General features: G+C 32.5%; 1 long non-coding RNA gene across 1 annotated transcript; it reads left to right on the forward strand.

Moving 5' to 3' along the window:
- The first annotated feature begins 33,844 nt into the window (after positions 1 to 33,844).
- Positions 33,845 to 51,399, forward strand: LOC143058923 (uncharacterized). Its single transcript, XR_012973294.1, has 3 exons — positions 33,845 to 33,954; positions 39,365 to 39,410; positions 51,195 to 51,399. It is a non-coding gene; the product is annotated as an uncharacterized LOC143058923 (long non-coding RNA).
- Positions 51,400 to 72,089: the final 20,690 nt, after the last annotated feature.

Raw genomic sequence — 72,089 nt, forward strand, 5'->3', positions numbered from 1 at the left:
AGATATACATGATGATAGACTAGCGAGGAAACGATATACATGATATACTAGCGAGGAGGAGATATACATGATATACTAACGAGGAGAAGATAAACATGATATACTATCGAGGAGGAGATATATATGATATACTGGCGGGAAAGATATAGCATGATATAATAGCGAGGATAAATTATACATGATATACTAGCGAGGAGGAGATACACATGATATACTAGCGAGAAGAAGATATACATGATATACTAGATATACTAGCGAGGAGGAAATATACATGATATACAAGTGAGAAGAAGTATACATGATATACTAGCGAGGAGGAGATATACATGATAGACTAGTGAAGAGAAGATATACATGATATACTTGCAAGGAGAAGATATACACGATATACTAGCGAGGAGAAGATATACATGATTTACTAGCAAGGAGAAGATATACATGATATACTACCGAGGAGAAGATATACATGATATACTAGCGAGGAGAAGATATACATGATATACTAGCAAGGAGGAGACATACATGATATACTACCAAGGAGGAGACATACATGATATACTAGCGAGGAGAAGATATACATGCTATACTAGCGAGTAGAATATATACATGATATACTTGTGAGGAGAAGATATACATGATATACTAGCGAGGAGGAGATATACATGATATACTATCGAGGAGGAGATATATATGATATACTAGCGGGAAAGATGTAGCATGATATAATAGCGATGATAAATTATACATGATATACTAGCGAGGAGGAGATACACATGATATACTAGCGAGGAGAAGATATACATGATATACTAGAGAGGAGGAAATATACATGATATACAAGTGAGGAGAAGTATACATGATATACTAGCGAGGAGGAGATATACATGATAGACTAGTGAAGAGAAGATATACATGATATACTAGCAAGGAGAAGATATACATGATATACTAGCGAGGAGAAGATATACATGATAGACTAGCGAGGAGAAGATATACATGATATACTAGTGAGGAGAAGATATACATGATATACTAGAGAGGACAAGATATACATGATATACTAGCAAGGAGAAGACATACATGATTTACTAGCAAGGTGAAGATATACATGATATACTAGCGAGGAGAAGATATACATGATATACTAGCGAGGAGAAGATATACATGATATACTACCAAGGAGGAGACATACATGATATACTAGCGAGGAGAAGATATACATGCTATACTAGCGAGTAGAATATATACATGATATACTTGTGAGGAGAAGATATACATGATATACTAGCGAGGAGGAGATATACATGATATACTAGCGACGAGAAGATATACATGCTATACTAGCGAGGAGAAGATATACATGATATACTAGTGAGGAGAAGATATACATGATATACTAACGGGGAGAAGATATACATGATATACTAGCAAGGAGAAGATATACATGATATACTAGCGAGGAGAAGATATACATGATATACTAACGAGGTGAGATATACATGATATACTAACGGGGAGAAGATATACATGATATACTAGGGAGGAGGATATATATATATATAGCTAGGAGGAGATATACATGATATACTAGCTAGGAGGAGATATACATGATATACTAGCGAGGGGAAGATATACATGATATACTAGCGAGGAGAAGATATACATGATATACTAGCGAGGAGTAGATATACATGATATACTAGCTAGGAGGAGATATACATGATATACTAGCGAGGGGAAGATATACATGATATACCAGCGAGGAGAAGATATACATGATATACTAGCGAGGAGAAGACATACATGACGTAATAGCGAGAAGGAGATATACATGATATACTAGCGAGGAGATGTACATGATATACTAGCGAGGAGAAGATATACATGATGATAGACTAGCGAGGAAACGATATACATGATATACTAGCGAGGAGGAGATATACATGATATACTAACGAGGAGTGGATAAACATGATATACTATCGAGGAGGAGATATATATGATATACTAGCGGGAAAGATGTAGCATGATATAATAGCGATGATAAATTATACATGATATACTAGCGAGGAGGAGATACACATGATATACTAGCGAGGAGAAGATATACATGATATACTAGAGAGGAGGAAATATACATGATATACAAGTGAGGAGAAGTATACATGATATACTAGCGAGGAGGAGATATACATGATAGACTAGTGAAGAGAAGATATACATGATATACTAGCAAGGAGAAGATATACATGATATACTAGCGAGGAGAAGATATACATGATAGACTAGCGAGGAGAAGATATACATGATATACTAGTGAGGAGAAGATATACATGATATACTAGAGAGGACAAGATATACATGATATACTAGCAAGGAGAAGACATACATGATTTACTAGCAAGGTGAAGATATACATGATATACTAGCGAGGAGAAGATATACATGATATACTAGCGAGGAGAAGATATACATGATATACTACCAAGGAGGAGACATACATGATATAATAGCGAGGAGAAGATATACATGCTATACTAGCGAGTAGAATATATACATGATATACTTGTGAGGAGAAGATATACATGATATACTAGCGAGGAGGATATATACATGATATACTAACGGGGAGAAGATATACATGATATACTAGCGAGGAGAAGATATACATGCTATACTAGCTAGGAGAAGATATACATGATATACTAGCGAGAAGGAGATATACATGATATACTAGCGAGGAGATGATATACATGATAGAGAAGCGAGAAGGAGATAAACATGATATACTTGCCAAGAGGAGATATACATGATATACTAGCGAGGAGAAGATATACATGATATACTAGCGAGGAGAAGATATACATGATATACTAGCGAGGAGAAGATATACATGATATACTAACGAGGAGAAGATATACATGATATACTAGCGAGGAGGAGATATACATGATATACTAGCGAGGAGAAGATATACATGATGTAATAGCTAGAAGGAGATATACATGATATACTAGCGAAGAGATGTACATGATATACTAGCGAGGAGATGTATATGATATACTAGTGAGGAGAAGATATACATGATATACTAGCGAGGAGAAGATATACATGATTTACTAGCAAGGAGAAGATATACATGATATACTACCGAGGAGAAGATATACATGATATACTAGCGAGGAGAAGATATACATGATATACTAGCAAGGAGGAGACATACATGATATACTAGAGAGGAGGAGATATACATGATATACTAGCGAGGAGAAGATATACATGATATACTAGCGAGGAGGAGATATATATGATATACTAGCGAGGAGAAGATATACATGATGTAATAGCTAGAAGGAGATATACATGATATACTAGCGAAGAGATGTACATGATATACTAGCGAGGAGATGTATATGATATACTAGTGAGGAGAAGATATACATGATATACTAGCGAGGAGAAGATATACATGATTTACTAGCAAGGAGAAGATATACATGATATACTACCGAGGAGAAGATATACATGATATACTAGCGAGGAGAAGATATACATGATATACTAGCAAGGAGGAGACATACATGATATACTAGAGAGGAGGAGATATACATGATATACTAGCGAGGAGAAGATATACATGATATACTAGCGAGGAGGAGATATACATGATATACTACCGAGGAGAAGATATACATGATGTAATAGCGAGAAGGAGATATACATGATATACTAGCGAAGAGATGTACATGATATACTAGCGAGGAGATGTATATGATATACTAGTGAGGAGAAGATATACATGATATACTAGCGAGGAGAAGATATACATGATATCTAGCGAGGTGGATATATACATGATATACTAGCGAGGAGAAGATATACATGATATACTAGCGAGGAGAAGATATACATGATTTACTAGCAAGGAGAAGATATACATGATATACTACCGAGGAGAAGATATACATGATATACTAGCGAGGAGAAGATATACATGATATACTAGCAAGGAGGAGACATACATGATATACTAGAGAGGAGGAGATATACATGATATACTAGCGAGGAGAAGATATACATGATATACTAGCGAGGAGGAGATATACATGATATACTATCGAGGAGAAGATATACATGATGTAATAGCGAGAAGGAGATATACATGATATACTAGCGAAGAGATGTACATGATATACTATCGAGGAGATGTATATGATATACTAGTGAGGAGAAGATATACATGATATACTAGCGAGGAGAAGATATACATGATATCTAGCGAGGTGGATATATACATGATATACTAGCGAGGAGAAGATATACATGATGTAATAGCGAGAAGGAGATATACATGATATACTAGCGAGGAGAAGATATACATGATGATAGACTAGCGAGGAAACGATATACATGATATACTAGCGAGGAGGAGATATACATGATATACTAACGAGGAGAAGATAAACATGATATACTATCGAGGAGGAGATATATATGATATACTAGCGGGAAAGATATAGCATGATATAATAGCGAGGATAAATTATACATGATATACTAGCGAGGAGGAGATACACATGATATACTAGCGAGAAGAAGATATACATGATATACTAGATATACTAGCGAGGAGGAAATATACATGATATACAAGTGAGAAGAAGTATACATGATATACTAGCGAGGAGGAGATATACATGATAGAGTAGTGAAGAGAAGATATACATGATATACTTGCAAGGAAAAGATATACACGATATACTAGCGAGGAGAAGATATACATGATTTACTAGCAAGGAGAAGATATACATGATATACTACCGAGGAGAAGATATACATGATATACTAGCGAGGAGAAGATATACATGATATACTAGCAAGGAGGAGACATACATGATATACTAGAGAGGAGGAGATATACATGATATACTAGCGACGAGAAGATATACATGCTATACTAGCGAGGAGAAGATATACATGATATACTAGTGAGGAGAAGATATACATGATATACTAACGGGGAGAAGATATACATGATATACTAGCGAGGAGAAGATATTGTAACGTGTTCGCAAACCGGTGAGAACCTTTCTAATCAACCAAACCAACCACCAAACAAGACAGACACCAACAACGAACCAAAAGAATTTAACAGGAAATATGAAGGCTCAGAATACATGAAATAATTACTGATACTGCTACTGCTACTGCATATCACACAAATATAGTTTCTAGGTCAGCGTAGTCTCCTTTTTATGTGTGTTTGTGTGAGGCAGATTGTATTTTTATATGTAATGTAACAAGGTATCAGATTCGCCTTTACGTTGATGCTCTGAATGCAAACCCAAAATCGTTTCAAGTGTATAATAACTTTTATTCACCAGACATAATATTAAAAACAACTGGAACGTGGAATAACAGCAATAAATCTCTTAAAACAACAATCAACAATTAACAATAGTTCGTATAGATTAGACGGACATAAGATAATACTCTAAAATAGCTACACCAAAAATCAACATTCAGGAAACACAGATTATATCAGCAACTCTCCATATAAATACATGTAAAATAATACACAAATAAATAAGTCTCAATTTCCGTAACCCTCTTTCTATATCATGAAAATATATTAACAGCAACACTGAGTATTTAAAACAGACGGATACTTTTGCCGACTTTACGCACCTTTCTCCTATTCAAAGTTGAAATCCATTATCAAACTTTATTCTCAAAACTTATAACATTTAGAAACAAGAAAACTATTAAATTTCTGCCTCTGCTAAAAACTGGAAACTGGAACAATTAAATGAACTGCAGAAATAATTATATTGCATATATATTGCAACCTTCTGGAACTTAAACTGCTGCTTTAGAAAAACTGTACCTTGAAATGTATGAGACACGTAAATAAAGCTGCTAGCCGGCGGTAGGGACAAGCTGGAACTGACGTAAAATACTATGAATCTTACGCTAGTGTTGTTGTTTCGCGTGGGAGAAATTCCAAATATGGATGAAATCAATGACCTAATAAGGAAACTTCCTTATAAGGTACATATCTTTGCACTAAACGTCTGATCAAATGACGTCATTACAGCCCTATTACTGTGAAAAGATGCGCAACGTCGGTGCAAAAATAGTTCATAAGAACTTATTACAATAACCAGAATAAAACTCTCTTCTACATAAACCTTACATAAAACATTCTAACATCAATCCCTATTTTGAAAAACATACAAAAATATAACTAAAACATGTCCCGGACAGTCTACAAATTATACGATTTCTATTATCACTATATTTATAATAATACTCGTGACTTCCGGTAAAAGCGAAAGTGAAAGTAACGTAAAATTAATCAAAAGCTGCCGGTAAGAAAACACACGTTTTCTATCATTCTGGAACATACAATATTAAAACGATTAAACCATGAATAGGTAATAATGAAATGAAATACACAAATTTACTGCTTTAATAAAATAATACAAAGTAGGGTTGGAAGAACTACAGCCAAAACTATGTAGACAATATCAATAAAAATTAAGGCACTGTTATCTGTCAAAAACGTCACATTACCCCCTCCTTACAAAAAGAGATCGCCCCGACCGCGGGTTATACATAACCAAATACGGTAACTGTTTACTATCGTTACCTGATTTTACATAGATAATATACATACACATAGTAACTAACATTATGACTATAGCAATAATAAACCAACACTTTTTAAACATCGAAGTTGTAATATGTTTCCAATATACATGATACAAAATATTATATCCACAAATTAACCCTTAATAATTTTAACAACCCATGTACATGTTAACTACAATTTTCTTTCTTATTCCCTCCCCTGTTTTAAATTCTGTTTTACAATTCCGAACAATAAATATAATAAGTATACATTAAGTCCATAGTGGTTTCATGATAACATATCACTACTAGAGAGTCCACTAAATATCTTCTTCGTTGTCATCAGGATTATAGATCAATGTAGACGAGATCTTGAAATTAAAGTTCTTGTGACTAACGTACACACATATATATATATATTCAATGTTCTAGTATACAAATTAAATATAATATTTACCTATACTTTTATTACATACTTTCATATTTTGATAAAGTTATTACTAAAACCATCACATTTCTATAATATGAACTACACTTAAACATTTGAATTTTAAATTCTAAACTTATATTCTTAAAATACAATTTATAAAAACGTACCACCTATCGTTATCTTACCAAAAGTTACTAGATAATTGTAAGCTTTGCCTACAACCAACACCAATCTTGCAATTACTGGTGAGCAAGATACTGACTAGACAGGAGACATGCCAGGAACTAAACAGGATACAGTCAACATGAGAGACATGACGATAACTGGACAGGATACATAAATGACAGGAACAAAACAGGATACAGTTGACACGAGAGACATGCCAGGAACTAAACAGGATACATACATGACAGGAGCATAACAGGATACAGTCGACATGGGAGACATGCCAGGAACTGAACAGGATACAGACGGAACATCAACAAACCCACAATTTTATTTATTTCACCTTCATGAGAGCAAATAGAACCTACATACTCGTACACAGCTGCAATCATGTTGTTTTCTGTAAAACTTGCTAAAGCTTACTTATATATCAATAAGTCTCAGAGGAACAAAACCATTTTTCGATTTAGCTATAGTACGAGCTACCAGTAGACCCTTTTCTATGAGAACAAGACAATCATTAAATGAATCCGTCTCTTAAAAAGATATAATTACGATTTCAGAATCCGCTGGAACAAAAACCCTTTCAGCAACTCCGATTCTGCAAACCTACTGCTCTGCGCTTTCGCTATTATATTTAATTGACTTGCCGTTCCGACACGTAAAATTTCCCTTTACAAGTCTAAACTACATTTATGCTTGGACCGGACAAAATTATATAAAAATCAAATCTTTATATTACTTGTGACTTAATATCAACCAGTCATCTCATGTTTTATAATTTAAAACCGATATCAAAAATAAATTCAGCCTTTCCCAGGAGGCGTACAATAGTTACCACTGGCCATTTTTAACCGATTTGTAAATTCAGGTCTATCTGTCTCAGGAATCTGATGAAATTTCCAAGAGTTTAAAACAATAATAGTAGAACCTGTATCGATTACTGTACACAAGTAGGAGGAATACTTGCCGCCCGAGCATATAAAAATATGAAATATTATAAAATTTATTACATTTCTTTTAAAAATTGTTAAAGTGGTTATATTCATTAAAATGAGGAGGAGGTGCACAATTCGGCACTGATGTAAATTTCACTGCCACCAGCTGACAAAATCTGGTACCTACCCCGTAGCCCCGCCGGCCTCTGCGGAAGCACGGTCGAAGTCTCACCCCTTTGATGCACAGGCCCAAGTACTCTCCCGGTTTACAGGAACCCCTCTGTGGATCCCTCAGCAGCATTAGCACAACCCTGATCTAAGTAGGGTCCAAAGATCAGTACTACTTTGATGGTGTAGCCCCTTGTTGCCCGATGCCGCCAGTGCGCAATTACACCGCCCCTGCACCTTCCTAGGATGTGAAGACGGTAGTAGAATATCCACAGAGTCCGCGCCCTCTGTCTCTACCCTAAACTCCTCGCTCAGCTTTCCAAATTTCTGCAGTAGTTCTGTATATTTCCCCTTAATTTTTTTTCTTTTTCTTCCCTTTAATCTCATGAGAGGGGTTGAGTTCCAGTCGTTCCTACCACCAGCACCGGTATGATTTTAAAGCCGCTGAAGTGTTTTGTCTGTAATCTCGCTACAGAAATGTCACTGCCCTATCATCAATTTGAATCACAAAAATAAAATTTAAACAATATATCTATAGAAGATCTTTTAATTCTACTTTGAAAATGTAGAATCCTGTCGACGACGCCAAATGTAACGTGTTCGCAAACCGATGAGAACCTTTCTAATCAACCAAACCAACCACCAAACCAGACAGACACCAACAACGAACCAAAAGAATTTAACAGGAAATATGAAGGCTCAGAATACATGAAATAATTACTGATACTGCTACTGCTACTGCATATCACACAAATATAGTTTCTAGGTCAGCGTAGTCTCCTTTTTATGTGTGTTTGTGTGAGGCAGATTGTATTTTTATATGTAATGTAACAAGGTATCAGATTCGCCTTTACGTTGATGCTCTGAATGCAAACCCAAAATCGTTTCAAGTGTATAATAACTTTTATTCACCAGACATAATATTAAAAACAACTGGAACGTGGAATAACAGCAATAAATCTCTTAAAACAACAATCAACAATTAACAATAGTTCGTATAGATTAGACGGACATAAGATAATACTCTAAAATAGCTACACCAAAAATCAACATTCAGGAAACACAGATTATATCAGCAACTCTCCATATAAATACATGTAAAATAATACACAAATAAATAAGTCTCAATTTCCGTAACCCTCTTTCTATATCATGAAAATATATTAACAGCAACACTGAGTATTTAAAACAGACGGATACTTTTGCCGACTTTACGCACCTTTCTCCTATTTAAAGTTGAAATCCATTATCAAACTTTATTCTCAAAACTTATAACATTTAGAAACAAGAAAACTATTAAATTTCTGCCTCTGCTAAACACTGGAAACTGGAACAATTAAATGAACTGCAGAAATAATTATATTGCATATATATTGCAACCTTCTGGAACTTAAACTGCTGCTTTAGAAAAACTGTACCTTGAAATGTATGAGACACGTAAATAAAGCTGCTAGCCGGCGGTAGGGACAAGCTGGAACTGACGTAAAATACTATGAATCTTACGCTAGTGTTGTTGTTTTGCGTGGGAGAAATTCCAAATATGGATGAAATCAATGACCTAATAAGGAAACTTCCTTATAAGGTACATATCTTTGCACTAAACGTCTGATCAAATGACGTCATTACAGCCCTATTACTGTGAAAAGATGCGCAACGTCGGTGCAAAAATCGTTCATAAGAACTTATTACAATAACCAGAATAAAACTCTCTTCTACATAAACCTTACATAAAACATTCTAACATTAATCCCTATTTTGAAAAACATACAAAAATATAACTAAAACATGTCCCGGACAGTCTACAAATTATACGATTTCTATTGTCACTATATTTATAATAATACTCGTGACTTCCGGTAAAAGCGAAAGTGAAAGTAACGTAAAATTAATCAAAAGCTGCCGGTAAGAAAACACACGTTTTCTATCATTCTGGAACATACAATATTAAAACGATTAAACCATGAATAGGTAATAATGAAATAAAATACACAAATTTACTGCTTTAATAAAATAATACAAAGTAGGGTTGGAAGAACTATAGCCAAAACTATGTAGACAATATCAATAAAAATTAAGGCACTGTTATCTGTCAAAAACGTCACAATATACATGATATACTAGCGAGGAGAAGATATACATGATATACTAACGAGGAGGAGATATACATGATATACTAACGGGGAGAAGACATACATGATATACTAGGGAGGAGGATATATATATATAGCTAGGAGGAGATATACATGATATACTACCTAGGAGGAGATATACATGATATACTAGCGAGGGGAAGATATACATGATATACTAGCGAGGAGAAGATATACATGATATACTAGCGAGGAGTAGATATACATGATATACTAGCTAGGAGGAGATATACATGATATACTAGCGAGGGGAAGATATACATGATATACTAGCGAGGAGAAGATATACATGATATACTAGCGAGGAGAAGACATACATGATATAATAGCGAGAAGGAGATATACATGATATACTAGCGAGGAGGTGATATACATGATATACTACCAAGGAGAATATATACATGATATACTAGCGAGGAGGAGATATACATGATATACTAGCGAGGAGATGATATACATGATAGAGAAGCGAGAAGGAGATAAACATGATATACTTGCCAAGAGGAGATATACATGATATACTAGCGAGGAGAATATATACATGATTTACTATCGAGGAGGAGATATACATTATATACTTGCGAGGAGGAGATAAACATGATATACTAACGAGGAGATAATATACATGATATACTAACGAGGAGAAGATATACATGATGTACTAGCGAGAAGATATAAATGATGTACTAGCGAGGAGATATACATGATATACTACCGGGGAGAAGATATAACCTAAAAACCATGCGACTGTTTTCATATTGTGTTGATTTCTTGAGAAAAAACATAAATGTATAAGTCATGTCCAGGTTTTCCCCTGTGTCAATTATTTTTGTCTCCACCTCCTTAGCCAAAACATTATATTTTTCGCCAATTTTTTTTTTTTCGCCAAGAAACATGAATATATTTTTCGTTTTTCAACAAAACTATACTTAAAACACGTGTGTCACTCAAACGACTTTAAAGTAGTTTCCCAGACCTAATCAATAACCTGTATTAAAATCAAAGGATAGTTAAAGTTTAAAATCGGAGATTTTTCTTGCATTTGAACATTTTTCGTCACAACAACAGCTTTCTTTCCTAAACTATCTTTAAAAGGAGAGGAGACGTTTGCTTCAAACACGTGCGTCGCAAAGTGATAAATGAATTCTTTATGTGACACTTAGCTGAAGCCATTTAACCATATCATTTTGTCAAACAATTCAATTAACACCTTTATCAATTAGTCCTTTGTTGTCGATAGCTATAAAATGCAATTATCTGATTATTGATTTTCTGTCCAAATTTTAATGAGGTCAAGGTGAATTCCGAGTATTGTCTGATCGGGTAAAGTTCGAGAAACTCGAAATAAAGTAAATAAACAAGATGGAAGAAAATAAATCGTTATATGTATTTCTTTTTTCAAATTTTTTCGCAAATGACGATTTTTTATCGCCACAATTATTATTTTTACCGCCAGCGGAGACCCTTCATGTCAATATGTCAACATTTTAATTGTATGATACAAAGTGTTTGATTATATTCCATAGTCTAACGGGGGATAATTGTTTGAATGTCACCCTGTCGTGCAGACAAATCTAAAATCGATAACTCAAAAACAATGAAATGAATTCAGCCCCATAAAGTAAAGACAAAGCCCTAGATCTACGATTTTGCCGTATAATGTTTTCAAAGGCTGTCATAGAAATGTATAATATATTGCTTTGCGTCTGTTGTTTTTCGAATTACAGTGTCGTTGTTATGTGTGTGAATTCGGTTTAAGCACTTTTTATTTCAAATTCAACTGTTAAAGACAATTATAATGTAAGAACAGGGCTGAGTTGGTGATAATGCAGATTTGACCTCTCTTTTCTAAAGGAATAAACTTGCTCTATCACGCTCTCAGTTAGGAGTTACAAAGGAGAAGCAGCTGAAATTCTAAAGTAGTTTTACTGAGGCTATATTATCAGTTCGTTTTCGACTGCTTAGTACGAACTCCTTTTGGTATATTTCCATTGTCTTTCATCATGACAAAAGCTATGGCGTTTTCGACGTTTATATTATTTTATTATTTAAGAAATTCGGTGTTATGTGAAGACATATTTTTCTCTTATTATTGTGGGTTTTTTTTTACATTTCTTGATCGGTGTAAGACAATAAACTAGAAAAATGTTAGTTTGTTACAAATGATTGCTTAAAACTTATCATTTATATATGTTGACGTCATGAAAAAAACGATCATGCCCGATGACGTCATATATAAAGAACACAACTTTTTGCAAAAGTTTTAAAAGGAACGGATAACAACCATTAGAGAAGCGGATTCCACTGCTATAACTCGTGTATTACGATGCATTCCCACTCTCAACATTTAAATAATAACTATTTATAAACATCGGCAAGCCTCGTGCTTTAAATGTTGAATTTGTCTCGAGTGAAGAAATATTGTATCACACTTGTAGTAGGTTATTTTGACAAGTTTATAGCATTGCAATTTTAAGTTATAATGAATGAATCAACGATAGTATATATTATTTTGTTCACAACACGCATCATGTTATAGATATATAGTAGCGAAGTAATGCAAAAATGTTTTTTTCTTTTTTTTCAGGTATTTTTGCATCTGGGTTTTCTGATAGGTGGAGTGTCGTTCACGAAAATTCAGAATGTGATATTGTTGATTGGGGGACGGATTTAAAAAAGATATATAATACTAAAGATACCATGTACTGTGCCAATCATTGCACTACAACTGATGGATGTACAAGCTTTGAATATAACTCGGTGAATGCAGTATGCAGACTTTTCAACCGTCCTATTAAACGTAATAACGAAAGTACGTGTACACCAGGGAACAAAGTTTACTCTTACAGGAGATGGAAAGGTATAGTCTGTTTTACAAGTATTTGGTAAATATGATATGAGTAGCAATGATCATCCATTCTAGTCTCAATGTGTACGAACTCAAAAAACTTGATATATAACAAGCCATAGAAATGAAAAGATGTGGTATATGTGCCAATCCAACATCTCTCCCTTCAGATCATAATGTGTATTATCACCAAGCCATAGAAATAGGAATATATGATACGGTGTTGAAATTAGTAGCAATAAGTTAAAAAAAAGATTTGGTATTAGTGCAAATGAGAAAACTCTCAAAGTCATAATGTGTATTAACACCAAGGCACAGAAATAAGAAGATATGATAAGAGTAGCAATGAAATAATCATCCATCCAAAACAAAAATGTGTACAAACTCAAAATACTTGGTAATCAACACATCATACATATAAGAAGATGTGGTATAAGTGCATATGGGACAACTCTCCATCCAAGTCACAATGTGTATAAACAACAATATATAGAAATTAGAGCATAGGATATAAGTTATCCATCCAATTCAAAACGTGTACAAAATTAAAAAAAAACTTGGTAATCAATCAGTCATAGATGATGTTTTACCAGTGAGAATTTATTCACTTTTTTGAAATATGATTTTTTTTTTCTCTTATTTTTATGCTATTTTCACATTTCCCGACCGGTGTGAGAAAAAGTTTCTCCTCACTTGTGAAAAAATCGGTTCTGGGCAGATCAAATGATTGATTGAAATTTAATTGTGACATACAATGTTCTTGTTTTCTTGTGAATGTTCTTATTGTGACGTCATGAAAAAGGCGAACATGCCTGATGGGAACACATAAAAAAGTACTCAAATTTCCTCAAACTTTAAAAAGGATGGATTAAAAGCAAATACAGAAACAGATTCAACCACTGTTTATACGTGTATTACGTTATTTATCCTCTCGCAACAGTGTCATTTGAATTATTTAAAAAGCTCGGCAAGCCTCACGCTGCGCTATGAAAATTAAAATTTAACCGTCTCGAGTTGGGAAATGTCGTAATACACTTGTTGCAGTTATAGAATCTATACTCCGGAGTTAAACGCATTTGTTCTCACTATTATTATTATCATTATTTATATTATTATCTTATCCGAGTACAAACAAGACAGGGGTGATATAAAAAGAAATATGTTAACATTGTCATCTTTATATAGTACCGACTACTATAATTATGTCTACAGTTAAAGATGGGCTTCAAACATTCTGTGGTGAGATATATTATACCAGTGGTGTTAAACAGATGTGAATTCTCAAAAATTCAAAATATCTTCTGCTTAATCTTCGATCACAACATGCGCAATCTTTGAAATCTTGCAGCAACATTAAGACTTTTGATTTGTTTTACTTTATACTTTAGAATTCACCATCTCATTAAACAGAGTTGGTTTTTTTTTTGTATATAAATGGGAATCGTAGATAAAAATTTATTGTTTTGGGTTACAAAAATTCATATTTTTGTGAAGAACCACACTGCATCTACCAGAAAATATACTATAAATAATATTATCAGAATCCTGGACTTTTGATCTACAATAGATTTTTTGAGTGGGATGATTCATTCAACAGACAGTCGGTAAAGCAATGTGTACTAATTGTGTAATTGGTGTCAAAAAGTATTTTTTGCCAACAAAGTCATATTCGACATTTTGGAAGACCAGCGACAGTATGTATTACGCGCCATTTCTCTTTCGTGTATGTATGTCCCGTAGGTTAGAGAGGAGGGCGTGTCTGACATACATGTATTACGCCCCATTTCCCTTTGTTGTATGTCCCGTAGGCTAGAGAGGAAGGCGTGTTTGACATGCATGTATTACGCGCCATAACCCGTTGTTTTATGTATGTCCCGTAGGCTAAAGAGGACGACGTGTCTGATGTGCATGTATTACGGGCCATAACCCTTTGTTGTACGTATGTCCCGTAGGCGAAAGAGGAGGACATGTCTGACATGCATATATTAAGCGCCATAATTCTTTGTTGTATGTCTGTCCTGACTAGGCTAAAGAGGATGACGTGTCTGACTTATATGATACAATTTATTCATTTTAACAGATGGCTGTTCCGATCCAGGATATACTTATCATGAATCTCACAAGATATGTTTGTCCTTCCCTACTGACATGACCAAAACTTACTATTGGGATGAGGCACAGCCTTACTGTGAAGCTAAAAATGAATCCTTTCTTATAATAGATATTGTCCCTAGACTCCGTGTAGCTAGAGACATTATAGACATGAGGCCAAGTGAGTAAATTCATTAAGTATTTACTTGAAAATAAAATTTTCAAATATAAGTATAACAAACTCGTAGTCAGGTGTAAATGCACAATAGAAAACAATATTTTTTTTACCAGTTTCGGGATCAATGAGTCTGGTTTAAAGCAAGCTGCACGAATTAAACTAAGCGGACTTATGATTTGTAACGACAAACATACAGTGTCTTCTCCATACATTGTCGTAAATAAAGGCAACAGAAGTATACCGCTGTTCGAAAGTCATAAATAGATTGCGGGAAAAACAATCCAGGTTTCAATCTAAAACTGAGGGAAACAGTCAACTATAGGAGGATATACACGAAACAAACGAAACACTATAATGCAACAAGAAACAAAATATGAAAGAACACACACAGACACGAACTATAAGATAACAACTGCATTCTTTCTGACACGGTACATGACATTTTAAGAAATAAATGGTGGGTTGAACATGGTGTTGTGTCAAGCAAAGCCTTACGTTCGTTTTGCGTTAGTAGTTACAAATCATAACCTTGGTATATGTAATGGGTTTCGGAAAAGTTGACTTATTGATGACAAAACTGGTAAAAAAGAACAAACATAGATAAGTTATGCATTAATCTACTAAAAACTTGTGATGCGTATCATACATTTTGAGAACAAAGTCATTGTTAAATTAGGCATGATAAACTAAGAAAAAAGAAAAACCATCTTGCTAAATTCTTTTATGTAATGTTACCATTTAGTAATATTTTAAACATTGTAATATGAGCGGGAAATTTGGTTAGCCATAACATTAGGTTCAATCTACTATATTTCTTAATGTCCCTTACAAAGTCAGAAACATTCAAATATCTAAAAGTGTGGCATATATATGTTTATTTTTGTTTTACTTCTGTCGTTTTGTTCTTCTTTTGGTTCTCTCTTATATTTGATGTGTTTCCCTCGATTGTACTTTGTAAAAGAGAGACAAAAGATATCAGAGGGACAGTCAACTCATAAATTAAAAATAAACTGACAACGCCTTAAGTTTTTTCTCTCAATCAATTTATAAACTATGAACAATGGTATACAACTGATGTCTTTCTATGTCATAAAACAAAGCTAAATATATATTTAAAAGTCAGTTTATTGTCATACAATAGAAAGCTTTAAAATCATGGCTAATCAATCATTTTCTACATAAGAAAATGTCTGTACCAAGTCAGGAATAATTATGATAGTTGATAGACATTTGTGTTATTTGTTTGAACTGCATATGTTACTGTTTAGTGTTTGCTAAAAATTCAAAATTGGTTGATCAATTGTTTCCAGTCAGTTCTTGCACAGTTCAAGTATTTGAATCATTCTTTTCTTTTTAAATTTGTACAAATATTGTTTCTTCGACAATCCTTTTAAGTTCTTCTCAATGCTGAGACATCAACATGTAATCTGTAAAAGTTATCTCGGGTTCATCTTTGTGAAAAGTAAAATAACAAAAAAAATCTGAATTCATAAGAATATTCAAAACGGAAAGTTTCTAATCAATATGCAAAAAGTTTTTCTCAATGCTGAGACATCAACATGTAATCTGTAAAAGTTAAGTTATTTCGGGTTCATCTTTGTTTCTAATCAATATGCAAAATCAACAGCTCAAACACATCAAATCAATAGACAACAACTGTCATACTGATGACTTTATACAGACATTTTTTATGTCTAAAATAGTGGATTTAACATTGCTTTATAGCTAGCTAAACCTCTCATTGGTATGAGAATCGCATCAAATTCCATTATAATGACAACGATGCGTGACCAAAAAAACAGACATAATAGGTAAAAACCCTTAACAACAACAAAAAAGAGCAGTCAGAATTTTTTTTTATAATCACTTTATAAAACAAACCAATATGTGACATGCGATTCATGTTACTGTTATCCCATTCTGTTTCGCAATTTGTGTCTTTGCTGATTTCGCAGCAGTGTATGAGCTTTCAATTCAACAGTTATTTTCCTCTATGTTATTTTTTGCAAAATTGTGTCGTTGCTGCTTTCCCACCAGTGCATGAGATTTCAATTGATCAACAGGTTCTCTCCTCGATATGGAAAATCACACGATAACCTTTAAAAGTGCACGTATTTGTGTTAAAATCTGTCTTTTTTAAATTAATGAAGTTCTTTCGATCACTAAAAAACAGATATGTTTGTAAAAAATTCTTTTGATACCGAAGCCCTCACTTCTACATTATTTTTTTTTTTATCTTTCTTCGGTATTGTAATAAATGAATTGCATTGAATTATAGGCTTCAATTTGTATGACACATTACAAAGGATCTGCTAACCCCTCCAGAGCACCTGAAATCACTTTTGCCCCTCTTTTACACCCTTCATTTACTAGAAAGATCTGGTGATTTCAAAAAATTGTTGTAATGCAACAACATGAACAATGAGTGCTGTCAATATACTTTCGATAACGTTGTGTAAAAAAAGAGAAAATTTATAGAAACAGTTAACGTTTCTTTCGATAAACCATTGTCAAGGTTATGAAATGAATAACGTATTGTAGAACCAAAATATTGCAATCTAATTAATTCACCACCAAACAGAACTGATGATTACTACGCACGCTCATAGATTATTGTGTTGTGTGATCAATCGTTGAATATTTGTCTATATTGTATTTTTTCATTTCATCTTAGGAATGCCTGAAATATGTTCTCTGTCTTTGAATTAACAACATCATAAATGTAGTGCACACTGAATAACCAGCACCACATTTTTATGTCATTGCGAATAGACAGAAAAGAATATTGCAGTCATTCCGTATAATATAATTCTATATTCCATTTAAAACTAGAGTAACTCATGAAAAATGTTGATGACTTCAAGGTCACATGACAAAGTCATATTTATGAGCTGATAAACAAAAAACGTCAGCCAATCAGAAGACACGTTACATTCAAAATAAAACTATTATTGTATAAATCTCTTCTATACACTAATAAGTAATTGACAGAAATCATTATGTTACAGGGTATGATTTAAGGACTTATTGGGTCGGTGGAAGAAGAGGTACGGATGATGTATTTAGATGGATTTATGGAACAGATATGCCACCGACGAACACGTTGTACTGGTTCAAAGATCCAGCAAATGACCCAACCTGGGACTACGTAGCGATACACAAATGGACATTCCAGGAGAAATATTATGTACTTGATTGCGATGTTCAAAAGGGATTGTTTTTTTGTAAAAAGTTTTATCCATAATTTGCCATTTCAGAATGATGTGTAGTGCTCGTATTTGTATTTGTTTGTCTAACTAACTAACTGACTCAAGTTGCAGGTTTCATGTTACTGTACGGAACATTTTTTGTATACCTGTCTGACACTTGTGTCACGTCTCATGTTGAAATCGTACTGTACGGAATATTTTTTGTATAACTATCTGAGACTTGTGTCACGTCTCATGTTGAAATCGTACTGTACGTTACATTGTTTGTATAACTGTCTGACAGGTGTGTCACGTCTCATGTTGAAATCGTACTGTACGGAAATTTTTTTGTATAACTATCTGACACTTGTGTCACGTCTCATGTTGAAATCGTACTGTACGTAACATTGTTTGTATAACTGTCTGACACGTGTGTGACGTCTCATGTTGAAATCGTACTGTACGGAACATTTTTTGTGTAAATGTCTGTAACTAGTCTAATGTCGTAGAACGTAATTGGTTTATAACTGTCTGATACTAGTCACATGTTGTAGAACGTATTTGGTTTATAACTGTCTGACACTATTCTAATGTCGTAGAACGTTATTGGTTTATATAACTATCTGACACTAGTCTCATGTTGTACAACGTTATTGGTTTATAACTGTCTGACACTAGTCTAATTTTGTAGAACGTTATTGGTTTATAACTGTCTGACACTAGTTTAATGTTGTAGAACGTTATTGGTTTATAACTGTCTGACACTAGTCTTATGTTGTTGAACATTATTGGTTTATAACTGTCTGATACTAGTCTCATGTTGTAGAACGTATTTGGTTTATAACTGTCTGACACTATTCTAATGTCGTAGAACGTTATTGGTTTATATAACTATCTGACACTAGTCTCATGTTGTACAACGTTATTGGTTTATAACTGTCTGACACTAGTCTAATTTTGTAGAACGTTAGTTGTTTATAACTGTCTGACACTAGTTTAATGTTGTAGAACGTTATTGGTTTATAACTGTCTGACACTAGTCTTATGTTGTTGAACATTATTGGTTTATAACTGTCTGACACTAGTTTAATGTTGTAGAACGTTATTGGTTTATAACTGTCTGATACTAGTCTAATGTTGTAGAACGTTATTGGTTTATAACTGTCTTCCACTAGTCTTATGTTGTAGAACATTATTGGTTTATAACTGTCCGACACTGGTCTAATGTTGTAGAACGTTATTGGTTTATAACTGTCTGAAACTAGTCTTATGTTGTAGAACGTATTTGGTTTATAACTGTCTGACACTATTCTAATGTCGTAGAACGTTATTGGTTTATATAACTATCTGACACTAGTCTCATGTTGTACAACGTTATTGGATTATAACTGTCTGACACTAGTCTAATTTTGTAGAACGTTATTGGTTTATAACTGTCTGACACTAGTTTAATGTTGTAGAACGTTATTGGTTTATAACTGTCTGACATAAGTCTCATGTCGTAGAACGTTATTGGTTTATAACTCTCAGACACAAGTCTAATGTTGAAGAACATTGTTTGTTTATTACTGTCTGACACTAGTCTAATGTTGTAGATCGTTATTGGTTTATAACTGGCTGACACTAGTCTACTATTGTAGAACGTTGTTGGTTTATAACTGTCTGACACTAGTCTAATGTTGGTTGTAGAACGTTATTGGCTGATAACTATCTGACACTAGTCTAATCTCGTAGTACGTTAATGGTGTATAACTGTCTGACACTAGTCTAATGTCGTATAACGTTATTGGTTTATAACTGTCTGATACTAGTCTAATGTCATAGAACGTTATTGGTTTATATAATTTATATAACTGTCTGACACTAGTCTAATGTTGAAATCGTACTGTACGGAACATTGTTTGTACTACTGTCTGACACTAGTCTAATGTTGAAATCATACTGTACGGAACATTGTTTATATAACTGTCTGACACTAGTCTAATGATGAAATCTTAAAACGTTATTGGTTTATAACTGTCTGACACTAGTCTTATGTCGTAGAACGTTATTGGTTTACATAACTGTCTGACACTAGTATAATGTTGACATCGTACTGTACGGAACATTGTTTATATAACTGTCTGACACTAGTCTAATGATGAAATCTTAAAACGTTATTGGTTTATAACGATAGTTGAAATTTAAATATTAGGCAGAAAATATTAATTTGGAAAGTGAGATTTATTCACTGTCACGTGGGTATATCTGTATAACATATAAGTAAAGATTATCGTTGAGATGACCAATGACAATCTGTTAATCCCTATCTTACCTAAGGTGACGTTGTTTATTTCATTGACGTCGAGCACGTGCGCCCTTAGTTTTCTATTTTTTGTATATCACTCTACTGTGCGAAGTAAGAAAATTATCAGTCAGTAAGACCAAAGGAACATTTTGTAAATTACATGTAGCGATGATATCTGTTCTATGTCAAGTTATGCAGGATTTTTTTCAACAAAATAATAAACCTTATATTTATGGATGACCGTCTTTTTTCAAGCTACACGTAGTGTTTATTGCCATAGTTCTGTTAATGTGTCTGATCTTTTGATTCTGCCTTTCTATTAGAAACTTTTCTATGTATATTTTCATCGAAGTATTTTTTGTAATTTTACATTTTGCAGAGATTATTCATGAAATAACACCATGAACACATTCTTGCATCAAAAGAAATTTTGAGATATAATTTTGAAATAAAATATGACAAGATAGGTTCTTGAATATGTTTTAAGAAATAAATAGTAACAATGATTGCACAGAACGAACTTTCTTGCTACAAGAACAACGATTAAATTTCGCTTTCATACCAATATTTGTTTTTACTGAAAGAGTTATCTTCCCTTAAATGGCGCCGTTGACAAATTGTTTTACAAAGATAGATATTTTTTAAGCATTTTTGATAATGCAATTGTTCCTTATATTTTGTTAAAAAAATGAACTGTCTCGCCCATTAACCAAATTTGTAGATTCTAGATAGGAACTAAACGGATTGTGTACTGCAATGGTACAATCCAAGATGGCGGTATACCATAAGTCTACCTTAACTTTAAAAGTATTCAAATATGACTATGAATTAAAATATTCTTGACAAAAAATAAACTAGTACTCTATAAAAGATCATAAGAGTCTTTCGATTTATTAAATAGCACTGTGGTGGTTAGTATACGGAAACATTAACACGTGTCCTGACTAAAGACAATACCGATTTCCTTTTAAAATACATTATAATTGATTGACATTTCAGTTTGAATCTGATGTTACAGAAAAAAATGAGGATTCACTTAGCAGTGTAATTTCACAATGTCTGATATAAACATCCAAGATGATAAACAGTTTAATATATATTCTTAAACATTGATTGTAAAAGACACTCTTTATAATTACTCATAAAATACTCATCTACGACGAAAAAGTCATAGAAGAAACTAAAATTTCTAAACTAAAATACACACTTTTGTCCATTTTCTGAAATGCTATATATTTTCTCAAGGTATCAATCATCAATCATCAAAACGGTTTATGTATGTACTGCTGATAACATTTGCAGTCTAAGCTGTTTCGTGCAATAATGTTTTTAATTTTAAAATTGTAACGTTCCATAGAGTTGGGGTGGGTAGCAAATTAAAAAAAAATCAAAGGTTAAAGAAGTCGCTGAAGTCTTAAGCTTAAAATTAAAACACAGTTAATTTTTAATCGTTATATTTGATATATCGTGTCAACAATGTCATACTAGTAACACGATGGGTGTCGCGTGTAGACCAAATTATGTTTACCCTTTCGAGAACCTTAGATAAAACTCAGTTTGTATCTATGTAATTCATGTTGATCCGTCTGAAGCTGTCTCTGATTTGTTTTTATTTTGTGTTGGGGTTCTGCTGTATTTTGGTCGTGCTTTTTCGTCTTTGCAATGTATGTACTCCGCTGTACTAGTGTTCTTGAGTTTATTTTCTTTTCTTTTTTCTTTTTAGCGGTATTTTTTTACGTTGCCATACAAGCGGGATATTTTATTAACAGTAACACCAGGTTCGAGCCTCAATTTGGTCTATATACCAAGTCAGTAATATGGCACTCGTTATCAAAAAGTCCTTGTCTACCTAATTTTGCGTTTGTGTTTTGTTTTGTTGCTATTTTGCCTTCATTAATTGATATGTCTGCCTCGTGTTTTTGTCCTCGCTTATTCGATTTATGACTATTGTAAAGTGGTATACTGTTGTTTGGTATCACCAGCCCAGTAGCCAGTACTTCGGTACTGGCATGAAAATACGGATGTTTTGTGTTATTAAAATATTATAAATTATTATAAATTAAGGAATGTATCTCCCTCATGCGTAGCTTTGATTTCTTTGACAGATTTGGCTATACTTTTTGGACCTTTTGGACTATAGCTCTTCATCATTTAAATAAGCTTTGGATTTCAGATATTTTGGCCACGAGCATCACTGAAGACATGTATTGTCGAAATGCACACCTGATGCAGAAAAAAATGGTACCGTTAATGTTATTACTACCTTCACCTAATAACAATATTTTTTTTTATGTCTGATTGGATAGCAAATAAAAAGCTTAAACACATCAAACGAACGGACATCATCTGTCATATTTGTAATTTTGTACAGGCATTTTCTTATGTAGAGACAGGTAGATTAAACCTGGTTTGAAAACTAGCTAAACATCTCACTTGCATGACAGTTGAAAACAATTCCATTAGATTTACAACGAAGCGTTTTCTGTTCCCATTAATTTACGTCAAGGGCAACAGGACACCACAAACGACGTGTACACTGTGCGACACACGAAGAAATATATAAATTTAATACTAAACAGAAAACATGTATGTCTCTTCAGTAATGTTAGGGATCGAAACAGTACTTGGAAAGCCATATAACCTACCTTCATTAAGAATAGACTTTTAAATTTTAAAGATTCTAAATAGAATGAACGGATTATATAAACCGGAGGGACAATATAATACAAGCTTAAACGAAATGTAAGTTTAAAAACAACGTTCAAATATATGATTCCCATGATTGCGTTGGATACAAACCGCAATTTTTTTTATACGTGTGCATGTAAAACAAATTTAGTTATAGAGGGAGGGGTCTACATACAGCACAAACAAAATTTGCCAAAAGACCAAAAAAGAAAAAAAAGTAATATTTAACAAAACAGATTTGACTAACAGGTCGAATAACTGATGTTCTTAAATCCTACATATGTATCTTGTGTACATGTTCCAGACCATATGAGTATTTGGGTCGTACGCGTACGGTCCGGAACGTATACGTATACTTGTACGGTCTGACCACAGGCGTACGGTCAGACCGTATGAGTATACGCGTATTGTCCAGTCCGAGCTGACCATGCGTGTTATTGGATCATATTGGTTAAATGTAAACCATTATTTATCAAAATTTGTAGTTTTAGTTTTACTAATTGTTATCATTTCAATTAGATGGATAATATGAAAAATCGAGCAATTGAAATAAAATATTTGTTTAATTGTATCCTATTTTGGTATTCTCGCTCAAGGTGACACTTGCTAACACAAGTAACGTAATACTTTTTACAAGTAAATGTTTGCATTTCATGCATGTTCCTTTCATTTGCATTTATTTGTAAAGTTGCTAAATATTCTACAACAATTTTCCTCCCACATTATGTTAACTTCCGATAACTTCAATTTCAATGATCATAATTTAATTAATGTATTACTGATGGACATGCTAAATACTAGAGATAAGAAGATTTAATAAGCCTGAATTCTTTATACATATTTTTTATTTCAATTACAATTGAAGCTTTTTATATTAATTTGAGAGTTTGTTATATTGATCTTTTGTGTGCATTTGTATATAGTAAACTTGACCAACTTCTTAATATAAGTCAGACCGTACGCGTATTTTGAAAAAAAGTACAATTACGGTCTATACCATACGGTCCAGACCGTACGCGTACGGTTCAAATACTCATACGGTCTGGAACATACACAGTAGTCTAAAAATTAATTTGTCTACCTAGTAATAAAATTTTCATTGGATATAGATTTAAAAGGAAAAATAACGAAACAAGCACACAGCTACAGTTATCATCATTCAAATATTATTGACGTTATCTAGTAGTTAATGGCGAATTATGCCTACCAATTGTAAAACACTATATTAAGGGCATACGATACAGTTACAAGGGAGGTAATTACGTTGCTAAGGTAAAATGTTATTTTCGCGACGTCAAACTGTGACATACCGGGAAAAGATGCATTTTTCGACTGATTTTTATCATTCAAACTGATTTAATTTGAAAACAAGTGCATGGACCCCTATTTTTTAAAACGACAGTTTGTTTTATTTTGCAGGGAGATTATGTGGACCAAATTTTATAAACCTGTAAATAGCGCTTTTTTTTTAATTTTGATAAATATACAGCAAAACATGACGTTTTTTTTCTCTCAATTCATGACCATTTCATAAATATGAGATATTTTTTAATAAAAAAAAGCATATTTTTTTTAATACTTATAAAACACAGAAATTACAATTTATTTAACAAAAAAAACAGTTTGGGTTTATTTTCTAAAACAAAAAAGTTAGGTCTTTCTTTCAAAAGAAAAAATACGGTCACAAATTCGAATTTTGAGCAAATATACAAAATTTCGTCCTCATTTAACTAAGAAAATAGCACATGAAGGTATATTTTGTATTACATATTTGATTTAATCAGGCAAAAAATAGCCTAAATGGAAATGTTCATCAAACTGTAAATACGGGATCAAATCTGTAGCGTATGCCCTTAACATATTTTATCCTACGAACACTATCAAATATCACCGGTTCTCGAGAATGCTCTTTATTAAGATGATCATGATAATGTACATGTTTATTATTCATAATGGAATATGAAGATAAATGCAGACATCATTTCAAACAGTTGAATAACTTTAATATGAATAGTGTGGTTTTTCCTTTCAAGCATCACAAAATGTCCCTATCATTAGTAACATACGCTAAATTAAATGTATACGCATAGTTCATGGCTATCTACAGTTCAATTTTAATGTATGTTTGGATGTTTTAAACTTTTTGAACTATCATTGATGTTCCTGCACCAGTCTCAAAATCAATTGTTATAAATACGTAGTGAAGGTGTCTTCCAAACAAATACATACAAGTTAACAAAAGAGTTGTTGTTTAATCCAAGTCGTTGGTATCTAAAACTGAGAATGGAAAATGGGGAATGTGTCAAAGAGACAACAACCCGATCATGCATGGAACAGACAACAGCATGTTTATTCTTTTTAAGACACACATACACACATCAGTTTAAGGTAATTAGAAGTTGTATATTTGTATCTGTGTTTCAGAGGTAGATTGATTTTTCCTCTATGTTATAATAAACAAAAAAGATTCAAACACTTCAACATGTTCAAAATATTGAAATTTATATCTTGTTGATTTCTAAATTTTTAACCCATTTCTCTGTCTATTGTTCTAACAGTGGATTATTTTTCGAGAATACATTGACCACCATATAAACTTGAGATAACATATATATCATAACTTTAAACTTTTAACTTCCAATATGTCATCCTCTCGCGTATTTTCGACAGTAAAGTCTATAGTCTATGTATGATACCACTAGACCACGAGTGCTGATATAGATTAATATTTAAATATCACTCTTATAGCGTATAACTGTCAATGCGTGTCAATAAACTGCATTTCTGTCTTTTTGTTATCGAAAAAAGTATATAAACTCTATGAAATCAAATAATTGTAAATATTGCTTATTAATACAATTCCTTGATAACATAAACATCCATGTACACATTACACATGTTACACTTATGACTTTTAACGTACAATGCCTTTCCCTTTTCATCATAGCAAATGTTTACTTTTTGTTTTAGGATTATAAAGATATCATACTATGATCACTTAGATTTTCTTTGTTTGGTTATAAATGGTCCAAATATACATCAACATTTAACTGACTTTTATGTGCATAAAGTGTGATAGGCTACGACTGTAAACCTACTTCTTTGATGGTAAAACCAGCAACAAAATCGTCAACTTTATAGTAAAAATGAAATATAGATACCTCTTAGATTAAAAAATATATTTTGGTAGAGAAAAACATAACACAAAATAATCATTCCGGGTACTAGGCTTGAACTTGGCACTGTAAATTTCACAGTAATTTCTTTCGGTACCAACGACTAGACGATCACGGCTATGAACGGCTTACATTATACATAGCAAATTTGACATTATTACATATAGTCTAATCAAAATAGCATTTGACCTCAACAAAATTGCAACAGAATTTGTTGTGGTATTTTTCGATTCAAAATGTCTTTCTTTGTAACATACCAAAAGTCTACCAAGATATCTGAGTGGGAACATGACTTTTTTGGTGAAAAATAGCAAAAGTTGTCAAAAATAGCGAAAAACTGGGAAAAGCTTGTTAAACATTCATTTTTAATGATAATTATTTCAAATCAAAAGTTTTACAACAGTTTATACAGTGTTTATGAAATGAAATAACAAAAAAATAGTTTTTTTTTTTTATAAACATGAAATTTTAGGTGAAAACATCCAATTTTTGTTGGAATTTGAGATTCACATAGTGTGAATTGATTACCAAAACAGACAGGCAAATATAAAAAAAATGGTAATAGAAGTTCATTTTATTCTTTAAAAAAGACAAAAACCTTTATTTTAATCATTCATAAACTTTACAGCAATTCTTTATTGGGTAAATGATGATTTTGGTAAAATATAGGAAAATCAATCAAAAATCGTTAAAAACTGGAAAAACACCAATTTGGAGTTTTAACTGTTTTTGAATCACTCCAAAATAGAAAAACGGAAATCTTAATATAATTATAATCAGATCAAACAAAATTCATTGTAAAACAATAGTAAAATAACTGATTTTAGGTGAAAAAAGCTAAATTTGTCAAAAAATCGTCAAAAACTGGAAAAAAATACATTTTTTATTTTTCAGAAACCATTTTTTCAACAGACCCATCATTTGGTGTCACAGTTTGTTTACAGTTGCATCTAATATTTAAATGCTAAGAAGCTTATCAGGAGCAGGTGAAAGTTCCATTAAATTGGACAAAGTTTTCCATGTTTGATTTCCCAACCATAGTCTGCATGGTCTGTAGGATCTATGTCAACTTCTTCTGATAATACACTCGAAGAATATGAAATTGCCCTGAATCTGATGTTGGTGGTAAACTTTTCACCTGAACCAATGTGTTTCCAGTAGTTACTATATATTTGAATTTTCTTCAGAGAAGAATGTAAAGTCCTTCTAGAGGAAGTCCTCCATATAAACATGTGAGCACTTCTTCTTTTGCTTTGATGATATCTGCTTTAATGAAGCCGGCTTATTCATGAAAACTTGATCTTAATGGAAGTCCTTTGCTTATTCCAAAAAGCCTAGATGATGAGTCACAACCTGTTATAGAATGCAAAAAGAGCAATATCATCCCCAAGAAGTCCTTTAGACTGTTTTATGTTCCATATTTTCATTTGTTTGGTTGATTGTCATTTATTCAGATTTAAAAATAACCCGTTTGCACTGCTGATTAACATGATGAATAAGTAACACAACTAGATCCGTACCTTCACCATTTACTATGACTACTAAAGACAAAGCACAATCCAAAGCTGTGTGCACAATCTGCATCACCAGTCACATTCTTGCATCTAATGTTATTATCTTTTAGCTTGTCACAAAACACGTTAATAAGATATAGGAAGATATGGTGTGAGTGTCAATGAGACAACTCTCCATCCAAATAACAATTTATAAAAGTAAATCATTATAGGTTAATGTACGGCCTTCAACACGAAGCCTTGGCTCACAACGAACAACAAGCTATACAGGGCTTCAAAATTACTAGTGATAAAACTATTCAAACGGGAAAACCAACGAGCTTGTTTGTTTTGACTGTTTGACATGAAAAGTTCCTTTTTAGTAATGGATAATAGATTTTTTTCTTCATCAATACTACATACAACAGACCATTTTTGGAGTGGTCTTTCTACAGATTTGACTATAGAACAAATATTGATGAGAAGTGTCAAATCTTGTGGAGGTCTAACCAGGGGCAGAAGAATGGGTGAATCAGAGAATGGGACAGATTTATCAAGTACTGTGAATTCATTTTTATTCGTTGGAAACTAATTTCGTGGGTTTCGTGGGTACATATGCACCACGAATTCAAATATTCAACGAATAGCATAATACCAATGGGCTTTGTATGCAGACACTGGCAAAACCATGAAACCAAATATCCACGAAATTGCAAGTTTTCAGCAATCCACGAAAATAAATGAATCCACAGTAACAAAACAACTAAGTGATAAAAAAGCTAAAATTGATATGCCAATTAAAGACAAAAACAACAATATGCTAACAACGGAACGAGATCAATATTTGAGATGGAAGGAACATTTTCAAGAGGATCTTAATAGAAAAGAACCAGATAATCTAGAAAAATTTCCTGAGGCACCCTTAGACCTTGAAATAGACACAGATCCACCTTCAAAACAAGAAATACAGGCAGCCATTAAAAGCTTGAAAAACAAAAAGTCACCTGGCATAGACCAACTAAATGCAGAACTTTTTAAGATAGATACAGTGCTAGCAGCGGATACTGTACACCCAGTATTCCAGAAAATACGGGAGCAAGCTGTTATTCCTAACAGTTGGTCTGAAGGCAACATCATAACAATACCAAAATCAGGAGGCTTAACTTACTGCAATATTTGGAGAGGAATCACCTTACTATCCATTCCAAGTAAGGTCTCCTGCATAATTTTAATATCAAGAATTATAGAGGCTGTTGATAAGAAACTACGACAAGAACAAGCAGGTTTCAGAAAAGGTAGAGGCTGCATAGACCACATATTGGTCCTATGTAACAACTGAGAACAGTGTCATGAGTGGCAGGGAAATCTACTAGTAAATTTTGTGGACTTCGAGAAAGCGTTTGACAGCTTACACCGGGAAAATCTTTAGGGTAGTTCTGAGAAACTATGGAATACCAGGTAAGATAGTGCATCTCATCAAGCAGTTCTATACAAATTTCTCAAGTACCATCAACTCTGAAGCTGACACTAGTTTCCTTGTAAAATTAGGAGTAAGACAAGGATGTATTATGTCATCTGTGCTGTTCATAATTGCTATTGATTGGGTAATGAGAACAACCCCAGCAGAAAGTATTAAACAATGGACTGAGATGGACACTTTGTAACACAGGACTCAGACTATGCTGATGAGTTAGCACTTTTATCTCATACCAAAGACCACATGAAGGAGAAGACCGAAAAGCTAGAAGAAACAGCTAAAATGATTGGACTTAAGATCAATGCCAAAAAGACAAAGCTAATGTACTTCAATACAGAAAAACATACTATCATATTTATAGAAGGAAAACAGCTGGAAACAGTAGATTCATTTAATTATCTAGGCAGTTGTATTACAACAGAAGGTGGTGCGGAAAGAGATATAAAGATCAGAATAGGGAAAGCTAGATCCGCATTCATTAGACGAGGCAACATCTGGAAAACAACAGCCTTTTCAAATAAGACCAAGCTCAGGCTCTATAACAGCTGTGTACTTTCTGTACTCCTATATGGCTCAGAGTGCCGGAGAATGACTGAGAAAGATATCAACAGGCTCTCCAGCTACTATAACATATGTCTGAGGAAAATAATGAAAATATTCTGGCCAAACAAAATCTCCAACAAAGACCTACATGAGATGACCAGCACCAAGGACATGGAGACTTTGCTGATATAAAAAGCTGGAGGTGGCTTGGTCATGTTATACGCAAAACATCTGATGACATGACCATGATAGCCCTTAGATGGACACCAGAGGAAAAAAGAAAAAGAGGCCGACCTCAAAGAACATAAAGACGCACCATAGAAAATGATCTAAAGGAAAGATAATATGCGTGGGGCACAGTGGAAAGGAAAGCAAACAACTGAGAAAAGTGGAGGAAACTTGTCCTTGCCCTATGTGCCGTAAGGCATAGTAAGGACTAAGTAAGTAAGTAAAGACATGTTTTAAAAACACTTAACCAAAGATATCTGAAAACGCATGTCAAGTTTTAATGTATAATGCTTTATAAAGCAGATATCATCAAAGCAGGAGAAGAAGCATTTGATTCAGGGCAATTTCATAGTCTGCGAATGTATTATCGGTGCCAAAAATGGATGTAAGAAGAAGTTGACATAGATTCTACAGACCATGCAGACAATGGTTAGTAAATTTCACGTGGAAAACTTCGTCCAATTTTGATTGAACTTCCTCCTGCAACTGATAAAAGTTTTAACATTGTAAGATACAAATGTAAGCAAAACTGCAACACCAAAGGATGTGTCTGTAGACACAATGGTCGGTATGATACGGTGAATGTTGTGGTTTGAGTTTTTCTAATACTGTTCCCATTGCTGAATCTGACTTTACTGATGAAAAGATATTTGTTGTATACAGAAAACTATGGAATAATCTTTAAAAAAAAATGTTTCCATGTATCTTGTCATTTACTTTTAAATCATCCGTTTTGGTCAATGATACTTTTTACCCCTCATTATGCATGGTCAACAAATCTATGATGTTCGCTTAACATCTCTTGTTGGTTAAAATAGTATGAATCTAAGCATTGCACTTTTTCATATAAAGAATATAAACTAATGTTATCTGAGATCTTAATTGATTTCTGAAAAAAAATATGAATTTTGTCAATTTTGGGCCAAATTTTGCTTCTTTTTTTTTCACACAAAATCAGTTATTTACACATTTGTTTTACAATGAATTTTGTTTGATCTGATTATTATTCTATTAAGATTTGCATTTTTTTATTTTTGGAGTGATTTAAAAACAGTTAAAATTCCAAATTGGTGTTTTTCCAGTTTTTAACGATTTTTTGATGATTTTGCTATATTTTACCCAAAATCACCATTTACCCTATTACAAATTGCTGTAAAGTTTTGTAATGATTAGAATAAAGGTTTTTGTCTTTTTTGAACTATCAAATGAACCTCTATTACCAATATTTATATTTTCCCAGTCCTGTTGGTAATCAATTCACGCTTTGAAGATCTCAAATTCCAACAAAAATCGGATGTTTTCACCTAAAATTTCATGTTTATAAAACAAAAACTATTTTTTTATTATAATATTTCATAAACACTGTATAACCTGTTGTAAAACTTTTGATTTGGAATTATTATCATCTAAAATGAATGTTTAACAAGCTTTTCCCAGTTTTTCACTATTTTTGTCAAATTTTGCTATTTTTCACCAATAAAATCCATTTTCCCACTCAGATATCTTGGTAGACTTGTAGTATGTTACAAAGAAAGCCTTTTAGATTTGAAAAATACCAAAAATAATTCTGTTGCAATTTTTTTGAGGTTCGCCACATTTTTCATCTATTTTGACTAGACTAATATTGTACATTTGTAGAAAAAGCAATTCTGCTTGGGTTTCAGAATGCGTACCACACATAATACTAGTTCATTAACTGATTGAAGATGGATGCCAAATGTAATAACGTTAGAATAATCAAAACATAATGAAAGGGAACCAGTTGACACTTAAATTATATATACATTTTGAATTAAGAATAACCATTGTATCTATTTAATCATCAACTGGTGTCTTGTGAAGTGGTGTCAGTGTGACATTTACATTTTATTTAGATTTCAAATGTTTTTATTCATTTTATAGGTGTGATGTAAACTCAATCCAATAGGAGATATAAACACCGTTGACTTTCACATTTGGTTACTAAAAATATATCTGTAAATATTAAAGGTTTCAAAATGTTGGTAATTTTTTTTTTTAACTTTTAAGAAAAGATTTAAATAAATTCATATATTATGTAAAGGTCTTTTTGAATGAATCATAAATACTAAAATCTAATCAATATAAATTGTTTGTAATGATTAAACATTGAATGAAATAATTATTTACTAATATAAAATCTGGTATTAAAAAAGGGGTAACAACACATTTCAGTTAAATTGAACTTACATTTAGTCAAGTATAAATGTGAACCGCGTGGATCTAATCATTTCGAGCTATTATAGAATAAAAAAGACAAAATACGAAATTATTTACATGAAATTTCGTTGATTCATTGTCAGATCAAGAAACATAAAGTATTTTTATTAGAAATGGGTTAAGCTAGGGAATGAAAGTTGTTCGTTGAATATCGTTTACGAATCCACTACTACTTATCAATTCTCTACTACTGCACTTGATTTTTCTCTCGATGTTAAAATAAAAGGTTCCTATATAAAACCAATTAAAAGGAAACAACACTGAAATATGTATATAAATGCATGAAAGTAAGAGCTTTAAGGACTGTGTTCGTTCATTTGTCTTCTTCGAACAACCGTCTAAACAATCGGCTTATTTACGTAACAATGTGATTAATATTTTACAATTATCGCTGCAATGCGTACAAGTTAAGGTGTAATTCCAACATTCATTTTCCCCTATTAGTCTTTGTTAAATTGGCACTTTAAAAAAAATTGTACAGTATTGACCTTTATTTCAACCAAAGAAATACTTTGCATGAATAAAGTTTAATCCTTTCCAGTGCTACAGTGAAAATATCACACTACATTTCATTGCATATAAGAAAGTAACCATCACCGGAAGTAAACAACCCAATTTTAACTCTGTTATTTACTGGTTACCTGCTTTGGTAACTATGTAACCTTAACTTTTCAAAATATTTTATAAGACCATCAAATAAAAAAAAATGATGCTTACAGACACCCAACAAACATGTTTATGACTCAGAAAATTTTAAGTGCATTGAAATGCAGGGTTTATTTTCTACAACTGTCAAATTCAAGGGAATATTTTTTTAGACCTACTTTCGTATACAACCGAATGTGACGTACCATGATTTGGTGGTATTACACCTTAATGACCTTTGACATTGATATGACTGTATGGGTATATCATGATAGTATAGATTAGGTTGAAACAAGTATTGACGGTGGGCGTGAGGCTAAACAAAATGTCCAGGTTTGAAATCATCAATATCAAACAAATTATTGGATAGAAAGACGTTGAGCTCACAAGGTAATCATTTCGAAGTATATATTTATCCTTGTGTAAGCGATATTTTGTGAGATCTATTAGGGTCAACTTTATAATTTTACCCAAATAATGAGATTTAAAAAAGCAAACACTGTATTAGAACCCTTGTGGATATTTGTTATATTGCCAATGATGCACCAATTTTGTCTTTGATACTGAACTCAATTAAAGCAGATACCATCACAGAAAAATACCCATCTACATTATGTATATTGAATTTAAGATATAAGAATAAATAGACAAAATATCATAGACACGAACAGATGAAAATCCTTTGTGTTTTAGAATTGTGCATAAAGTTCTATCACATATCGTCACGACTATAAAAGAGAACTTTACATTATTCAAAAAAAAAAGTGCAACTAGATAAGTTGACAATGAAATTAAATCCCGATGTAAAAAACGATCAAAATTAATATCACAATGCGAAAAAAAACCTAGTAAACTAAAATTAAAAGCCCAAACACATCATACGAATGGACAACAACTGTCATATTACCGACTTAAAAAAATGGAAACAAACTGACATCAGTGTTGCACGCTCTTGGTTGTTCATCCAACGTAAACAACCAAAGCACTACGACCGATGTCAGATAGTTAATGACGACAATACACGTTATAAATTGATTTAGAATGTAAAACCAAAAGTATGTGAAATATATAACAGATATTAATTCATTGTTGATGACTGCGTGTTAACTGTGTGTGGTTGTTTTATTCAATGATTTACAATTTAAGCCATATCTTACTAAGTCAATAAAGGCTTAATATAACCAGCCTAATTGAAGATAACATAGATGTGTCATTAAATAGGACGTTTTGTTATCTCCATTATACATAATTCATATACAAACAAAAATCTATACACACATTATGTTTAAGATTGCAGTATTTGCATAAGATAAATGGGAACAGCTACATCCAGAATGTCTCGAGTTTAGACATGTTGGTGAATGCTCCCCTTTCTAAATAACCCGGAACAGATGTCACCACATCAACAAATAAACTGAAAGGACAGACTTGCCCAATCCGATTGTTAAGAACCACTAAGAAATGAAGAACGCAACAAATCAACTGCATATTGCAAAACTAAATTCAATGATTCGATTCCTTGTCCGTCATTTGTTTTACGTTTTGTCATTTTTTGGTGTATAACTGTTCATCTTTTAAATAAGCTTTTGCTTTTTCAAGTGTATAAGTATCACCAAAGAGACATTAAAATTGAGAATGGAAATGGGGAATGTGTCAAAGAGACAACAACCCGACAAAATAAAAAAAACAACAGCAGAGGGTCACCAACAGGTCTTCAATGTAGCGAGACATTTCCGCACCCGGAGGCGTCCTACAGCTGGCCCCTAAACAAATATTTGCTAGTCCAGTGATAATGAACGCCATACTAATGTCCAAAATTGAGAATGGAAATGGGGAATGTGTCAAAGAGACAACAACCCGACAAAATAAAAAAACAACAGCAGAGGGTCACCAACAGGTCTTCAATGTAGCGAGACATTTCCGCACCCGGAGGCGTCCTACAGCTGGCCCCTAAACAAATATATGCTAGTCCAGTGATAATGAACGCCATACTAATGTCCAAAATTGAGAATGGAAATGGGGAATTTGTCAAAGAGACAACAACCCGACAAAATAAAAAACAACAGCAGAGGGTCACCAACAGGTCTTCAATGTAGCGAGACATTTCCGCACCCGGAGGCGTCCTACAGCTGGCCCCTAAACAAATATATGCTAGTCCAGTGATAATGAACGCCATACTAATGTTCAAATTGTACACAAGAAACTAAAATTAAAATAATACAAGACTAACAAAGGCCAGAAGCTCCTGACTTGGGACAGGCGCAAAAATGCGGCGGGGTTAAACATGTTTGTGAGATATCAACCCTCCCCCTATACCTCTAACCAATTTAGAAAAGTAAACGCATAACAATACGCACATTAAAATTAAGTTTAAGAAAAGTCCGAGTCTGATGTCAGAAGATGTAACCAAAGAAAATAAACAAAATGACAATAATACATAAATAACAACAGACTACTAGCAGTTAACTGACATGCCAGCTCCAGACTTCAATTAAACTGACTGAAAGATTATGATTTCATCATATGAACATCAGGCACAATCCTCCCCGTTGGGGGTTTAGTATCATACCATCATAACATATATGAGAAGAACATGACCCGTGTCATGCCAACAACTGTTTTAGAATAAATGTGTTTAGTTCCGATGCAAAGACCTTATCAGTGACTCAATATTAACGCCAAAATATGCAATCTTTAATGACTTGACAACAGTATCGTAATTATATCCCTTCTTAATAAGTCTATTCAAAGGTTTTGTAAGTTTCTGAGGTGAATACTGACACCTTTGTGCTTTATAAAGAATGTTTCCATAAAAATTGGATGTGAAATACCTGAACGTATTAGAAGTCTGCATGTTGAGCTATATTTACGAATGATGTCTTTATACCGATGATAAAATTTAGTAAATGTTTTGACTAGTGTGTGATATCGAAAACCCTGGTGTAATAATTTTTCAGTAATACATACATTTCTCTCGTTAAAATCTAAAACAGTGTTACATACACGAGCGAAGCGTACAAGTTGAGATATATAAACACCGTAAGATGGTGACAAGGGAACGTCTCCATCTAAAAACGGATAATTAACGATAGGAAATGAAAAATCATCCCTTTTATCAACAATTTTAGTATTCAGCTTTCCATTAGGGATATAGATGTCAAGATCGAAGGGCAGTGGTCATTGTTAGTATTAGCTTTATTTAAAGTAAGTTGTTGAAAAGTGCTTCTGGTGCATAAAATAATTATAACGTTTCTTTTAATTTCAAATTTAGTTTCCGTGAGTACTATTATGAAAATTGACAAAACAGTCATGGAAGAGTACTTTTGTTTTAGTTTGTATCTTTATGAAAACTGATAAAATATTGTCATTCAAATATTCTCGATCAAATAGTTAAATTTCTAATTAAGTAAAATGTTTTTTGGCATTGTCTTATGTTTTGAAATTAACTTAAAAATTATTATTTTGTACAATGAGCGATCGCTGATAAACGGTGTAGGTAAGGTTCTCCTGGGGAACATGTCCACGAGTCGACTCTGATGAACACTGATTTGCCTTTATTTGGATCTGATTGGCCTGTTTACACAGAATTCGAACTACTATGCAATTATATAGGTGTTGCTAATTTTTGGTGTATACGGTAATACCCCAGTCCTACTAGGCCACGATCGCACTACGATCTGTGAGAAAAAGGCAAATTTTGATGATCGTAGTACGATCGTATAATTCGCAGTAAGGTCGTATCACGGTCGTGGTGAGGTCTTTAAGATCGTGATGAGCGTTGCAAACTTTGAACGTGTTCAAAACAATCGTGGTGCAGTCGTGGCGAAATAAGGTCGTAGAAGAAGCGTGGTGAGAGCGCACTAAGATCGTAGTAAGATCGTAAAAGTCGCTGTACCATCATAGTGAGAGCGTAGCGAAAGCTCGATTATATTCGGAGAATCTGCGCTACGATCTCATTGCTACGTTATAACGACCTCACTACGATCATCACGTTCTCACCACGACCAAACTACGCTTCCAATACGACTATACCACGCTGTTCCGTGTTGAAGGCCGTATCTTGGCCTATAGTTGTTACTTTTAAAAAATGTTAATTGGATTGAGAGTTGTCTCATTGGCACTCATACCACATCTTCTTATATCTATTGACACATCTGTTTCATATCTGCTATCGTTCACTAAAATATCGTCATTTCAGCTTGATGGACCAGCAATAGGTTGTAATTTAAGTCGGATTGGTCGGTCCGACATCTCTACTTGATCAAGATTCGTTACTAGCAGAGCTGCATCTGCCTCTACATCAACACTAACACCACGCCAACGTGTTCTAGTAGATTTTGGTGGCATGACTGTATTTTTTTTTCGAGAGATTTACGTATTAATCAGAAATAGAAATGAAGGAATGATACTGTATTGATATGAAACACGATGTTGACGTTATTTCTGAGAACGTAGTAACATCGCAGTTTGAACGTAGTGTAATCGTGGTAAGAACGTGCTATAATCGCAGTAGAAGCGTGGTAAGATCGTGTTGCAATCGGATAACTCGTGGTATTGTCGTAGTGAGAACGTGATGAGCGTAGACAGATCTTGATAAGCGTAGTAAGGTCGCAGAATAAGCGCGGTGAGAACGTGTTATAATCGTAGCGGGATCGTTGTAATAGACTAGCGTAATGAGGACGTAGTAGCATCGTGAAAGCAACGAAAATTTACATTTTCATGCCGCTCATACCACGACCTCACCACGATCTGAATTTAATTTAGATCGCGGTGAGCGTTGTGCGATCGTGGTCTAGTGGGACTGGGGCTTTAACAGATTTTTCAAGGCATATAATTCGATTTAACTGATCTAAAAAGTCGACATTGTCCAGAGAATGGGTTGCTGGATAGAAAAAATGATGTTGACTCTATGCATCTATGTTCTGGTGATGTGTTCTTATAAAACGGCTAATATTTCTAAAAAGTATATAATAAATACTTGCTTATAGTTATATTACCTTGAACTTCAGACACATTTGATATTTCAGGATTATAAAGTGGGTGCATTTTTCTATTTTTTTCTCTCTATAAAATGGAATTCCGGTCTTGTTTTAGCGCGTGAAAAACAGGTTAAATCAGAATCATTCGTGACAATTATTTGTTAAATACAACAAGGATATCGCATATGTTGCTGTATAAACATGGGGAGGAAGTTTACTCTGAAGTAAAGTTTAATCCTTGAATGGTTTTACGACTGGTTATTATACATGTTGTAAGCAAATAAATAAATGCAGATGATCATGATCATTTTTTGCTTTTTTGCAAGTTGTTTGAAAGTTTCAAGTACATTAGGTTTCTCTCACTTATTCCCCTTTTTCCATTCATTTGCAGTAGTATTATCACACAATTGTAATGTGTAACAATGAATGCAATACAAAAAAGGACCGTCGATTGATTGTTTTCGACTAAAGTGTTATCTATCTTCTCAAAATCATATTGTATCGTTAACTAAATTAGTGTCGAGCTGTTTTAAAATTGACCAAGTATGCTGTCACATTATTACATATTCGTCTACTACAATGCAGTTAGAAAACATAACAAACAAGTTCGTTTAAATTGAAATGATCACGTATGAATAATTGGTCCATTTTTATTGATTATAGTTAGTGTTACGTATTCATCAGTGAATAAGAATCATTTGTTAATTCTAGTTTTTTTAATTATCACCATATTTCATTTATCTATTTATAGTATATTGGTGAACTAGATAAAAGTATTACCTGATAATTTCACAATGTATTGTTAACAGATTTATTTACAGAATTTTCACAATGAGCTCAGAAAAAAGAAGTATACAGATTTGCAAGGTAAACAATTATCCAGTGGCGTGTATGAAACTTATAAATCATAGATTTGTAAAGGGATATTTTTTCGTTATTTCTAGTATTGATTACGTGAAGAATAAGTAAAAAAAAACATTCAGGTAATGTTCCTAACTGTAAAAGATAACCAATTCAATGATCGTCTTAAACCTAACTATACCAACTGTTTATACATTTGTTTTCATCTGTAACTTAACACAGTCGGTACGATATTTGTAATTGTAAGGCCTCGACCATTGTGAATGTCAGCATTACTCACTAAGAGAACTGGGTAAAATGTAAAACATACGTCATATATATATGTCAGTACTTCGAGTACTCTCAAATCGTATTTTCTTGTCAATTCGACCTGTTGATATAAAAAAGAAGATGTGGTATGATTGCCAATGAGACAACTATCCACAAAAGACCAAAATGACACAGACATTAACAACTATAGGTCACCATACGGCCTTCAACAATGAGCAAAGCCCATACCGCCTAGTCAGTGATAATAGGCCCCGATAAGACAATGTAAAACAATTCAAACGAGAAAACTAACGGCCTTATTTATGTAAAGAATGAACGAATAACAAATATGTAACACATAAACAAACGACAACCACTGAATTACAGGCTCCTGATACTGTTTATAATGTCTTTTTGTTATTTTATATTAATATGGAACTTGTCTATATACCAGCTTTGATTATTTGGAATATCTTCTTATTTTCACTTACTACATTTGTATAAACTTCAAGATTTACCTGTATTATTAAAACCGTTTTTTTTTCAAGTGTGATAATTTTCGTAGGGTTCAATATTTCGGAGTGATGTCTTGCCATGGCTTTGTTTGGACTTACTTGTTTGCTTTTTGGCCTTGAATGTTTATCCCTAATATTTTATTAACTGTGCATTTACATTCAGATATCGCAGATCAAATTTATTCGGACATAGTGTATTAATCTACGTATTTTGATTGAGTTAAGCCTGCCAATTGATATTTTATCGTATGTTTTTCTATGTTGTGATGTTATGCTATTATTTCAGAAAAAGGGAGAAGGTTTTGGTACCATTAAAACGTTTAATCCCGCTGCAAATGTTTGCACCTGTCCTAAGTCAAGAATCTGATGTACAGTAGTTGTCGTTTGTTTTTATAATTTATACGTGTTTCTCGTTTCTCGTTTTTTTATATAGATTCGACCGTTGGTTTTCCCGTTCGAATGGTTTTACACTAGTAATTTTGGGGCCCTTTATAGCTTGTTGTTCGGTGTGAGCCAAGGCTCAGTGTTGAAGGCCGTACATAAACCTATAATGGTTTACTTTTTTTTAGATTGTTATTTGGATGGAGAGTTGTCTCATTGGCATTCACACCACATCTTCCTATATCTATGTCATATATTACATGAGTAAGCACTAACTGCAAAAATGAACAACAACAATGTATTTCAAGTACTGTTGATTCATTAATATTCGTTGGATACCAATTTTCGTGGATTTAGTGGGTACAGGAGAACCACGAATTTAGATGTTCAACGAATAACATATTTTCCAACTATGCTGAAGGAATGAATGCAGACTTTAACAAAACCACGATTTCAAATAACCATGAATAGGGAAGTTTTCCTCAATCCACGAACATTTGTATCCCCGAAAATAAATGAATCAACAGTATGCAAAGTGCATGTAAGAACACTCTATACATGTGTTGCGTTTAACATGATTTTTTTTTAGATGAAACATTAATTCAAAAACAGACTTATATACCACTGCAAATTGAAGCAGATCGAACAAATTCAGAAACCTACACTCCATATCAATGTATATTTTACAACCGGTTGATTTTTTAAACACAAACAAATGTTTACCCCTTGACATACATATAGAACCTACCGTGTTTGCCATAACCTTTCGGAATAAGAATTTTACTTTCTCTTCGTATCACATTTAGTTTTTAAACTGTTGATGAGAACGTCATTGACGAGTCATATATAATCAAGAGTCTATCCTAAATTATGGTAAATTATATGACCTTCCAAATACCGTTTCGATTCCTGACATCACTAAAAAGACATTAAGTGTCAAAATCCGGATATGGTGTACACATTTTTGCACCTAATATTTTCGGTACACAATCTTTATTGCAAGTTTATTGCTTTCTGTTTAGTATTAGATCATTTTGTTTTAAATCTGGTAATATTTTTATTTAGCAATCGCCATAACAGTAAGCAGGGTTTTTCGACCTGTTTGTCAAATGCGTCTTGTTAAAATATACTTTTTCACTGTTTTGGTCTTTTGAGAAATGTGCTGTATTTTGACCATTCGACCAAGAAATTTGTTTTGCATGCACACGTATGAAAATTGTGGTTTTTACCCAACGCATTCATAGGGTTTAACCTTGTTTTCAATTTAGACTGGTTTATCAAATACAGACCTGGTAAATGTTGATCATGGTTTAAACAGGCTGTGTGTTTCGTCATTACAGACACGAGTCTTTGTCGTTTAGACAATATTATGAATACATGTACAAGTACTATACCAAGAAAACCGTTGAAGTCATAGCTCATATATTATAAGTAATTTAAGTGTGTACACGAGATTGAAATTAGATGTCTACTTATTATGAACCTTTCCAATGTGGAGCGTGTACGAAGTTAAAGGTGCTATTAATCGAAAGAATTTTACACATAACAACTATGATGCGCCACGACTGCCTTATGCTGTATATAATTATTATATGCAGTGGTCAATGCATTACATGCATTGATCACGGCATAAGTTGCAGTTGTATTTGAAAATTCCAGCAAACAAAATACATTATTGATTCCATGTAATAAGTTAATTCAATTTAATTGAAATCAGTGACAAAAATAACACTTGTTATTGTCTGCAGATTAGACATACATTATGTTACCGATTAAAGGGTAATTCGTTCCAACGAAATGATGTAACTAAAAATGATATAACTATTAAAGAAAGAGACGAAAGATACCAGAGGGACTTATAAATCGAAAGTAAACTGAAAACGCCATGAAAAAAGACAAACAGACACACAATAGTACACATGACACAACATAGAAACCTAAAGAATAAGCAACAAAAACCCCACAAAAAACTATCAGGTGCTCCAGAAGGGTAAGCAGATCCTGCTCTACATGTGTCACCCGTCGTGTTGCTTATGTGATTACAAATCCGGTAGATAGTCTAATTCGGTAGGTCACATTCGTGAAAGAGAAGGGGATTGTAGTTACGACGTAGGGAACATATCCGATATTATTTCTGAAACGGTTATTCCATAACAGTCAACCAACTCGTGATGGCGTCCGTAAAATTTACGAAGGGATGATTTCAACATCACCATTTGAAACTCTTGGTTTAATAGCTTCCTTATGAGCAACATGTTAAAGTTCATTTAATATTGAACAACCACAAGACATACGCTACGTAATGTCTTTAGTCAATACAAAGTGCCGTGTTTAATATATATGTAAGACTGTGATCGACGTTTACCTGGAACCTATAATCGAAGTCCGTTCTACAAATGACGTGGTATTATGACTGTACTCATCAACTGTTACTGGGAGTGTTATTTTTTTAATGTATTATATGTTTTGATCATTTGTTCTTACTTTGATATTTCATCTTGTTTTCTCTGAAGTAAACGTTTTGTTTTCGTATAATGCTGTCAAAATTTACAATCATTTATGGCATCCTTTATTTGCAATTTACAAATTAAACACACGAAGTGCCAACATTTGTTTCACATGTTAAGGGAATACGAAACAGTAGCAGGGGCAGATAATAACGTTTTCAAAACTTTTCATGTTGTTTGCGACGTTGGTAACGAGAACGTTGAAATTTCGCGATGTTTCTAATAAGAACGTTAACATTTCGCAATGTCGATTTAAAAGAAGTCATATTTCGAGGAATATTCACTGGCGTCATTAACGTCGGATGCCCGAATTTAAAAAAAGTTCCTGCTAAAAAAAGTGGCCATGCAGTTTCTAAAAGACTTGAGAGATGAAAGGAAATACTTGATATGAACAAAAATAAATCAAATACAATTTTGCAAGACGACATTGAAGAAATTGTGATAGACACCAGAAGAGAGTACTGACAGTATAACGTAAAAAGACGGAGGGAGAATTGTGGAGCTTTTTAGTCTGGAACTGAAAAACTGCAAAAACTGCGGCTCCAGCGGAATCTGCTCAACGTAGAGAAAGAAAAATTGCAGGGAATTGGGGTCTATCATACTATTCGTTGCTTAAACTGTAACTTGCTGAATAACATTTTAACAAATAAGACACACTTCGGAACAAAACGACATGAAATAGCTAATTATGAGTATTGGTAGCTGCTTAACGTCCAGTGGCAAATATTCAATTGCACATTTATGACATCCAAAAGTTATTTTAATGAAACTTAAAGAAATGAGAAAACGTATGAACCCGTGATAAATGAGAAAAAAAATAACAAAATCTATGGCGCGTGTAGGGTGACCGAATCGGGGCTGGTGTTGGAAGATTTGAAATCCATACACATAAGTCATTTCTACGGCGTGTTGTACAGCTGTGCAATATTTTTAATGACGAGAACAGTTATTTTCATTTATTGATAATGAATTCGAAGTCAATAATATTATCTTGAATTGAAAAAATTCAGAATCAAGATAATTCAGTTTGTGTCTTTTTATTTCTGTTCTTGTATAACATTTGGCAGACTCAAACTTTTACGGAGAATTGTCATTGTAAGGCCAAATTTAACAGACTATCAATAAAAAAAACAAAATCGACTGCATGTGCGAGACCCTCATGAGTGGAAAAGGTCGTATAACACCCCTATTCGTCAATAAAATAATAAATAATGAGAGTTTCTCATCCTGTTCTGGACTTGATATTGGTACATCAAAAAAAATGTCGATTTTAATTGATATTTTAAAAACATATAATATTGTAAGTGTATGTAAAAAAACTGTCAATAAAACTCCGTTTGAAGGATTTCAAAAAAAGATATTGGTGTCGTTTTTGGTTAGAATTTAAGCAAAATATTCCCAAAAGATGCAGAATTGCATGTCACACGTTAGTTTGTTTAATTGATTGTATTTTTTTTTGTATATGAAAAGTAAGTTTTGCATTTGTCACGTATATGCCTCTCATAGGTGCCTATGGATATGAGTTTTTACTCATTGTTGAAGGCCGTCCGATGTCCTATAGTCGTTTACTTCTACGTCATTTTGTCTCTGGTTGACATTTACCTCATTGGTTATCATACCATGTCTTCTTGTTTGTATAAACATATCCCTATTGTACTTCAATGTATTGACAGTTAAAAATTAAAGTATCGGCAAATGTACACTAATTGCAGACAGACATATCAGAAAGTGTATACACGTTAAAACTCATCCCTGTCAAGCTGATGATCAAATCTGAAGTTATGCAGTAGGGTTGTTTCTGAGAAAAGTAACAAACGTATAGTTAGACGATCGGACAGAATAACAAAGTGTTTTTAATATAGCTCTACTTTCAGACAAACAAGTACGCTGATACTCATGCAAATACGCCGTACAAAAGATTGTGTAACTTATCTATTGATAAAGACATCGTTCAATATTATTTTCTAATACCAGCTGCTGTACTTTATATGAAATGTTATATTACAACTTCTTTTTTGGTCGATTGAGGCAATAGTAACACGAGTTAAATTGCACGAAACAGCTCTTATTATAAAACAAGAAGTACTCTTTATAATTTAAATGAAAGATGATTATCTTTTGGATGTAAAAAGAAACAAATCAAAGTACGTTGGGGACTTTTAAAGTTGACGATATAGTATAGGTTTTATCATTGTTGAATGTTATACTAATGTCAATTTATGATATCACCTCACTTAATTTATAGTTGGTTCACATTTTGTCATGTCAGGGCCTTTGAAATAATGTTGTCTATCTTCTTACAGTACATGAAGCAATTCAGAACTAATGTCGGACGGAGATGCATATTATACTTATATCAGATTTTTTTTTATAATGAAAAGTTTCCTGTCCAAATTTCGTTTCGCAAATGATTGGAATAAATGTTTTGCCATTTTATGAGAAACCATCTTATAAATTTTTATGATTAGTATCAACATTTTGAAAAACACCTGCATATACTTGACAGCGTACTCGTGTACGGCGGGAATGGTTACACGACGTTGTTGCGATTAAAACTTAATTTAACGTAATTTAGCGCCATACTGACAGACGTCATAAGGCATATGGCTTTTTTTTTTAAAACAAGCACATGGACCTCAATTTTATTCTTTTGCAATCAATCAAGTACTGTTTCAAGAACACTCCGCCAAAATTTCAGGAAAAAATCAACGATCAATTTTTTCTGCACTTCCGAAAAGACGCAAAAATATGGTCAATTTCTTTATTTCGGATATAGCAATCTTAAAGACAAATCCCTCTATTGTTTATGCGCATATACAAGCGCAACAGTACTATGCCGTCAGCGGTTTATGACGTCGCGGTTTCCGCGAACTGGAAACGTTTATTAGAGTCATTCCTCTTTGAGCCGATGGAGAGAGTGACAATCGTTTTGATAGGTTAATTTTCCGAGAAAAAAAAATGAAAATAGTTTTTATATAATAAACATGTTCCAGAATTGGATAAAATATGAGAATGAAAAGAGAGTCAACTATACAGCAATCTAACAACAACAAATTCACAAATACACAAAAATGACTGCAAAAAAACGATACAAAATCTGGATACTCGACAGAAAGATGAGCCAATCAAATTATAATATAATACTTTTTTCCTTAATTTTCTATATGTATAGACTTTCGTAGGTTCTTAATTACATCGATATTTTACAAATCATTAAGAAAGTACGAAAATCCTCAATCATTCTGGACATGTCCTCAAAATTCAATGTATCTTTAGCAATAGGTACATAACGTGCCTATATATGGATATGGCAAATTGCACTGACGTATTTTGAATGTGTACGGCACTTACATTTTTACATGAATATAATAATTAGATTTCTGATAAACACCAACAAAACAGTAACCTAACGACGTATACATGTACAACAAATTACATCTAGAGAAGTTAACATAAAAGCTTCTAACATTGTAGGTTTTTTATATGACCATTCCGAGTTTGTTCCGATTTACCAAATTTGATATTTATGTTCAAGGTGCGCAATTTTTGTATGAAAAAAAACATAATCGTGTCTGTGTTAAAAAGTTGTCGGAATGAAGAATTACAGAGGAATGCATATGGAAAAAAAATCAATTAAAAGGAGATTTGAGAAAAGAGGTCGGACTAGGTTTTATCCATACTCACGGTATAACATCTGTATGAGTATAATTAGACTGAGTTTCTAGCAACATTACGGAATATTTCGACATTCATTGATGCCTAAGAATGAATGATCAAAACAGATTTGATGTTAATTAGACCCCGCTAACACTTGCACGGAATTGAAATAAAATCTATCTCTGAAAAGCATCTCTCGTTTTCGATCTTTTAAGAACTTGTGCATTTACATTTAGTATACATTGCATATCTAAAATAATCGGTCTAACCATTTCAATAACAAAAAATCGTAGAAAATTGAATAAGGAAATATTTGGTTCATGAGATAATTATATGCTTCTGCATTTATTAATTTTATTTTTGATTAACATGTCATAAGTAATCATAAACAAAGAATTGTCAGAAAAAAATTACGTATAACGGAAGATGAATAATTTACAGAAAATAAAAAATAATAATGAATAAATACAATCGAAAAGATATTTTTTAAAAGGTGCACCGAATACCACACGTATAGTAAGCGAATATGGAACGAATAAGTAACAGGGCATCAGTTGAGCACTGAAACGAGTATTTACGCCTTATTAGTATATGGTTATTTTACCTCTTAGAACCAATATATAGCATCAGAGGCAAGAAAAAAAAATGGAAAAGATTTGTTTAAAAAGGTGTTACCTTTAACAAACATATTGTAAGCGAATAAGTAGCAGGTCATCGGTCTAGCGCTAAAACTGGTACATACACGGTAATAGGTATGTTTCACTTTTAAGAACCCATACCTAACACCAGAGACAAGAAAACAATTGAAAAGATTTGTTTCGTAATAGGTGCAACGTATTTCAACGTATAAGCAAAAAAGGAACGAATAAGTAATGGTATCAGTCGAGCGCTGAAACGGGTCCTGTCTATACTCAGGAGTCGGTAATTAAGGGGTTGTTGTTTGTAAAAGAACTACATCTATTAGTTTTTCATTAATTTTGTTTTGTTATTTTCTAGTTTGAATTGTGTTACATTTGTCCTTTCGGGACCTTTCGTAGTTGTTTATGCGGTGTGGGATTTGCTCAATGTTGTAGGCCGTACTTTGACCCATAGTTAATAATTTCCTGTGTCCATTGGTCATTTGTGGAGAATTGTGTTATTTGCAATCATACCATATCTTCTTTTTTTATTGATATATTTTCAGGAGAATGACGCAAAAAAACGTCGAATATATTTATTTGGTTTTTATTATCTCTATGGCACGTTCTGTCAAATCATTTGAGAATAAACACTGAAATCAGCTTTTTTGTCGAACCTGCAACTTTTGTTGCAGAAAGCTTGACATAGGGATAGTGATCCGGCGGCGGCGGCGGTGTTAGCTCATTTCTTAAAAGCTTTATATTTCAGAAGGTGGAAGACCTGGATGCTTCATACTTTGTATATAGATGCTTCATGTTACGAAGTTTCCATCAGTCACATGTCCAATGTCCTTGACCTAATTTTCATGGTTCAGTGACCACTTGAAAAAAAAGTTCAAATGTTTTGTAATGTTGAATTATCTCTTATTATAAGTAATAGGATAACTATATTTGGTATGTGCGTACCTTGCAAGGTCCACATGTCTGTCATACAGTTCTCACTTGACCTCGACCTCATTTCATGGATCAGTGATCAAGGTTAAGTTTTGGTGGTCAAGTCCATATCTCAGATACTATAAGCAATAGGGCTAGTATATTCGGTGTATGGAAGGACTGTAAGCTGTACATGTCCAACTGGAAGGTGTCATCTGACTTTGACCTCATTTTCATGGTTCAGTGGTTATAGTTAAATTTTTGTGTTTTGGTCTGTTTTTCTCATACTATATGCAATAGGTCTACTATATTTGTTGTATGGAATGATGGTAAGGTGTTCATGTCTAGCGGGCAGATGTCATCTGACCTTGACCTCATTTTCATGGTTCAGTGGTCAAAGTTAAGTTTTGAGTTTTGGTCTTTTTATTTAATACTGTATGCCATATGTCAACTATATTTGGTGTATGGAAATATTTTATGATCTTTATGTCAGTCGCGCAGGTTTTATTTGACGGTGACCTCATTTTCACGGTTCATTGCACAGTGTTAAGTTTTTGTGTTTGGTCTATTTTTCTTAAACTATTAGTAATGGGGCAACTATATATGTTGTATAGAAACATTGTTTGCTGTACATGTCTGCCTGGCATGGTTCATCTGACCTTGACCTCATTTTCAAGGTTCATTGGTCTTTGTTTAGTTATCTTGGTTAATGTTAAGTTTATGAGACAGTTGTAATAAAACTAAGCTTTATACTTAGGACTATCAACATAATATCAATGATTAGTATAGAAGGCGAGACATTTCAGCGTGTGCACTCTTGTTTAAGAACATTTTTAAACTGACCATGCGCAGATTTTTTTTCATATCTACATAAAACACTTAGAATTTTATATCGATTGATTGATTGAAAAGTCGATCGCGATGTATATAAAACGTTTTCACTTGAAGAAAAATCGGTCTTTTAAAACTACTTCTGGAGATGGAATGTTTACGTCCGGTTGAAGATCAATCTTTATCATTTTTGCAATACTTAAGATCGACGATCTCAGAAATGATCGATCTTTATTGTTAGTGGAAACGGAGTCTTATATTTCTAATGATTTTAAGTAATTATCATCTAAATAAAAAGGAATAACATTCTTAAACGAAATTAAAATTCATTGTATATACCTGATGCTTAATTCTGTCTTGTCTTTCAGATATACTTTGATTGAACAATGATATTATATAAAAATGTCTTCACTATTTTAAAAAGAATTTCTGTTAAACACATAAGCACTATGAATAACCTGAAATGAAATGTTCATAGAAGCATTCGTGTGTACATTTGTACAACGCATTGTTTTCCAACCACCGCATTTATAATACGTGTCTGTGATTATATACTGACTTAAAACTAAGCCTACTATCATGTGTAGATTAATGTGAATTTATCGTAGTTTAAAACAAACAAACAACAAATCAGCAAATAACGAGAACTGGGTTGTCCCTAATTTGTAAGAATATAGCCTAAACCGGCCGAACGTCTTTCGACGTTGTTTTTAGAATTGGCGCAATATGTTCCCCCCAATTCAAATTGTTACCCCCTTTTTAGAAATATCTCTTTTTCCATTACGGTGACCCCATCTTTTTATTTCTTTATTTTGTTTAGATATAAACAACGCATATTCTATTGAAGACTCATGGAGAAATTATTGGTCAATTTTTTTTAAACTTAATCTTTTTATAGGTATTTCACAATAAAAAAAGGCGGGAAAACTATTATAGCAACTTATCATTATTATTTTCCACTCAGAAAATGGTGATATTATTAAAATAGTTTGTATTAACAACTAGGTTAACAAAACAGACAAGTTTTTATTGGAGACGGACTTTAAAATGTTACACTGCTATTGAGTAGAAGTCCCAATTTCCAAATTCCGTGAAAAAGATGGCGTTTTAAATCGAAAACGAGGTCGGTGACCCCATTTTTTTATTTGCTTATTTTAAAGCTTTTACATAGCCTAAAGTAAAAATAAAATATAAAGAAGATATTATTGGTAAATCTGAATAGAAGGATTTGTCTTTAATCCGGAAAATTGTGATTTGATTTAACCTAAAACTTGTTTCAGCATGATGATGCCGTGAATCAAAGGAACATTTTACAAAAAAAAACCGGTTAAGTTATGACTTTTCGTTCAAAAGTATTGTTACTTTCTTTAAAAGTCCTAATTTATGAAGTTTCAGGGATTTTCTTCCAAATATGCAAATTTCGAACCAACTTATCTCAAAAAGTAAGTCATGAAGATACTTAATATTTTAAGAAAAAATCAACGAGGGATCTCTACTGTATTGTATTTAAAAGTGTTTATTACTAAGTTGGCCCAACGTTTGCTATGCATCGTCTGTATTTGTTGTACATTTGGCCAACGCCGGACCTAGGCATTGTATTAAACCTTACAATGTCGTGCCGCCGTTACGTTAGCCGTTGTTATTATAACGTACAAAAGTTGTCTGGGTACAAACATTGTATTATGTTCCGACAACTGCATACAATTATATTACCATTGTATATGTTGTGACCACTGCTGATAAATTTGTGACCACTGCATACAATATTTTGACCACCGTATGTAATGTTTTAACGACTGCATATAATGCTGAACATTAACATAAGGCTTTCATGTTGTTCCATAGAAAACTATCAATTATGATGTGTGCCCAAGAATTGCAATCATATTTTTCATTCATCCGTCATTTAACTTTCTTCTAATATCTACGATCGTTCTTTTTTAACTGATGATGTGTGTATTATACATGTCTACTATTCATTATTGAAGATAATGGTAAAAACAATCAGTATGTAAATATCAAACATGAGGTACGCCTTTTACTTTTGTGATATGCATCCTCATTAAAACACTAATAAACAATTTGTATCTTGTGGTACAGGATCTAATACTTGCTGCTGGGCGTGGAGACAAGGATAAAGTAGAACAGTGTTTAAATGGAGGAGCAAATATAAACTATCAACACTTTGTGAGTTTTAAGAATAATATAAACATTTGACATTTCATATATTTTCATTCATTCTCCATTAAGTAATCAAAACTTCTAGTTTTATATTGTAAATCTTACACCATTGTCTCTTTTTAGGTGATTTAAATATTTTATAACTGGTACGAAAATTATAGTTATATTTTGTTGTATGTCTTGCTATTTAGAGTTGTCATATAATAATAATATCTTTAAGACCATACTTTAAACTGTACATGTGTGTAATCCTGCTTGATTGTTTTCTGTCTTTATGTCAAAAATAAACAAATTACAAAAAAAATATAAACTATCAACACTTTGTGAGTTTTAAGAATAATATAAACATTTGACATTTCATATATTTTCATTCATTCTCCATTAAGTAATCAAAACTTCTAGTTTTATTTTGTAAATCTTACACCATTGTCTCTTTTGAAGATGCGGAAATCATGTTATTGTGAAATTTAAAGTATTATGTCAAAAAATATTTTGTAATTTTGATGATAAGTCTTAAGTTTCGGTATTAGTTTGATATTGTTTAAACTTTGTTTGCGTGTCATACTTACAACACTATTATGTATTTACAAACATGTTAAGATTTTCTTTTCCTTTGGAATCTTCAATAAAGTAAACTCCTTATTTGAGATTTGAAGTTCGCTTTTTAACGCCATTTCGGTCTTTTACCTTATCCTTCAATACTTTCGGTAAGTGGTGATGATCTGTTTCCAAGCTTTGTTTGTTCTTGTTGGCTTACTTAATGGTTTTAATATACGTTGTTTCTCTATGTCTTGCCTTATTGTTTTCATAATCGATAACGGATTTGAACATCCATGGAAATATGCCACATAATTATCATTATTAATTGATAATTTGAAAGCAATTATTTTCCGGTATAGTTATTATATCGATTACAGGGTCGATGTGATACGATCAATGCTACACTATATAATCATGGGTTAGTTTATATATCATCTGCGTTCTTTATCATTACATGTTATGTTAACACTGCTTAGTCTTTCTTTGTACAGGATTGTAGTCCTGCACTTCACTTCCTATGTTGATAATTCATTCGAGTTTCAGTTTATTCGTCAATATCTGCGAAGAAAATTAAATGTCTTCATTTGAACTATGAAGTTAAGTAGGTTTAATTTTTTTTCGTGAGAAAAGAGGCAATTAGTTGCTACTCGAACCAATATAGTTTTTCAATATCTTCAAATTTTGTATGATCTTATGATTATACATTTTGTAAAAGCAAAAAATAAAAATCATAAATATAAGAGCTCAAATGAATATCAACATAAGAATTACTCCTAGATATCTATGATAGCATATTTTATGAATCAACTAAAAACTATTAGTCAATGTTGTGATTTTTTTAAATTTTTGCATACACATTTTCAGCTATTTAACCCGAAATAAAAGGTTATTTATTTAGAGTAATCGTATGCAACTCCTGTAACAGATAAGTTTTTCTTAGGTAGATAGTATTCGGTATTATTTCACCAATCGGGAAGTCAATGTTTGATATGACATGCAATAAACTTATTTAAATGCATTTATTATGCATTTTAGACTTAAATGTCTCTTCAGTAATGCTGAACGTCAAATTGTACAATCACAGTCACAACATAATTCAAACTTTGACAATCGTGTACAAAATTATACCTTCGAAAAGAAATTAATTGCGTCTATTTTCACGACAAAGTTATTCAAACGTTCTTAACGTAGTTTAACAACACAGTTCTAATGAAGAAATGAAACTTCCTTTGCTATATTTGATGAATAAATTGTAGTTTTAAAATCAATGTGTCCTAGCACAAAAGTAAAATCATAAAGATAACCAACTGCAAGTAATTAGCAACACAGGGATTGTTCCTAGACATCTATAATATCATATTTTATGAATTTACTGAACATTATCAGTCAATGTTTGGATTTATTTTATTTTTGCATAAACATTTTTTGCAATTTAACCCAAAATAAAAGGCTAGTTATTTTAGGTAATTTTATGCAACTCCTGTAACATATAAGTTTGTCTTAGGTAGGTAGTTTTCAGGGAAATAGGGCGACTTGTTTGTGTTGTTCATGTTTACAAGTGGAAGATATTCGTCGTCATTTGTGACACACATTACCCATAACGGTCCAACACTCGTGATAGCGTCTGGAACATTTTTAAAAGAAAGACTCTAATTTTACGTTTGTTTATGCCAACCTCAAAACTGTACTATGAGTTTACACTTACAGTAATCGTAACATATAGTAACAATTCATACCCAAATAATGTTCTTTATGTGGTCTCATATCAAGGTACACCTATCTAGCCGAAAATTTATAAAAATAAGGATGCAGTTATATCAGATTTAGGATAATTATCAAATGTCCAGACTATTTATACATTTTCGTCAATACAGGGTACATTATTTTGCCCCATATCCGTCCCTTGTCTTGTCACCTATAAATTCAATACATCATAGAAGGTGATTTACTAAAATTCAATCAGATAATAGATCCCTTTTCTTACGATTTTTGACTCAAATATTAACAATTCTGAATTTGAGGTAGAATCATTGTCTTCCTTAAAATAAAAGAATACATAGAACTGGATTTTCATAAGATATCACTATTTTTGGCGTATATTGTTACTTTAACATGTTTAAGGTAAATGCTTTTCTGATACATGTATCAATTTGTGGTTTGTCTGAGGAACAATAGTATACTGTCACTTACTTTCTCAGCTAGTAATGTGATTATATTTTCTAATAATTGAAACTCTGGTGAAGCGGAACTTTTTTTTTTTATATATTATGTTTTTTTTAATCCCTCACAACATTTAAAAAAAATAACAATGCAAAATGGCACGTAACCGTTAAAGTGGTATATATCTCACAATTGATACGATATTCCCGTGTTTGCATTTCCTATCATGATTTTCTTGATAGTGTGTTGTTGCTCACAAGGAAGCTATTAAATTAATGTGACCTACCGAATTAGACAATTTACCGGATCTATTATCTCATAAGCAACACGACGGGTGCCACATGTGGATCTCCTTACCCTTCCGGAGCACCTGAGATCACCCCTAGTTTTTGGTGGGGTTCGTGTTGTTTATTCTTTAGTTTCTATGTTGTGTCATGTGTACTATTGTTTGTCTGTTTGTCCTTTTCATTTTTAGCCATGGCGTTGTCAGTTTATTTTCGATTGATGAGTTTGACTGTACCTCTGGTATCTTTCGTCCCTCTTGCATTGCATTTGAAATTGTCCGTTTATAAGTTTTCAGAACGTTAAATGGTCCAGATTGTAGAACGCATTTAGTTTTATTATTAAGTTCACTATTAAACAATAATTTGAATAAAAAATACTTTTTGGTTTCCCCATCTTTATTATATATTGTTAATTTATATCTTGGTTGTACAGCCAAAAATGTGGTGGTGGTATACCGTAAAAACTACAGGGACTTTCTTAAGAATGAAATTTTAAATTCATCTAAATTCAAGTCCATCCGCTCCACAGAGAGTCATATAGTAAACAAGCATAGCACAACCACACCAAAGCTTAAGGCTTCTTCTGAACATTTGAGGGTCCCTACTATGTATTGGCTACCTAAACTTCACAAAAAAACATTTAAATATCGTTTCATCTCGTCCTCTAGTAAGTGTTCTACAACTAATCTTTCAGTGCTCTTAACTAGTTCATTAACTACTATTAAAGAGCTTTTTATAAACTATTGTAATAAAATATATGAACATAGTGTTATAAACCATTTTTGGAGTGTAAAACATTCTTTGGATGTTTTGGATAAATTACGTGCTTTTGGTGGTCCTTTTGATTCTGTTAATAGTTTTGATCTTTCTACTCTTTACACTACACTTCCACACTATCTTATCACACAAAAGTTTTCCTATTTAATTAAATGGTCGTTTGTTAAAGAGGAATGTAGATATATTTGCTGCAACTCATTTTAAGCCTTCTTCTCAAATGAGAAAGATAAATATGCAAGATATACTTACTGGAGGTTTGATGAGATGATTGAAGCTGTTAATTTTCTCCTTGATAATATTGATGTACGTTTCGGCAACAAAGTTTATCGACAGGTTGTAGGTATCCCCATGGGAAATAATTGTGTTCCTTCGCAGACTTGTTTTTGTACTGTTACGAATCACAGTTTATGACTAAGCTCAGTAAAGACCCGGCGAAATTGCATTTAATTGATAAATTCAACAACACTTACCGTTATCTTGATGATATTTTTTCGTTAAATAATCAAGAATTTTATCAATATACTGCTTACATTTACCCCAAGGAACTTACTTTAAATAAATCAAATGTATTCGCTAATAACTGTCCTTTCCTGGAATTAGATATTTCGGTTTTAAACGGGAAACTCCATACTAAAATTTACGACAAAAGAGACGATTTTTCGTTCCCTATTGTTAATTTTCCATTTTTAGATGGTGATGTACCTTTGGCACCATCTTACGGTGTTTATATTTCACAACTTGTTCGCTATGCCCGAGTCTGGTGTGATGTTTTTGATTTTAACGAACGCAAGCTATGTATTACTGGTAAATTATTAAACCAGGGATATCGTTACCATAAATTACTTAAAACCTTTACTAAAAGGTATAAAGATTTTGTTTTGAAGTTTGTTTGTAAACTTATTTCAAACGGGATAGCACATCTTCGTTTTTACGGAAATGTTGTTAACCGTGCCCGGAAATTTAGAAATGATCCATGTAAACTTGTCGCTCCTTTAAATAAACTTATTCTAAAAGATTACCTCTTCAACACTGTAATTAGATCATTGAATATTGTTTTTATTGGTATAAATATTGATTTTGTTATCAGTAAATTAAAAGCTAACTAAATATAACTAGTATGTTATATACATATACATATTCAAGGATCTACAATCTGTCGATACCTGTAACTTGGCATTGCAAAAGGTCATGTTTTTCTCTGGCTGTTTATGACGTCTTAACACTAAATTCATTGGATATTGGATGTGAACGGATCGATAGTTTAGTCTTAGATGCATGATTTTTTTATTGGTTGTTAGTGGCTTTGAACTAGCTGTCAGATAACTGCGAGTACTCTCAGATCTGTTAATTGCTTCTTTTTGTGTCGGGATGTATAAGTAACCGGATCACTTGTATGTTTGTCCATCTGATGAGTTTAGCCTTTTTCAACTGATTTTTATAGTTCGTTCTTATGTTATACTGTTATACCGCTGTCCCAGGTTAGGGGGAGAGTTGGGATCCCGCTAATATGTTTAACCCCGCCACATAATTTTTGTATGTGCCTGTCCCAAGTCAGGAGCATGTAATTCAGTGGTTGTCATTTGTTTATGTGTTACATATTTGTTTTTCGTTCATTTTTTTACATAAATGAGGCCGTTAGTTTTCTTGTTTGAATTGATTTACATTGTCTTTTCGTGGCCTATTATAGCTTACTATGCGTATTATGATTAGCAAGAATAAAAAAGAAAACCAATATAGTTATTTCAAAATTTTGTCGTCATCCGAGTCAAATTGCAACAATGAATGCGACACTACATTGTCCCAAGTTAGTTGATGATATCAGCGGCGTACCTGACCATTAACAATTATGTTAGCATTGATATCAGTCTTTTAATCCAGAATGGTAGTACTGCACGTCACGATTTTGCGTTGAACAAACACATTGAAATCTCAATGCTGCTAATCGGCGGGGGTATCAATCTAAATTAACATATGTATGTACAATCAAAAGTATTGCAGAAAAATAGATATGGCTTACCTGTAGATGAATGAATTCGGTTTTGTCTTGAAATTGTTAAAATTGTAAATACACTTCAGAGTGGCAACACTGATTTGTATTTACTTAAATGTTTAAATTATATGCTCTTGTTGAATTATTACTAAACTAATCTCCGTATTTAGGATTTGATTTTCACACATTTTATTTGGCATTTTGGTATATCTATACTACCTGTTCTTTCTTTTTTTGGTAAGTGGTGATGATTTGTTTTATTAACAATCTTTATTTTCTATTGTTGATTTACTTTATGGTTTTCAGATACTCTGTTTCTGTTTCTTGCCTTAATTTTTCTTTATCGATTTACGAGATTTGAGCTTCTATCACAAATTATCAGAAGGTTGCTAATCGACCGTGGTATTCATATAAATTTACCGAATAATTTAAATGGATGACTTTTCACATTGATTTCAGCAATCATATGTCAATGTTTGATATGACATGACCAATACTTATTTGACTGCACGTAATGAGCAGTTAGGAAATTATTGACTCTTCTGTAATGCTGGACGTAAAAATGTACAATCACTATCTAATGGAAAATTTGACAATCCTGTAAAACCATATACATTCGAATATGAATTATTTGCATCTATTCTTCCGAAAAAAAAAAATACTTAAGGGGGCTCGCGGGTATACATCTTTTTTTTAAATATAGGATTTCGCTATAGTTTTCCATCTTATCATGTCCTTGATAGAAACATAAAATTAAAAAACAATGGTGTCACCGTTCATTTAAGCTCACAATTTGCCTCCGAAAGATGCATACATTTTCGTTAAAGTCCATTTTTTGTTGAACTAATAGGGAAAATAGAGGTTATATCGAAATAAAAAAGAAATAAATTAATTTATATAAAAAGCTTAAATTTTACAATAGTTCAGTTCAGTACACATGGTACAGCCTATTTGGAAGAAATAATATATAGGTCACCGACAAAGTAAAAAAGATATTTCAATTATAATGCCACACAAATGGCAATATTTGAACTAAAGGGAGATTATTTGGAGACTTTTCAAGGTGCATTCTAAAAACTATCTAGAGCGAAAACGAATTGATTTTCATGGTTGATTTTTGTACCATATGATATAGTAACAACTAATACAGTAATGAATGGAATTTGAAATGACAAAAATAACGTTTTTGCTGAACTTTTTGTACCCTTGACCCTCCAAAACATCAAAGTTGAAATGATGAAATTTAACTTTCTTCGCAGAAATTAGACGAATAACTGAAGGTTTAAAAGCCATGTGTCCTAACAAATAAGTAAAATCATAAACATACCGGACTCCAAGAAATAAGCAACATAGGAATTGCTCCTAGATATCTATGATAGCATATTTAATGAAATAAGTAAAAATTATCAGTCATTCTGTGAATTTTTAATGTTGAATACGAAGTTTCACCAATTTAGCCCAAACTAACAGGCTAGTTATTTTAAGTTATTGTATGCAACTCATGTAACAGATCAGTTTTTCGTAGGTAGGTAGTATTCGGGGGAAATAGGACGGCTTGTTTGTTCTTAATGAAATAAATTCGTCGTAACTTGTGACACATTCTACACACAACCGGATAGTTTGTGTTGTTCATGTTGACAATTAAAAGATATTCGTCGTCACTTGTGACACAATTTATACAAACGGTCCAACGAATCGTTACGACGTTCAGAACATTTTTAAAGGAAATATTTCAACTTTTCGTTTGTTTATGCAAACCTCGAAATTATACCATGTGTATATTCTGGCAGTAATCGTGACATAAAATATCAACTCATATCCAAATTTTGGTCTTTTGGTTACGTATGAATTCAATACTTCACATGAGGTAATTTATCAACATTCAAGCAGATCATTGATTCCTTTTCTTACGACTTTTGACTTGAATAACTCTAATGTTGAATATGAGGTAGCATTAGTGACTGTCTCTAAATGAATGATATCTTGAACATGATTTCCATACGCTATCACTCTTTTTGTCGTACTTTGTTTCTTGTAAATTAATGCTTTTCTGATGTATTTCATCTGGTTTGATATTGTTAAAATTGTTTCTCTAATTTTTTGTCAAATTATACCTTTCTGCACCCATTGTATAATTTTTTTTTTTATCAACGTTTGGTTCGTTTGATCTCAATGCTACATTGGTTAAAATCCGATAATGACGTCGAATTTTCTTGTTTAACTCTGAATTTCCTATTGTGACGACATGAAAAAAGATGACCATGCCTGATGACGTCACATAGAAAGAACACATCGTTTTGCAGATCATTCGAAAAGAATGAATAAGTTTGCCTTCATAATGTTATATAATCATTAGAGAAACAGATTCCACCACCAAAGCTCGTGTAATACGATATTTATCCACTCTTGACAGTTAAATTTTAAATATTTAAAACGCTGGGGCAAGCCTCGCGTTTCAAGTTTGAAAATTTAAGTGTCTCGAGTGGATAAATATCGTATTGCACTCGATGCCGTGGTAGAATCTATATGTATACATTTCATGCTGGCAGGACTGACTGATATTTACTTATATGTCTACATTGTATGCTCCTGTTGATTCGTCATTAAATTAATCTCCATATTTATAATTTAACATTCACTTTTTTATCGCCTTTTCGGTGTATAAGAATACCCTTTACTTTTATTCTTTTGGTAAGTGGTGATAATTTGTTTCCTATCTTTGTTTTCTATTGTTGATTTACATTTTTATTTTAAGATACTCTGTTTCTGTTTCTTGCCTTTATTTTTCTTAATCGATCAACGAGATTTGAACATCTATCACACAATGTCATCTTACTATTATCAGCAAGTTAAAATTTGATGATAATTATTATCATTTTTATTTTGTTTGTATATCTGCTACAGCCTGTAGCCTATACAGGGCCGACGAGCTATGATAAATGCGACACTATGTTGTCATGCATTAGTTTATATATCAGCTGCAATCGTTATCATTCAATTGTATGTTAATAACGCTTAGTTTTTCTTTGTACAGGATGGTAATACTGCACTACACGAGGCAGCATGTGCCGGTCACACTGAAATCATTAGATTGCTAATCGACCGTGGTGTTGGTATAAGTTTACCGAATGAGGTAAGTGGATAATTATTCACATTGATTACAACAATCATAAGTCAATGTTTTATATGACATTATTAATACTTAGTTAACTATATCTAATATGCATTTGTAAAACTAGTGTCTCTTCAAAAGAGCTGGATGTCAAAATATACAATCACAATTGATACAAACTTAGGTAATTTGTAAAACCATATACTTTTAAATAGGAATAAATTGCGTCTCTTCTCACGAAAAGAAAATTAAACATACTGAACTTTTTAGTTCAAATGAAGAAATTAAATTTTGTCGCAGATATTTGTCGAATAAACTTAAGGTTTAAAAGACATGTGTCCTTGCAAAAAGGTGAAATCATAAAAATACCGCGCTCCAAGGAACTTGCAACATAGGGATTGCTCCTAGATGTCTATGATAGCATATTTTATAAAATAACTGAACAAATATTAGTCAATCTGTGATTTTTTTCTTCTTTGCATACACATTTTCGCAATTTAACCCAAACTAAAAGGCTAGTTATTTTAAGTTATTGTATGCAACTCCTGTAACTAATCAGTTTTTCTTAGGTGGTATTCGAAAGATATAGGACGGCTTGTTTGTGTTGTTCATGTTGACAATTGAAATATATTGGTCGTCACTTGTGACATAATTTACACACAACGGTCCAACAAATCGATACGGCGTCCAAATCATTTTTAAAGGAAATATTTAAACTTTTATTTTGTTTTTGCAAAGCCAGAAATTATACCATGTGTATATTCTGGCAGTAATCGTGACATAAAATATCAACTCATATCCAAATTTTGGTCTTTTGGTTACCTATGAATTCAATACTTCACATGAGGTAATTTATCAACATTCAAGCAGATCATTGATTCCTTTTCTTACGACTTTTGACTTGAATAACTCTAATGTTGAATATGAGGTAGAATTAGTGACTGTCTCTAAATAAATGATATCTTGAACATGATTTCCATACGCTATCACTCTTTTTGTCGTACTTTGTTTCTTGTAAATTAATGCTTTTCTGATGTATTTCATCTGGTTTGATATTGTTAAAATTGTTTCTCTAATTTTTTGTCAAATTATACCTTTCTGCACCCATTGTATAATTTTTTTTTATCAACGTTTGGTTCGTTTGATCTCAATGCTACATTGGTTAAAATCCGATAATGACGTCGAATTTTCTTGTTTAACTCTGAATTTCCTATTGTGACGACATGAAAAAAGATGACCATGCCTGATGACGTCACATAGAAAGAACACATCGTTTTGCAGATCATTCGAAAAGAATGAATAAGTTTGCCTTCATAATGTTATAAAATCATTAGAAAAACAGATTCCACCACCAAAGCTCGTGTAATACGATATTTATCCACTCTTGACAGTTAAATTTTAAATATTTAAAACGCTGGGGCAAGCCTTGCGTTTCAAGTTTGAAAATTTAAGTGTCTCGAGTGGATAAATATCGTATTGCACTCGATGCCGTGGTAGAATCTATATGTATACATTTCATGCTGGCAGGACTGACTGATATTTACTTATATGTCTACATTATATGCTCCTGTTGATTCGTCATTAAATTAATCTCCATATTTATAATTTAACATTCACTTTTTTATCGCCGTTTCGGTGTATAAGAATACCCTTTACTTTTATTCTTTTGGTAAGTGGTGATAATTTGTTTCCTATCTTTGTTTTCTATTGTTGATTTACATTTTTATTTTAAGATACTCTGTTTCTGTTTGTTGCCTTTATTTTTCTTAATCGATCAACGAGATTTGAACATCTATCACACAATGTCATCTTACTATTATCAGCAAGTTAAAATTTGATGATAATTATTATCATTTTTATTTTGTTTGTATATCTGCTACAGCCTGTAGCCTATACAGGGCCGACGAGCTATGATAAATGCGACACTATGTTGTCATGCATTAGTTTATATATCAGCTGCAATCGTTATCATTCAATTGTATGTTAATAACGCTTAGTTGTTTTTCTTTGTACAGGATGGTAATACTGCACTACACGAGGCAGCATGTGCCGGTCACACTGAAATCATTAGATTGCTAATCGACCGTGGTGTTGGTATAAGTTTACCGAATGAGGTAAGTGGATAATTATTCACATTGATTACAACAATCATAAGTTAATGTTTTATATGACATTATTAATACTTAGTTAACTATATCTAATATGCATTTGTAAAACTAGTGTCTCTTCAAAAGAGCTGGATGTCAAAATATACAATCACAATTGATACAAACTTAGGTAATTTGTAAAACCATATACTTTTAAATAGGAATAAATTGCGTCTCTTCTCACGAAAAGAAAATTAAACATACTGAACTTTTTAGTTCAAATGAAGAAATTAAATTTTGTCGCAGATATTTGTCGAATAAACTTAAGGTTTAAAAGACATGTGTCCTTGCAAAAAAGTGAAATCATAAAAATACCGCGCTCCAAGGAACTTGCAACATAGGGATTGCTCCTAGATGTCTATGATAGCATATTTTATAAAATAACTAAACAAATATTAGTCAATCTGTGATTTTTTTCTTCTTTGCATACACATTTTCGCAATTTAACCCAAACTAAAAGGCTAGTTATTTTAAGTTATTGTATGCAACTCCTGTAACTAATCAGTTTTTCTTAGGTGGTATTCGAAAGATATAGGACGGCTTGTTTGTGTTGTTCATGTTGACAATTGAAATATATTGGTCGTCACTTGTGACATAATTTACACACAACGGTCCAACAAATCGTTACGGCGTCCAAAACATTTTTAAAGGAAATATTTAAACTTTTATTTTGTTTTTGCAAAGCCAGAATTTATACCATGTGTATATTCCGGCATTATTTGTGACATGAAATATCAACTCATATTCACATTTTGGTTTTCAAGCGGTCTTATATCAAATTACACCTATCTGGTCGGAAATCTAAAAAGAAGAAGGAAGAAATTATGTCAGATTTTGGAATATTTATCGAATGTCCAATCTACTTGTCAATATTCTCCTTCAACACAGGGTACACTGTTTTTCTCCATATCCCTCACTTGTCTTGTTACCTATGAATTCAAAACCTCGTATCAGGTAATTTACCAAATTTCAAGCAGAACATATTTTTCTTTTCTTATGATTTTTGACTTAATTAATTCCAATGTTGAATATAATGTAGAATCAGTGACTGTCTATTCTAAAACAAATGAATATCTTGAACAGGATGTCCATAAGCTATCACTCTTTTTGGTGTACATTGATTCTTTTAAATTAATGCTTTTCTGATGTATTTTATTTGGTTTGATATTGTTAAAATGTTATATACATTTCATACTGGCAGGACTGACTGATATTTACTAATGTGTCTAGATTATATTCTCATGTTGATTCCTCATGAAATCAAAAACCAAACAGCCTATTCATTTCTACCAGTGATTTTTCCTTCAAATTTTGTGTGAAGGTATTTCATGATTTGAAGAACAAAAAATGATGAAAAAAATAGGGGGTCACCGACTTAGTTTTGTCGCTATAGCAACCTCAGTTTCGTGTTTTCCCGAATATTGACATCATATTTGCTTCTTATATAAACTCTCCAAAAAATCCTTTATATCAAACCTACAAGCATAATTCTTGTTTTACATTAAACAGTAGATTTGTATCTATCAAATACATGTTCAAGAGTTTAAGCCTCATATTGTTTGGATCTTATATGATTTATTTCATTCCCTTCCAAAAATAAAACGTAAAAATGAAAAAAAGTTTCCAGTATCAAAAAATATCTACCAGTTATTTCTTTATAATAATTTCAAGAAGGAAACTGCCACGTGTACTCTTCAAAATAAAGCCAAAAAAAGTGTATGTCACCGACCTTTCAAAAAAGTTATAAGCAATTTTTTTATGTTTTTTTCTTGCTCGTTTTGAAGAAAAGAGTTGTCTTTCTTCAGAACATCGCATCTGACGTCATAGTACAAACTTCCCTTGCTGGCGCATTATTTGAAAAAAATTCGCAAATTGAACGTTTCAAACCCACATTTAAATTTCCAAAAATAACAACTATGATCTCCTACTTTATTATCAGGTAATACAAGAGATTAAATACATGTGTCAGTATTAGATCTTATGATGTTGTTGTCACAATATTAACCTTCATAAACCCCATCCGTCGGAATGGAAAATTGTTTGAAATAACCTTTCTCGCCGCTTTTGTTAGGAAAGTCGGTTTTTGTCCTCTGTCCCTCATTAGCAAAATTATTGAAAATAAATGAATGATGGCACTGGCTAACTACAGAGTATTTGACTATATCAGACTATATGTGTGTGTTTTTTTTTTCGCGTCAATTTCAGAAGTTAGCCGTAACGAACTCATTGCTACTATTGACAGACGGAAACACAAAAGCATGGACGGACTTCTTTATACCATTATATTTCCCGACTAAGACGAACGTATAGAAATTATTCCATCTAGTTTGTGAAGTCATTATTTCTGAATATTTAAGATATAGGGAAATTAAAAGTATAGGTATAATATATGAATTAAAGTTTTTGATTCTAAAACGTTATACATCTATCACGAAATACAATCCCTGTTATTACTATCTCGCATGACGATGTTTTGAATAAACGAGACAGTAAATATAAAATACAAACATTTTTTAATTCAAAAATTAATTAAGATATAAATCTAAATTGCTAATTTTTTAAATTAAAAAAGAAAGACAAGGTTGTTGCCGAAATAGAAAATCGAAATTTGTTTTCAATCTTTCCAGTCATAGTTTTAGCTAAATGAAAGGGAGAGATTTTATGTTGGATATTATTCTTGGAGCAATTGTTTTTGTCATAAGTTAAATTTACAACTATTTTATATGTTTTGCCTTACAGCTAATTTCCTAATGCATGCAGGGTAAAACATGCGTATTACATTTGCGCCGATTTTTAAAATTTTCATTCTTTCATTTGCGCCGATTTCATTTTGGCATTTGCGCCAATTTTTTTATTTACAGTTTAACATAGATGAGTAAATACTTGCCATTCATATCGGAAAGTCAGTGCAAATGATCGGGAGAAAGTTAAACTAATTTGTTCTGAACATCTCAATCTTGAATGTCTTTGCAATGATATTATATGTCTGCTATATGTATAGATGGAGCTTTATGTTCTGTCCGAAATACTTTCATCAGTTATATACTTGTGTTATGAAGTAATGTGGAAAATAATTTGCTGCAATATCTATAGATGGAGCTTTAAGTTTTGTCCGAAATACTTTCATCAGTTATATACTTGTGTTATGAAGTAATGTGGAAAATAATTTGCGATCTCTGCCGTCAAAAACAACTTTCCTTTGTGGCCGAAATTATGCATATTGACTTTGAACAAGCAGTGCATAACGCAATTATGGATGCTTTTCCACAATAAAGAATATATTGTCGTCGTTTTCCTCTGGCTCAATACTAGTGGAGGAAAATCCAGTCTGTTAGGCTGAGCACGGAGTATAAAGACAAATTAAAAGACATAAGTAAATGGCTATCCAAATTGTTTGACAATTGATAACATTTTTACAACTGGCTAACGGAAGAGGTCTTTGGTGATAAATGAAAAAATAACATTCACCTGTAATTTACCTGTAAAAGAATCGGCGCGATTGAACAAAAATAGGTGCAGATGAAAGAAAAAATCGGCGCTAATGAAATACAGATCGGCGCAAATGCAAAACGCCAGGTAAAACTTTGGTTGTCTTCCTTGCTTTGTTTGTATAAATGTTTATTCAAGCTTTGTAATTCAGATTGATACCTTCATATATAGGTATGTAAATCTGTATATATGATAATTCAATTGGACATTAACAAAATATACCAACAAAGCAAGCAACTGTGATGATCTACATGCAGTAGGAAATTAGCTGTAACCTTTAGTGAGATGAGGCGAAATGTTTATCATTTTTTCTTAAGACAAATTGAATGAAACAAATGACAAACGACAATGACCCTTTGTCAAATAAGCAGTATAAATGAATTTTAACTTAATTGCAAGATCGGACATTATTTTACAAGAATCATCCAGACATTAGTTACATGAATACTTTGCCAGTATGTCAAAACTTCTAGGAATAACAATTTGAAAAATTGACATACAAATTTGCAGGATCAAATCATAGGAAACATGTGTATTAGGTTTTGAGTTCATTGGACTTCAACTTCATCACAAACTACCCTGACCCAAAACTTTAACTTGAAGCAAGACAGACGGACGAACGAACGAACAGCCGCACAGACCAGAAAACATAAATTGGACATAAAAAAAACTGTCACCTGTCACCTATCTAATAACCTCCGTAGCCTGTACACAATCGATGCAAATGAAAGACAAAATGAAGAATAAAAAAAAATGAAATGCATTTTGGCGGAAATACAAGACAAATTCTACGCATGTGAAAGAATAAAAAAATGAAATGCTCATCGGCGCAAAAAAGTAGAGATTAAAAGTGATATTTTATTGTTTTTATTAGAACAAAAGTTAAATATAGTGTAGCATCTTTTGTGTCCATTTGTGTTAAATTTCCACAAGACATCAGCTCGACGCTTAATTCCTCTTTACTTAGGAGACGTATATTTTAGCGTACATCATGTTGGAATCCGTGAAAAACTCGATATTGGACGTTATAATTTGACGTTTTGTCATTGCTAGAAACAACGTCAAAGAGCTTTTATGTCACTACCAAGTTGCGTTAGTTGATGCGCATAAACAATAGGCTGTTTGGTCTTTAATCTCCATGTTTGGACTTTATTATTCACTTTTTATCACCATTTCCGTGTATAAGAATACCCTTTACTTTTTTTCTTTTGGCAAGTGGTGATGATTTGTTTCCTATCTTTATTTTAAATTGTTGATTTCTTTTTTGTTTTTCAGATACTCTGTTTCTGTTTCTTGCCTTAATTTTTGTTAATCGATTAACGAGATTTTAACATCTATCACAAATTGTCATCTTACTATTATCTGATTATCATCAAGTGAAAATATTATAGCAATTATTATCATTTTTATTTGATTATTATATCGGCTACACTATTTAGTCATGATTAGTTTATATATCAGCTGCAATCTTTGACATTCAATGTTATGTAAACACTGCTCAGTATTTCTTTGTACAGGATGGTAGTACTGCATTTCACCTTGCTGCGTGGAGCGGGCAAACTAAAATCGTTAGATTGCTAATCGACCGTGGTATTGACATAAATTTACCGCAAAACGTAAGTTGATAATTAGTCACATTTGTTACACCAATCATAAGTCAATGTATAATATGACATTATCAATAATTATTTTACTGTATTGAATTTGCATTTGTGAAATTAGTGTCTGTTCAAAAATGTTGGATGTCAAAATGTACAATCACATTTTGTAAACTATATACGTTTAATTGCGTCTTTTCTCAAGAACAGAAAATTAAACATACTTAACTTCTTAGTTCAAATGAAGACATTAAATTTTGTCGCAGATATTCGGCGAATAAACTTAAGGTTTAGAAGACATGTGTCCTAGCAAAAAAGCAAAATCATATAAATACCGCGCTCCAAGGAATTTGCAACATAGGGATTGCATCCTGGATATTTATGATAGAATATGTTTTGAAATAAATAAACAAATATTAGTCAATCTGTGATTTTTTTGTTTTGCATACACATTTTAGCAATTTAACCCAAACTAAAAGGCTAGTTATTTTACGTTATTGTATACAGCTCCTGTAACTAATAAGTTTTTCTTAGGTAGTTTTCGAAAGATATAGCACGGCTTGTTTGTGTTGTTCATGTTGACAACTGAAATATATTCGTTGTCACTTGTGACATAATTTACAAACAGCGGTATAACAAATGGGTACGGTGTCTAAAACATATCTTGCCTTAATTTTTCTTAATCAATTATCGAAATTTAAACATATATCACAAATTGTCACCTTATTATTATTAGCATGTAAAATATTGATAACAAGTATTATCATTTTTGTTATTATTATATCGGCTGCAGGGTCGACGAGCTACGATAAATGTGGCACTATGTAGTCATGTGTTAGTGTATATATCAGCTTCAAGCGTCAGCATTCAATTGTATGTTAACACCCCTTAGTATGTCTTTGTACAGAATGGTAGTACTGCACTTCATGACGCTGCATGGAATAATAAAACTGAAATCATTAGATTGCTAATCGACCATGGTATTAATATAAATTTACAGAATGAGGTAAGTGGATGATTATTCATATTGCTTTCAACAATCATATGTCATTGTTTGATATGGCATGACCAATACTAATTTGATTGCACTTAATGTGCATCACGGAAATTATGATCTCTTCAGTAATACTGGACGTTAAAATGTACAAGCACAATCTAATACAAAGTTTGACAATTTTGTATAACCGCATTCGTTCGAATAGGAATTAATTGCGATATTATCATTAAGAGAAAATTAAAGAAACTTAATTTCATAGTTTTAAGAAGATATTTAACTTCCTTCGCAGATATTTGACGAATAAACTGACGGTTTAAAAACCTATTTTGAGAACGTTAATGGTCCAGATTGTGGAACGGATGTAGTTGTATTACTAAGTTTACTGTTGAACAACAATTGGAATAAAAAATACTTTTTTCCCCTATCTTTATTATACATTATGTTTACATATCTTTGTTTTATTATACACAGTTTCTGTTTGTTGCCTAAATTGTCTCAATCGATTAACGGTATTTGAAAATCTTAAAATAAATTCGCCTTATTATGATTAGCAACTGAAAAAACGAAAGCAAGTTTTAACCAAAATAGTTATTTGATTTGTATGTCGTCATCCGTGTCCACTTGCAACAATGAATGCGACACCACATTGTCTCAAGTTAGTTGAAGATATCAGCATGATCAGCTGCGTCCTTGATCATTAACTATTATTCTAGCGTTGATATAAGTTTCTTTATGCACAATGGTAGTACTGCAACGAACGATGTTGCATTGAACGGACAAACTGAAATCTTAAAGTTGCTAATCGGTGGTGGTATTAATCTTAATTAAAATATTCATGTACAATCAAAAACATTGCAGGCAGTTAAATTGTGTAAACAGATTAATATGACTTACCTTTTGAAATAGTGATGATTTGTTTTCTATCTTTAAATTTTATAATTGAATTACTTGTAACTGTAAAGTCACTTTGTTTCTGTTTCTTGCTTTAACAATTCTCAATCGATTAACAAGATTTGAACGTATTTCACAAATTGTGACTTTATTGTCCATGTTATTATCAAATGAAAAATGAATAGCAATTATATAACGGTATAGGTATTGGTTTATTATATCGGCTACCAAGTCGACATTCTACGATAAATGTGACACTATGTAGTCATGCGTTAGTTTATACATCAACGTCTTTTTTATCATTAAATGTCATGCTAACACTGTTAGGTATTTCTTTGTACAGAGTGGTAGTTCTGCACTTCACGAGGCTGCGAGGAAGGGGATAACTGAAATCGCAAGGTTGCTAATCGACCATGGTATTAATATAAATTTACAGAATGTGGTAAGTGGATGATTATTCACATTGATTTCAACAATCATATGTCAAAGTTTGATATGTCATAAAAGAGGGACGAACGATACCAAAGGGACAGTCAAACTCATAAATCTTAAACAAACTGACAACGCCATGGCTAAAAATAAAAAAGACAAACAGAAAAACAATAGTACACACGACACAACATAGAAAACTAAAGAATAAACAACACGAACCCCACCAAAAACTAGGGGTGATCTCAGGTGCTCCGGAAGGGTAAGCAGATCCTGCTCCACATGTGGCACCCGTCGTGTTGCTTAAGTGATTACAAATCATAACCAATACTAATTTAATTGAACGTAAGGTGCATTTTGAAAATATCTGTCTCTTTAGTCATGCTGTATGTCAAAGTTTATAAGCACAATATAATTCAAACTTTCAAAACCTTGTAAAACCGTATATGTTCGATAATAATTAATTGCGTCTATTCTCACGAAAAGAATTTAAACATATTTAATTTGATAGTTAAAATTAAAGAAATTGAACTTTCTATGGAGATATTTGAAAAATTAACTGAAGATTTTAAAACCGTGTGTCCACGAAAAAAGGTTAAATCATAAAAATACCGAACTCCAAGAAATTAGCAACATAGGGATTGCTAATAGAAATCTTCATGCATGATAACATATTTCATGAAATAACTAAAAAATGTCAGTCAATCTTTGAATTTGTTATCTTTGCATATGAATTTTTAGCAATTTAACCCAAACTACATTGTTAAAGGTTAATTATTTCAAGTAATGGTATGCAACTCCTGCAACTATTTAATGATATCGTTCGTAATTTGTGACACGAATTAAGCACAACGATCCAACAAATCGTGACGGCGTTCAGAACATTTTTAAAGGAAATATTTCAACTTTTCGTTTGTTAATGCCAACCTCAAAAATATGCAATTTGTATATTCAGGCAGTAATCGTGACATAAAATATCAACTCATATCTAAATTTTGGTCTTTTGGTTACCTATGAATTCAATACCTCATATTAGTTTATTTATTAACATTCAGGCAGATTATTTAATCCTTTTCCTACGAAGTTTGACTTGAATAATTCCAATGTTGAATATGGGGTAGAATCAGTGACTGTCTCTAACAAATTAATATCTTGAACATGATTTCCATAAAATTTCACTCTTCTTGGTGTACATTGCTTCTTGTAAATTAATGCTTTTCTGATGTATTTCATCTGGTTTGAGGTTGTTAAAATTGTATATACACTTCATACTGGCAAAACTGACTTAGATTTACTAACATATCTATATTGTATGCTCTTGTTGATTCCTCATCAAATTAATCTCTATGTTGAGAATTTAACATCCAATTTTTTATCGCCATTTCGGTGTATAAGAATACCCTTTACTTTTTCTTTTTGGTAAGTGGTGTTTGTTGCCTATCTTTTTTTTTAATTTTTTATTTCTATTTTGGTTTTAAGATACCCTGTTTCTGTTTCTTGCCTTAGTCTTTCTTAATCGATTAACGAGATTTAAACATCTATCACAAATTGTCACCTAACTATTATCATCAAGGGAAAATTTGATAACAATTATTATCATTTTTATTTGATTAGTATATCTGCTACAGGGTCACCAAGCTACGATATATGCGACATTATGTAGTTATGCGTTAGTGTATATTTCAGCTGCAATTTTTAGCCTTCAATTGTATATTTACAGTGCATTTAAAATGTTTCTTTGTACAGGACGGTAGTGCTGCACTTCACGTAGCTGCATTGAACGGGCCAGCTGAAATTGTTAGATTGCTAATCGACCGTGGTATTGATATAAATTTACCGAAAGAGGTAAGTGGATAATTATTCACATTGATTTCACTAATCATAAGTCAATGTTTGATATGACATTATCAATACATATTTATCTGTATTTAATATGCATTTGTGAAATTAATGTCTCTTCAAAAATGCTGGATGTCAAAATGTACAATCACAATTTGATACAAACATTGACAATTTGTAAAACCGTATGCGTTCAAATAAGAAATAATTGCGTCTTTTGTCATGAAAAGAAAATTAAACATACTTAACGTTTTAGTTCAAATGAAGAAATTACATTGTGTTGCAGATATAAGCAACATAGGTATTGCTCATAAAAATATCAGTTAATCTGTGATTTTTTTTCTTTGCATACAAATTTTAGCAATTTAACCGAAACTAAAAGGCTAGTTATTTTACGTTATTGTATGCGACTCCTGTAACTCATACGTTTTTCTTAGGTAGGAAGTATTCTGGAGATATAGGACGGCTTGTTTGTATTGTTCATTTCGACAATTGAAAGATAGTCGTCGTCAGTTGTGACACAAATACACACAACGGTCCAACAAATCGTTACGGCGTCCA

The sequence above is a fragment of the Mytilus galloprovincialis genome, chromosome 14, assembly GCF_965363235.1.
Source record: "Mytilus galloprovincialis chromosome 14, xbMytGall1.hap1.1, whole genome shotgun sequence".
Taxonomy (NCBI): domain Eukaryota; kingdom Metazoa; phylum Mollusca; class Bivalvia; order Mytilida; family Mytilidae; genus Mytilus; species Mytilus galloprovincialis.